This window comes from Anser brachyrhynchus (assembly GCF_964034855.1).
Source record: "Anser brachyrhynchus genome assembly, chromosome: 1".
NCBI lineage: Eukaryota > Metazoa > Chordata > Aves > Anseriformes > Anatidae > Anser > Anser brachyrhynchus.
Genome location: NC_137694.1, coordinates 69,426,810 through 69,498,898, shown reverse-complemented (window position 1 = coordinate 69,498,898; position 72,089 = coordinate 69,426,810). Strand labels below are relative to the sequence as shown.

At 38.5% G+C, this 72,089-nt stretch overlaps 1 long non-coding RNA gene across 1 annotated transcript; it reads left to right on the top strand.

Annotated features, from left to right (window-relative positions):
- Nucleotides 1-15,177: 15,177 nt before the first annotated feature.
- LOC308187630 lies at nt 15,178-47,247 on the top strand. Its single transcript, XR_013944830.1, has 2 exons — nt 15,178-22,467; nt 46,156-47,247. It is a non-coding gene; the product is annotated as an uncharacterized lncRNA (long non-coding RNA).
- Nucleotides 47,248-72,089: the final 24,842 nt, after the last annotated feature.

The window sequence follows — 72,089 nt, the reverse complement described above, 5'->3', positions numbered from 1 at the left end:
CAAGTCCATTCAGTAGCACCATTTAGGCTTTAAATATTTTCATGAAGCAAGTATAATTAGCTTTACATATGAATAACCCTGAATGTAAGCCCATGTTCATTCTATCTAATATTAAGAGGCCTGATCTTAGTCATCTAGGCCCCCTCAATGCCCAAGAAAATATAAGAAGCCTTTCCAGGGAATAATTCATTAAAAAGTTAGTTCAGTGGCTGAGAAAGGATGAATTACTCTCTATAGGGAACCCTGACTACACTGTGATTTTAGACAACTGGCTTAAACTGGACACTTTTAGCTCCTAGGCAGGTAAATCTAGATGAAATCATAGAATCATAGAATGTCTTGGGTTGGAGGGAACCTTAAAGGCCATCCAGTTCTAACCTCCCTGCCATGGGCAGGGATGCCACCCAATACACCAGGTTGCCCAGGACCTCATCCAACCTGGCCCTGAACACCTCCAGGGAAGGGGCATCCACTACCTCTCTGGGCAACCCGTTCCAGTGCCTCACCACCATCTGAGTGAAGAATTTCCTCCTAATGTCTAGTCTAAATCTCCCCTCTTTTAGTTTAAAACCATTCTGCCTTGTCATATCATTACCTAGACATCCCCAGCCTGAAGAATGAATGAATTATGTCCACAAGACTGTTGGAAAACACCACAACATCTAATTTTAGGCAGCTGACTTAAGGTTAGTCAGTGGAGCATCCAGTGCTAATTCTGAGAACTAAATTCTTATGTGGCTCCATTGACCATGTAGATGTGACTAAATTCAGACAGTATTTTACTCAACTATGATAATATGATGTCTCTTTTAATTAAGAGTTCTCTCTCTGTCATCAAATCCCAGAACATGGCATATCACTTCTTGTCAAGTCACAGTGCTTTGTAATACCAGCTCTCAGACAGCTCATCTGAACAACTATCTGACTTCTAGGATGCACAGGGATATTATATTTTCAGTTGCATTAGTAAAAAGAAAGTAGTAGGTGAAATAAAAAAAAAAAAAAAAGTTGAACAATGTTACAAAAGAGGGACATCATCATCATCACCGTAAACAGCTGTGGAATGATGGAGTAAAAAAATATTTCTGTAACAAATTATCTTGAGGACTACTGTTGGAGGAAGGGGCAATTCAAAATGAATTCAGAATCACAACCTGGAGAAATGAAGGTCTGGGAAAACAGGATGATATTTCAGAGGTGTGACTTTATGTCTCTAATTTTGTGCTGAAAAAATGAACAAGAGAGAGGAAACACTGGCTGGGTTGTGCAGAGAAGATTCAGAGGCTGTCCTTTCCTTTCTAATTGCATATCATGCAGCTGCTATGGAAAATACATGCAATATGATACAATGCAGAATCAGAGCAAAGGCACAAAGACAATTTTTCCAGGCTATTTAGGTCAAGCAGTTGTTGTCCAGTGTAGGGCACCACAGTTGAAGGAAGAGGTGGGCCAAGATAAGTTGCTCTAGACAGAACATCACATTTAAACATAAGTGAAGAAACTATAACTCCTGACAATTGGCTGAAGAAAATGGGGCTGCTCTGCCTAAAGTAGGAAAAAAAAAAAAGAGAGAGAGAGAACACATGACAAAAAATCTTCAGTTATTAAAAAAAGCTCTGAAAAGGAGGAAAATAACTTTTTCTTCATGGCTGAGCATGATAGGTCTGAACGACGGTGAAGAAAAGCAAAATAATAATAATAATAATAATAATGATATTTTGGGAAAAATGAAGTAGCTTACAGCACTATCTGTGGAATTCCCACCTATGGAGGTCTTTAAAAAACAAGTTAGACAAACTTGAAAAGAGATGAGAGACAAACATATACAAGACTACCTCTTTGGGTCCATTAGGACTTTTAGATCCCTGTGCTTTCATGATTTTGTATCTGATAGGAGTATCTGAACTATGAGTAGCAGGTGTAGTGGAGTTGAGTTGGCACAAGGTTTTTCCCCACACCATCTGATGCTACTCACCAAATTAAATTAGGCAGTGCCACAAAATGATTTTCTTACGCAACATCCTTTAAGCATTGGTTTGTAGCTGTCAGCATTGGGCTGACTGAATGAAACTGAAGCTCCCAGGGATCATTGGTTAGGGCTATTCTCCAGTACTGGAATATACCTTTAGAAGAAGAATTCATCTTATCTTATCAAAGTTAATCTGTAACTTCTCTTTATCTTTTTATAGATAGCTTATTCTGTGAGCTATTCAAAAAAAAAAAAAAGGCAAACATTGAACATATTGCTCCACATTATGATAAAATCCAGATGTATACCAGCAACTTCTTGACACCTTTATTCTTGGAGAAAGAAGGGAAGACCAGAGTAGATATACTGCATGCTCCAGCCACTCTGAATGATCACTGGATAAGGACCTCAGGGCATGCCATAAAGCACTCAGTGAGGATATGTGTCCAACCTAGAGTAATACATTAGATGGATGGCAGCCTTAGCATTTAAAATGATGTTTCTGAACATCTACTCCTCCTATCACCTCCTGTGAGCCACTGGCAAAAATGCACATGCATACTTTGAATCATTGTTATGCAAAACTCACTTGAGGTACACATGAATTTCCCCACCTTTAGGAATTACTTTTGTGTTTTCTTTGTTTTATGATTTCTCATGTCTAACTCACTATTAGTAAGACATGAGTTGTAGCATATATGATTTACTGTAGACAAAAAAATAAAAAAATAAAAGCTTACTCAGAAATATCCTTAATTTTAGGAAACCTTGCATCACATGTATCAAAACAAACCAACCAAACAAAAAAGTTAAAAAACTAAATCTAATTTCATTTTCCCCTATAAATACAAAAAAAAAAGGTGGGGGGGGTTCTGGGGTGTTCTTTCTTGGTGAACTTGCTGACTTTATTATTCCTTTCCTGTTTTCAGGTGGTTCAAATTCTGTAGTCTTTAAAGAGGCTAACTACTAGCTTATAATTAGAAGCAAGACGATTACTAACTTGGCTCATATTTGTAAAGGCAATAGGGTTCTTCTAGTATTTTCTAAGGACTCATAGGCATGTTATGGCAAGTGTACATAAAACAGGTTTCCAGTATGGAATTACTAAAATGAACAGATTATGTATTCAAAAAACATTTCAGTGGTGCAGTTTAGTCCAAAGAAAAAAAAAATTACTAAGAGATCTGATATCTGCATGCTGTGTTTCCTGAAAGGCTACATAATGATTTTTTTCCCAACATAAGAAATTACCAGTAAGAAATATTCTATTTGAAAAGCACATAATCGAATTAGAAATCATTTTAAGTAGTTGCATTCTCTGTTTTTGATTAAGGTACACCAATGTAATAAAGATAATTTACTGATTCCTGGATCTGAATTGTGAGCAACGAAAGGACGTTCCTTCTACAGAAGTAATATTAATTATTGGCAGTTAATGGCAGAATTATAGGTTAATTTTCATTTCATATAAAACTTTGTTGAATTAGTTGAACCATATGCACTGTGTCATAATGAGAAACACCAATAAACTCTTACAGAAATTTTCATTTCATTTGTATGCTGAAGGTTGTTGTAACAGTTCATGTTATTCGGCTTAGATATGGCTGCAGAGTATTTGATATTTTTGCCTGGCTTTGTTAATCTAATGTCAGGAAAAAGAGACTATTTTGCATTAACTGTTTATAGAATGCTTGTACTTATAATATTCTGTGTCAAAACTAATTTACAAAGCTAAGTTCACAGGAAGAAGAAGTTTAGTTCATGCTAGGAACAGAGTTTAACACTTAGACTCAGAAGTCTGTACAGAGCTAGTGACAATAGGCAGGGAAGTTTCAGAAACAACAAAATCCTCTTCTTATTATCCTAGACCACAAAAGTATTCCAGTTCTCATATTCTCCCTCCCTTAATCTCTAATAGGAGCCTGAATCTAGGAGCTGAGGTAAGTCTGGCAAACAAAGGTATACCAGCAAAGAAGCTGAATGGAGAATCTCTGGAAGGTTTCTAGATGACTTCAAACACCTGTAAAGGGTTTTCAGCAGCTGTGAGCAGAAGCGTTCTGCCCCCATCAGGGAACAGCCACACAACAATCATTTGCAGCTGTGATCCCACTATGTCTATCCCTTTTGGAAGTCATGAGTCCCAGCAAAGCAGCAATGTGTCAATACAGCTAATTGGATTCATTGGATCCTAGAAAACCAGCATAATTCCTTTTTTTTTTTTTAATTTTGTTAGCTCAGCAGCAAAAAATAAAAGGGTTGTCACCTTAGTGTGAAAAGCAAGCAACATGAAACTTTCTTGTCACCCAGGTTCTGACTCCCCTGATAACTTCCTCTTTCTTCTTCCAGAACTGTTTATGTATGCATTTCTCCTTCTGTTGACCCCATCCTCTGTAAAACCTACTGAAGGTATTAAATAATAATAACTGAATTAACACAATGGTTTTTCATCATAACTCTGCTTGTTCTATATTCTCTCTCTTTCCCTACTGTGCTTGAGAAACACAACACAAACTGAAGCAGTCAATAATGAGTAAAGTGACCTTTGGAATATTACTAACATGAGATGGGGGAAAAAAAAAAAAGAAAAAAAAAAAAGATGCCCTCCTGTATCTCCCAGGTTGCTGCAGTAACAGTAAAGAGAATAAAGAACAAAATAGTTCTTAAGCTTTTTCTGCGTCAAGAGAAAACAGTGCTGTGCATACCAACAGAGCATCACAAATGACCGCTTCTCCTATGATCTCCCTTTGTGCATATATGAAATTGCTTACCCCTACAGAAAATCATCCATCAATGTGCCCTCCCTTCTGCTGTGATCTTCCTATGTATTTCTTGACATTTGGAAATCAAGGGTTAAAGGAACTTAATTTTGATTCAGCTTGAAATATTTTTGCAATTATGAGTTTTCTTGCTCTACAAATATAAATGTAATAAAATGATGGAGATTAATTCACAGCTTATTTTTACCTGTATCACAATTTTCAGACAGAGCAGGATAGAGAATTGTTTTTTTGGCTTGACCAGTCCCCAGCTGGACACAAGGCAATGCCCTGAAATTGTACCAGGGGAGGTTTAGATTGGGTATCAGGAAGAAATTCTTCACAGAAAGGGTGGGTAGGCATTGGAAGAGGCTTCCTAGAGAGTTGGTGGAGTTGCCATTCCTGAAGGCGTTTAAGAAGTATCTGGATGTGGCACTTAGGGGCATGATTTAGCACTGTACTCGTAGTGCTAGGTGGATGGTTGCACTTCACAGAATCACAGAATCATCTAGGTTGGAAGAGACCTCCAAGATCACCGAGTCCAACCTCTGACCTAACACTAACAAGTCCTACACTAAACCATATCACTAAGCTCTACATCTAAACATCTTTTAAAGACCTCCAGGGATGGTGACTCAACCACTTCCCTGGGCAGCCCATTCCAATGCCGAACAACCCTTCCAGTTAAGAAGTTCTTCCTAATATCCAACCTAAACCTCCCCTGGTGCAACTTTAGTCCATTCCCCCTAGTCCTGTCACCAGGCACGTGGGAGAATAGACCAATCCCCACCTTGCTACAGCCTCCTTTAAAGTATCTATAGAGTGCGATAAGGTTGCCCCTGAGCCTTCTCCTCTCCAGGCTGAACAATCCCAGCTCCCTCAGCCGCAGCTCATAAGACTTGTTCTCCAGACCCATCACCAGCTTCGTTGCCCTTCTCTGGACACGCTCAAACACCTTGATGTCCTTCTTGTAGCGAGGGGCCCAAAACTGAACACAGTACTGGAGGTGGTGATTTTAAAGGTCTTTTTCAACCTGAATGATTCTGAGATTCTACGATTGTAAGTTTACCTCTTCTGAGCTGACTCCAATAGTTGAACAAAATGTGCTGCCTGATGAGCAATGAGCCTATTACAATCCCTTTTAAACACCTCTGACTGACTGAACAATTTGTCCTGACTTTCCCCTGGGAAAGGTATGATGTAGTAGTAACAGTTCAAATCAGGTTTGTTTGGAGTAATTCTCTGAACTTACCATAACTAAAGACAGTTCTGATGTCAAATAAAACATATTCAGCAATTATGATGTACAAATATTTTAAAAACAGCAGAAACTGTTGAAATTAATGTTCATGATGAGAATAAAAATCAATTCAAGCTATTTTGTATAGGAACATATAACATTTAGGAAATTCTTTCAGAAGAGGCCAGGGAATTTGAATCTTGACCTTATCTCAAAGAAACGCTATGGTTATTGGTGGATGACACATTGAACTGTGATCATGGTAACACTGATTCCAGAGCATCATATGCAAACTCTGGTCAATATTTTTAGGTGTAATCTGAATTTGCTGCATATGATATAGCTAAAACCAAAATAATAGGTTGATTTCTTGTAGGAACGGCAAAATAAAAGTTTTTCTTCATAAGCATACAAATCATATCGCTAGGTTAAAAATTATTTCAACTCCATTCAGTTACTCTGCTGGCCAACCTCTTCCTTCCCACCCAGCCAAGGAATCGTGCCAAGATCTAGACAGATCCTTGGCAGCCATTTTCATGGCATGGTTGGCTTGAAAAGGCATGGGAGGAATTCCAGCACTAAAAATTCATCTGCAGGTGGAAAAGCACAATATGGCATATGCAATGGCAGTCATCTCCACACATTGGCATTTATAATGTTTTTTTCTGGCTCAAAAACAAAAACCAGTGTGATCATAAGCATTTATTGTGGCACTCAATTACTGCATACAAGCAACTCTATCACTGCATACACAGCAGTATGACTGAAACTGTTGGCTTGTCTTTGAAATAAATCCCTAAAAGTTGTAAGCCCTTAATCAATTTGTATTTTGTTCAGTTGATGTCATCGTTCCTGAGTAGAAAAGAAAAGGTGCTTCAATTCTATCTCTTAATAAATGGTTAAGAATGGCTCCAAAACCTCAGAAAGATGCATAGCTCATAATCAGCAAAAGCTGATTCACTGTAATGTGTGAGTACAGAACTGGACAGCAGGTGCTTGATATTTCTGAAGGCCTCTATATGTTGTCAAATCTCTCTTTAAGGACCTCCCTTGCTAATAGGCAGTACGACATTTTAATGATTGCTGACTTTTATGAAACAAAAGTTGTAGTAATAATTAGAGCAATTCTAGGAACATTTGAGTTTCCTATTTGGATTTTTTTTTTTTTTCTGGGGGGGGGGGGGTTGGTTCAGAGGCACCACCTATTGCCTTTTGTAAAACTGTATAGGTTGGAAGGGACCACCAGAGTTGATCTAGTCTCAGAAACCTTACCAGCTATACTCAAGGTGATGGCTTCCTATTTCTAGAGCTCATTCACATGCTTCCCATTATCTGGATATCCAGTGTTGAGGGAGTGCAGCCAGTAGCAAATTAGCCTGTCTTAACAGAGGTGTGAGAGAGAGCATGGAAAGAAAGTCTTCCTGTAATAACTCAACTGTTTCAGCCATGCAGAGAGTGGGAGGACCAAGGTGGGCTCTCTGCAAAACTAAGGTACAGCATCTTGAGAGCACAAGGCTGCCTCCCCAGGAAACCCACCTGAAACACAGGTCAACGGTGCTCTCTTGTGCACACTGATAACTTCCCAAGCCTTTGGCTCTTTTATCATGGTTGCAAGTTAGCTGGGCTTCTCACAAAAATAACAGTACTTCTACTTCATGCATATTTCTTTGAGTGGAAACCAATAAAAATAAGTAACTTCTCTGCAAAGCATATATATATATATATACAGAAGACCAAAGTGTTACTTTGGGTAAAACAATGACCCTGGGTTTGTGGCAACTCAGCAACACAGCTCAGAAACCCAGCTATGTAGGAATTGGTGACACACACAAGGCCACACAGGCTAGAAACCAGACCCACTTGGTAAATGAAGATCTAAAACCAAAAGTCAAGCCTGCTTCATGAAGGTCTGCCAAAATGGGAGACTACAGTGAGGAAATAACTTGCCAGATATTTGGGACAGAAAGCACCTCTGGGGTCCTGTGCTTGATTAGTCTTTTAATGCTACTATAATAATAACAGAAGTGGAGTTTTCAGAGGAGTAGAAGGGATTGTTTTTATGTCATTTTGGAAATAACAAGAAGGTAAAAACAGGTCTTATTTGGACTACTGGTGATTGAATGTAATGCTTACTGTACTTAATATTTAACACAAAAAACCTGAAGTATTTAAATAAATCTATGATAACGAATGCTAATTTACAACTAAAGTAAAATTGAGTTAAAAATGAACAATTTTCAAGTCTTACTAGCATCTCAGTCCTTTAAAAGTCTTCCAAAATGAGAACTTTAATTACACTATGAAATAAAATGCACAGAAATTTGCTGCCACAATAGAAAAAGTCATTTTTACCTTTAAATGAAAACACCGAGATCTAGAAATGATTCTGCAAGGAAATTATGCTATCTCTGATATCAAGAGCAATCCAATAGAAGACCCTTGAAATCATTTAGAACCATAAATAAAATTATTAAAAGAAATGGGTCTTGACATATACCAAGGTGATTTTCATTGATGTGAATCTTGCTCTGACACAAAATGGCAATGGAAAAGTACAAACTACAAGAACTAACTTCTTACTGCTGAACAGTTACCAGTTTTACAGCAGCTAAAATTATATTTCACCTATTTGCTGTGGACTATGACCTTAGCTCTTTCATTACAATCTCTTATCCTTTTCTGCATTAGTGATAATTATCTCACCTCCCATGAAACATGGACCCTGTCTTCTTAAGACCATGAAACAGAGACCAAGGAGTCGATAGTAGACAGCAAAGCAAAATACCACATTCTTCTCCCCAGGCTGGGTCATATATTTTGATTCACTGTAAATTATACTTCTCAAGCACTCCATCAATATATAAGAAATAAAACCAAAAAATGTAGTTATAAAGAGGCAAAACCAGAAATCCAAATACAAATTCCTCTAGATTATTCAGACTCCAGTTTCTGAATCATAAGCCACATTCATGGTTTTGGCTCTGGATCCTAAGCAAACAATGTAGTGGCACCTCTTCCAATGAGGTTCAGCTACTGCCAAATTGTTATGGAACACAATCAGTCACTTTCCTGAGACGGAGATGAATGGTAAAACTTTCATAAAGAAGCAGCTTACCCCCATTGTTTAAGATGAGGACTGTCCCAGAAGATGAGCAAAAAGGATGGCACTCCCTTTTTGATGTGAAATCTCCTCAAGAAGTTTGCTAAGCCCTTTGACTCTCATAAATCAGAACCTGAGCCCCGGCCCTGACTTGGACATCAAACCCAGATTCTGACCTATGTCTAATCCATTCTCAGCACTGCCCACTGAACCTACCTTTAGGCAAAACATTCATTGTTTCTGCTAAAGACTGTGAGAAGATAGGCTGTGTTATTTCTTTCTCTTTTACATAAGGAAACAAATAAGGAAAATGGTAAGAAGAGTGAGAAATGTGCTCTAGCTATAAATAGAATTCCTTAATTGCCTAACCTGCATCAATTAATCCATTACACAATTAGAGTTGTCAGTTCTTCACTATGAAGAATCCTTCTTAACTGCTTCTCCAGAACTATGATTTAAACAACACAACATTAAAAATTTCCATGTGCAGCAAAACACAACCAATTATAATCAGCACTGGCAAATTCTAATTTGACATTAGGCATAATTAACTACATAAGAAATTACCCCTATAATAATGCTCAGTAGGAAGCAATGACATCTTCAGTAACTTGTGCTTAGTACTTTGTGCCATCACAAAATTCATGTTGGTTAAACGATGAAGTAACTAGCTCAAAGGTTGAGGGTCCAGCACCCATGATTTTTTTGGGGTAGCCCAGGTATCCATGGTACTTTCTTGCAAGTGAAACTCTTCTCCTACCATCTTCTACCCCTAGAGAGCATGAGAGGATTCAGAAGAAGCAGCTGAATCCTAGGCATACACTGAAGAGAGCCTAAGGCACAAAATTGACCTTTAATTCTGGTCTCCTTACTAAATGCCTGATATAGGAGAGAGAGTAATTCAAGCATGCTCTTGATGTTTTGACAGCCTTTCAGTTTAACATCAGGAACTGATTTTTCTATTTAATTTTGAAAATTCTTCTCCAATTTTAAGGTCGTCTTCTATCTTGATTTATTTCTGACAGAACGGTTTAATCTTTTGTCACTCTACCTGAGGATATGGTCACTCAAACTGACAGCAGCTTAATGCATGACATGTTGTCAGCCTACCTTGGTAAATACTGGAATTTATTTTCAGGGGCAAATAGTCTTCTGTATTCAGGTCTTCTCCTTGTAATCTTAGCAGTCCTTGTTATATCAACAGTGGGTCAGAGGGCTCACTTAGGCTGGGAAATGAAACATAAAACGTGAAATCAACTTACTAAACTTTGAAAGCCTAGATAACCCTAATTAAAGGCAGTGGATATTTTTGTACTTTGTGGGATATTTTAAACAAAAACAGAACAAGAAGAACAAGATGAAAAATTACATTAGACCAGGCACTGAAGAGTGAAGGAAAAAGGATGTAAGTGGCCATACTGAAATCTGATGTGCAGCATTTCGCAATCATCATTGCTTCAAAAAGTTGAGTGTGACAGAGAAAATCAGTCCCATATGGGAAATCCGGTGACAGTGCGAAAAGAAAGAAAACTTTCTCAGTTTCATAAAATACATTATAGCTATTATCATGCTCCACTTGTAAATCTTTGATAATAGTATTTCTTTATATTTGTATTGTGTGGCTTGAAAAACATTAACAGAAACCTTCAGAATGAGATCTTGGCCCCACTAAGGCTGACTAAAGTTTAGCCTCTGAGCTTAAAAGAGCCAGAGTTCATATTTTTAATATTCTCAATTTCTATTATTGAACATTTTCTTTTAATCTTTTCCATTTACAAAGCTCTCTTTGGATAACAAAGCAAACAGGCAGTGGATACAGAAATCTGACAAGGAATGAGCCTCTTTTTCTAAACCAGACCACTACGTTTTTCATTAATTAGTATTTCTCAGAAAGCTAATGATTAGCCTCCCAGCTGCTTCAAACACTTCAGTCTGAAACAACCCAATAAAAACAAAACAAACTTTTTACATTTTTAAAAGCTAGTGGGTCATAACATCTAGCTTTTGTGCAGGCCAACCTGACCAGAAATAAACTGGACAGAAAATTAATATGGAAAGCAAAGACAAGTTATACAGGGAACCACTTCAGACACCAGAGGTGACGAAAAATAAGATCAAAATTTAAACTGCTGATAAACTGTGCCCATTCCTTTGTAACAAAGGCATGTTTTTTGCAGTCCTATCCTAATCCTTTTAAGGTTTAAAAAGTTATCAGATAGTACCATATATATGTGCTTATGATAACATATGATCCCAAAACTGTATTGGATTCAGGATAATTCACTTGTAAGCAGACATCCATTTCTGTAAAAACAAAAGTAGTAAAAAAAAAAACAAAACACTGACAGAATCCATAAAATAACAGGTGATATTAAATCACTCTCATAAATTGAAATCTCTATGTTACTTTTACTCACAATTTTATAATTTTACATCAGGGATTAGGAAAAAATGCATCACAGATCTGCTTATTTTCTGGTACAAATTTAAGGCTCATTTCCCTGACTGTCTTCACTAATAAATACATAGCAATATGCATATTTGAAATAACAAATTAACAGGACACTTCACTGCACACACTTAACATCCCTGGGGAGAAGATGAGAGAACAAACAACATGTGACAGATGTTAATCACATAGCTTAATGCATTATTGGAAGTGGGTCAGAGATAGCAATGAAGAGCACACCATTGGAACCAAAACAAGATGAAAAAGAATTGGAATAAAGACCTACAATAGAACTGAAATATGAATGATGAATTTATTTTATAAGAGAATGTTAGTTTTGAACATGGATATTTTGTGGAAAGTAGCCTCTCTTAGCTAGCCAGCTGAAGTCAGAATCAGTGTTTAGTTTTGGAGACAGCAATTAAGCAGATGTGGTTAAAATTAATCAGAGAAAGTGAATAAGATCTGATTGATCTTCTTAATTTCATTTTTCATACAAATACTCTGGTCATTTTCACAAAAACATAGAACTAAATCAGGCAGTATCTTTTCAACTTGGTAAGCAAGATGTTAACAAAGATATATCTAACTTGTTTTAATTACTATACAAAATTAGTTCATTTCTCACTTCTGTTCAGCATCTGTATCAACTGCAGCATTGAGAAATGAATATGAAGTTGCAAATGCTCAGAGCTCACCTTAATGATTTTTTTTTTAATAGGAAAGAGGGGTGATCTTGTTGATAAAACATTGAATTTGATTCCAAAGACAGGGATCCATTCTTAATTACTACAAAAGACTTCATGAGCAATACTGAAAACCTAATACTTATTAAGGTATTAACTGCAATGGGCAGTCTTCCTGTCTGTAGGGAGGATGAGAAAGATGATGTTTTTACATCAAGTAATTTTGTTCAAAGTAGAATTCTAGGCAGCACATTTTATGCTTACCTATCTCATCTGTACCAGTATAGCTACGTCTGTTGAGATAACAATGATTGTTGTTGCTTTCATTCACTAGAATTTTAATTTGTTAGCAATCTTGTCTCAGAAACACTTTTCATATTGCCATTTGCAGTGAAGATAAAGTCTGAGTTGCCCATAAAAGAGCGGATAATACAATTTCTTCCCCTTTATCCATTTTTATTGTCTCTTTTAAATATAAGTGAACTGGATAAGAACTGTTTCTATGTATTAAACTAATGCCTAGAATAACACGGCTGTGATTTTAACTGGGGCCTCAGCTGACTCCAGTAGCAATAAGAAACAATAATAATAAGTCCTTTGGGAGAGACCTTCCTTTTCTAACCTGTCTTAAATGGAAAGGATTGTGCAATTTAGAGTGACATTTTATCCTACGTTTCTGTAGAAATATATATATATATTTTATATTTTTATATATAAATATAATATATATATATTACATTGACAAAATCATTGGCCTTTAAAACTGATTTTGGTTTGGCTGCAATTTCTTACAGTGCTTACAGCACTACCATTGCAAGACAGAGATAAGTAAATTTATGCAGAGTTTGATCAACAAAAATCACAATAGATCCAAACTTCTTTAAAAAATAGTTAAAAAGCTACAACCAGTTCTAACTGCAAGATGGTAGTCAAAAAATAGCAATCAATATCTCTTTTATACTGAGGGGGTCCATAAACTGAAAAATGGTGCCTCAGAGACTGTGGCACTAAATCTAAACACAGGGGTGTAATCACTTCTTTTGACTTGTTGACTTAGTTCTCACAAATGCAACCTAGTTAGTTTTCATTGTGGCAATGGTTTCTTGCTGACATAATCACAGAATAGTTGAAGTTGGAAGGGCATCATCTGGTCCATCTTAAAACAGTATCTCAAGTATTTTGCTCTGGATCTTTTGGAGTCAGGTTTTGAACATCTCCACGATGGAAACTCCAAAACTTGTTTGGGCGACCTGTTCCAGTGCTTGACCACCCTCCCTGTAAAAAATTTTTGCATTCAGTTTGGTGTCCAAGTGAACACCCAGGTCCTTTTCCACAGAGTTCTCCAGCGAGTCAGTCTTCAACTTGTGCTGTTGCATGTGCTCTTACTATGCCAGGTGCAACATTTTTCTTTGTTGAAATTTAGGTGGTCTCTGTTGGTCCATAACTCCAGCTTGTCTAGATTCTTCTGAATGGCAGCATTCCTATTTGGACTGAGCTTCTCTTCCAATTTAGGGTTATCCATGAAGTTGCTAAGGCAATAGACAATGACCCACCATCCATGTCATTGATGGAAAAGTTGAGCAGAATCACCCCAATAGCAACTGCTGAGGAAAGACATTTGTAACTGGCCACCAGTCAGACTTTGGGCCATTGATGACATTGATTGGGGGCTCAGACAGCTAAGGGAAAAGGTGATTAAAAAAACTTTTTGGCAGCCTGGATCTGCACTGGAGTCATGTAAAAGACATTAGCGCGGAGAAATAAAGTTTCTGTTATCAGTTCTGGAGAGGTTTGAGGGGCAGAGGTAACTCACTGGTTTGGGGGGAAGACAACACAATGTCCAAGCATTCTTCCTAAGAAATCAAAGAATCATAGAACAGTTTGAATTAGAAGGGACCATAAAGATCTTCTTGTTCCAACCTCCCTGTCATAGGCAGGGTTGCCACCCAATACATCAGGTTGCCCAGGGCCTCATCCAACCTGGCCCTGAACACCTCCAGGGACAGGGCATCCACAGCTTCTCTGGGCAACCTGTTCTAGTGCCTTCCACCCTCTGAGTGAAGAATTTCCTCCTAAAAACTAGTCTAACTCTTCCCTCTTTTAGGTTAAAACGATTCTCCCTTGTCGTATCACTATCTACCTGTATAAAAAGTTACTCATCATCTTTTCTTTTTTTTTTTTTTTTTTATGAGCACCCTTTAAGTACTGACGGGATACAGTGAGGCCCTGCCCAGATCCTTCTCCAAAAGCATTCAGTTTTGCACAAAGCTATATTATATTTACGTAGGATTCTCCACAAACATTGGTTCAGCCTTGCACATGAAATACGCCCAAAGTCACTCTGTCATGACAACTAGTTACAACTCACCCTCTTCCCACGAGAAAAGATCTCCACAAGAATGAGACAGCTCAGGAATTTTATCCCAGAACTGTTTGTGCAATTCAACATCTTGAGTCTACATGGTGCAGGCCCCACTGAAGCACTGTACTACAAAGTATACACAGTTCTCACACTGTGTGGAAGGTGTAGTTGGTGCTCACTGGTTGAAGATGAAGACAAAAAGCAGAAATTTTCCAACAGCCATTTTAGGGCAGCAGCTGCTTCCTTCTGCCAAATTTGAAGTGCCAGCCCCAAAAGGCAGGAGTAAACTGAGTAAGTAATTAACAGAAAACAGCACTGCTTGTGTTGGCTACGTAGGAAGCGAGTATGCCATAGGAAGAGAAGGAAGGGTCTGGGCCACAAATGCAATTGCTCTGCTAGCTCTTACAGAAGAGTGGCCTAACAAAAAAGCCCCAGATCCTTTGTTATATGCCTCTAATTATTAAATAACACCATTAAGGATGTCTTGTACATTCAGGACTTTGTGCTTCATGGTTTGAATTCATGCATTACAACAGATATTGAAGAGGAAAGCTTCATTTTGAAACTCTGAGCTCTGTTGTCATGACAGGGTTAAGTATTCATGGCATAGCTGTTTATATCATTTAAATCTCTGGTGTCTTTTATCTTGCATCAGAGTCTTGGAGTAGATTGAAACTACTCATATTTGTCTCGGTAACTCTTGAGAAAAATGTCAAAACAAAATGTGCTGGAATTCAAGAGGGATATAAATATACAGTTGGATGAGATAGGGTCTATCTTGAGCTTTAACTATCATATGTCAAGAGTTATTTTCTAGTAGGTTTAAAACATATGCTACTTCCCCACTTTAAGTCCAAGACTGAGATGAAGAAGGTGTGTGAGCACAGGAACAGATAATGTTGTTTAATTGAGGGACAGTATGGGGTTCATAAAGGGAGAGAATGCATCCACCAGCAGTAAGCCTGAAACCAAAACCTCAGATGCTAACAGACCAAATTCTGGAGGGCAGGTATGAAATTTAAGATGAATTTTGTATCCAAGCTCTGACACTGTGGACTTCAAAGAGAAGGGTTTTTAACGTTTCACATGCCAAGTCCCTCATCTGCCAGTATCAGAATGGATGCAAGCTGTCAAGTGCCAGTCTTAGCAGTGGTGGGTTATTATATTACAATAGCTTAAAACTTTAAATATTATTTGTCTCTTTTGAGGTTGTGTCACAAAGTGCTTAGAATGTTTGGACTGGCACTCACTCATTCTGCTTTATTCACACACCTAAGTGGATATGAGACAGAACACAGCTCAGATTCAAACTTAACTGAATAAAAATCCCTGAATTGATTGTCACTGGCTCCAGCACTTTGAGTTAGGTTATGAGAGAAGCTTAACCATGTCTCTCAATAAAGCACATTTTCATTACTTTATCAGAGTAATCCCATAAATTATAATTACATTCTTCACAAAAACATCCAGAAGGAAAATCCTGTGGGAGACTAGTAATGATTTTAAACACACTAGATGAGCAATTTTGAGGAAGGAGATGCAATGGTAAGAGAACATTGCAAGAGAAGAAGAAAACCTCAAACCCCACCTAAATTAAGCATAAAAATAGAATCACTCAAGAAGAAATAACTTCCATCACTACTTCGTCCAGTGTTAAACAAGCAATTTCAGAATGAAATCAAGTAGTTATAGAAGACAATGAATATTTTGACAATGTGATTCAAGTATTTTGATCAAGTATAGCTGTCCTTTTAACTCTGACATTCTCATGAATGGTCTTGGTAGAACTCTTCAGTAAATGGTTTTCTGCCAACAGTCTCAAACAGTTCAAGAAACAATGGTCAGAAAAATAGTAATACCAGAGACTGGAGAGAGAAATAGAACTGCAAGACTTTGATGTGGTAGAAAACAACCTCAAAACAATATGTCTGAGGGGACAGCAAGTGATTTATTCATAGGTCTTGAATACCTGTTTGTGACAAGAAATCATGGTTAGAGGGAATTGCTAAAGTAGCTGAGAATCATAAAACTGACTGTAAAACAAACAAACAAAAAAAAACCATAGTGTTTTGCTTGGGTGGATTCCAATTTCTTCTGTCCTCCAAACAGCCAAATGTGTGGAAAGGGTGAAAATACGTTTTTATCAAACTTGTCAGTTCATAAGAACCCATGAGAACCACAGCTTCTAATTTCACAGATTAACAGGTAATATTTCTACTAGAACTTATGCATTTCCTTTTGCTACAAAGTATCATTTAAATTTATCCAACACCTAATAATTAATCCTCTCCAAACTAACATTTTTAAGTGTTGTGTGCAATTCTCTTGCCATTCTCTTATCACATCATCCTCTTTCTTACACCATGCACAAATATTTGTTCTTAAGAATTGTTTCCCAATTCCCCTTCAGAAAAGAAAAGGTCAAGAGTATTGTCAGCAGCTCAAGTAGATAAAGCTGTAGTTGCTTTAAAAAAACTACCTCAAGTGCTGAAAACGGAAGTACTTACTTGGTAGGAAAAATCCTTCACTAGTGCCAGCACATCAATTGTTATTCAAAGCTTTCAAAAAGAAGAACCATTAAATAAAACTAATATAGTTCATAAACCTGCTTTCAAATTAAAACAACAAGTTATCAACATATATGGCTAGAGTACCATGACATTAATGAAAGCAATAAAAAAATACTCTAGATAGCCTACAGATGAAGGCTCTAGCCCCAGTTTACAAAGTGTCTGAGCTAGCCATCTAACCCATCGTAAACACTTCTATATAGTCACAATACTTTCATCTTTCTCTGTAACTTATTACCTCTGTTAGCCTAAAGCAACAGGGTTTTGGAAATAAATATACAAGCACAGGACTATTCCATCACTCTATTTATCTGGCATAAAGGAAAAATAGAACAGCTATATTCTGAAGTTGTCTAGTTCACAGAAGTTGCCAGAAAATTAAGCTTCCACAAGTATTCATCATAAGTCAAAACACCATGGAAACAAAAAGAAATATTCAGATAAAATAGACAACTGGATCCCATCTGACATATGATCAGTACCAATCAGTTTTCAGTTTCTTGATCTTGTTTTCTCCAAAAACTGAGTATTTCTCTACCATATGCTCTGAGCACAGAATTTCATCTGCAGCATCCAAAGCCCTTCACAGCATATCCTTTTAGAGCTCTAAAATCTAATTAAGAGTCCAAATTCTACTATCCTCACTCATGCGACAACACCCAGTGGCTTCTATAGGACTGCTAATGTAAGCAAATTGAACATGCTCATGCTTTGGGGCCACAGCACACTTCTGTAGAAAAGGGTCAGAAGAAAAATAAAGGCTACTAACAACAGGCTACAAAGATACCCAGCACACTCAGAAAAGAAGCTCTTCAAAGGAAGCTCTAAATTTTATGTGACCTCTCCTACATCCAACTCTTCATATGTCTTTTCTAGAAAGATAACAGCAAGTCTACACCCTGAAGCTTCAAGAAATAAAATGGCAATTCTACACCCTGAAGCTGCACATTGATGAAAGTTCTGGAAGTCACCGGAAATCCTGAAGGAAGCAGCTCCTGCCAAACAGGGATGTGGCACCAGCCAGAAAGTATGGACTTTTGTGTGTTGCCCTGAAATTTCTATTGAATCTTAAACTGTAGAACGGTACCATTGTTGATTTTCCATAGCATAGCTGAGTCTTACTCTTGCTTAGCTGGAAACTACTATCATTTTAGTATTTTCTAAAAGGTTTTGGATCCAGTCCTGGGTTCTTTGGACTTAAGAAGAGTTACTAGTAAAATATACAGAAAGCTTATCAAAGAAAATAATGCATCAAATAATGCTTTACATGTAGTGAACCTAATAAAGAAAAATGATAGAATACCAGTTTGAGCTGAACAGTTCGACCAGTTCTGCTGCTGACTTTTAATTATTTCTTCTGTGGGAGAGTACTGACAACCCCCATGGAGAAACTGAATGAGAGATAAGAATCACATAACTGAAAGTCAAAAGTCTAGACTTTGGCCCCAATTTGTTTTATTTTAATATAGTTATTGCATAATTGCTTACAAGGATCTTTTGAGTTCTCACAGCTCCAAGATTTATATAACCCTTGTTACCTAGTATTGCACAAGATGCATAATGCCCATAAAAACTGATAACAATAAGAAAATAATAATAATAATTCTGAAAAGAAAGTTGATGATTTGTGGACACTAACAGACAAAATTGATTAATATCATTGTGTTGATGCTATCCTACTAGTACTCAGATGTGCAAATGTTTCATGGTAAGGAAATGGTAGGTTTATTCTTACAGCAATCCTATCTTCTGTAAGTGGATCCAATGTCCCCTCTCATACAACTCAAAAGTGAGTTTTGTTACATGAATCCAAGGTGGAGAGAAGTATAGTCTAATGATGCAGAGCAAAATGCTTCAGTCCTAACCCTCCTCTTCAGATGTAAGATATTTGCTGTTCATCTTTCTTACCTGTTGGTATTAAATGTGCATGTTGCTTTACGTTTCATCCAGAAGCCTCGACTTTTCATTTGGATATTAGAGATGGAGTCTGTGCACCTTAGTGTCTTGGAAGAGTTGGACATCTGAGGCTTTTTGAATAAATCCTTCTGTGGACTTGGGTCTGAATGTCAAACAAACTGTACTGAAAATAAAACTTCTAATAACCTTTTGGCACCAGCAATGACAATGTCTGTTTAGAATGGCCTTTTGAGAACAAGAGAGTATATCCATTTGGAGCTTTTGATCAAATTCTGTAACTATTACATGCAAAATAAAACCATTAAACACGTTATTTTAGACTAATGTTTGAAGATTCCAGCTTTCACCTATGTGCGTTTATGGTGTAATTTATTAATGTGGAAGCCATCGAGGGTGAAAAGAGTATAATTAATTTCACAAAAAGTCAAATAATGTTACAACCATATGTTTAGCCAAGTTCAGATGGCCTAATAGTAATAAAATAAAATGAAATAAAAATGTTCCGTGATTGAAAAGTTCTATAATTTTAAGAACAGCAATGTGAGGAAATCCAAGACGTATCTCCCACAGCTGCAGAACTCAGTTATATTATACACATGATTACACTGTGCCTTGGACAGGGAAGTACTACTCCCACTGAAGCCAACTACATTACATTTTCCAACTGTGTGTGTGATAGGTCAGATTCTCAACTGATATAAATTAACCAATTCCATTAAAGCCAGTGACAAGCTGGACTGATTTACACCAAATGAATATTTGGTCTGATCTCTTTCCTGTCTTGCAATAATTGCATGATCAACTTATAATGGCTCTTGGAAACCAAGTACCTTTGAGCCTTTAGGTTCTAGGCATACTGCAATAATGGGGTCACATAGTCTCCTTTTTCCTCTTGCAGGTAATGGGGCAAGATGTACTCTCCAAAAAGACATTTTGTGGCCCAGGTCTCTTTGCTCAGACCCATCAGAATGGCCTGCTCACCCATGACAATGGTAGAAGCAGTGTTAAGGGCCTCTAGGTCTGAAGAAACAGCACTAGAAGTCACATCTTAGCCTCTGCCTAATACTCCTGAACTGAAGTGGCTTAGGTGAACATTACAGGCTGTAGATACATCCAGTATGCATGCCCTGCCTACATTCTTAGTAGCACTTTGCAAAGGAAAATACTGATAACCCTGATCTGGTTGTTCCTGTGGTGATAAACTTTATAGGATAGGAGCTCCTTGTCAAGAGCAAAGGCACTAGAGAACTAAGTAAATAAGTATATGATACACTCTCCATCCTCTAACAACTCTTTTCTGGTATTCACACAAACAAATGTTAGCAAGAAAAGTGAAGCCATCTTTGCCTTTAACAGTTGGCAACTCCATAAATACAATGCAGAGTCATTTGTAATGCACAAGCTATTTGGGGTAATGAATCATTAATTGATAAAGTAAACACAGTATTATAAGAATGCTGGAAATGTTTTTGTTCATGTTCAGCATCCTTTGGGAACTTCTTGTACTTTGCTTAAGATTGCATCTCAGGAGGATTTTTCTCCGCTTAAAAAAAAAAAAAAAAAGGAAAAAAAGGTCATTTATTTATTTTGAAATCTACAGATACTTTAAAATGTAGCTACAAGAAAGAATGCTGTCCCTTTTCCTTCTTTCTCATTTCTTTCATATGAAGAGCCAGCAGCAATATCAGCATCAAAAATACAATGGTAATTAATTACGTACGCCTCAGCATGAGTCATTGTCATTTACAATAACAAGGGAGCTGACATCCATTGCCATCATACTGGGATGAAGGTGATGCTGAGGGGATTTCACTGTAAATGCAAACACTGAAAGACTGCTAACGTGGCATTGAGTCCCTGTCTTTTGAAAAAGTCATTTCTTGTTAGTTTTATCAGTTTTGACAGAAGAGACATAGTTGTTTATCACCAGTCATCTTTGTGTAGTCAATTACTAAAAAAGTATCTTTACCTGCATGACAGTATTGTTTGTAAGAAAAAATACTCATAATGCAACCAAGACCTGCACCATCAAGAGCATGATGAGATTCTACACAGCCACATTTTATTGGTCAAGTCGTTCATTCTGTTCTTTCTCCCCAGCAGTCCTCAACATTTCTTCGCCTGCTAACCAAGGTAGTTGTTTGCATATAGAAGTTTCTTGTACTGTGTATTAGAGTAAAGCAGTCTCCCTTCATCACTAGTTATCTCTGTTCTTGACACAACCCTCTACTCTTGCCAAAAAGAGCTTCTGAATGATGACAATAAAGGTTATATAGGGAGGTAAAGAAAAGCAGAAAGGAAATCAGGTCCAGCAATCCTCCTCAGAACCTGTCACACATTTTAACTAATATTTTTATCTTTCCACAGGAGGTTATTTGACAGGAAGGGCTGGAACAGGAGAGAGGGGAGAGAAAAGGAAGGCTTGCTCTGTGTTTGTGTGCATTGCCTAATCAATCTTCCTCTTTCAGGTTGCAGAACAACATTCTTCACAGCTACACTGCAGCATCTACCTGAAAGTCCCAGTTAAGACCTATGAAAAAATCTTAACTATTTCTGCAGTGTTCTAGCCTTTCTTTCCAATGAGGACTAACATTCATCTTGCCTGCTCTTTCTTAGGCTGAAACAGAATTCTCACTAAGCTTTTTTTTCCACTGAGTTGCAAGCCAATTTTCCTGAACTAAAATTGTTGGCAAGATGATTAAATCTGTGAAAGCCTTCTAACCGTACAAAGATAGGGCTCTGAATGCATGTCCAGATCAGTTTGCAGACCTACAAAACTTTATAGGGCTGCTTGTGCACAACAGCTGTTGTGTGTTTTTTTCCCCACACTAGTCATTTTTCTTGTCTGAGCATCCAGATGACAATCAAAAATCAGAATGACCCAGATGAGTGAACTGTTACAGTTTTCCAGTACACAGAAGGCAGAAAGAAGGACACAGCATGCCATGGAGAGGAGCAAGAGGACAGGTGATGTGGAGCATTTGCTTTAGTGGTGCACATGTCTAGTGCGGAAGCTTGCAGCAGTGAGAGCACCACAGTACAAGCCTGATGATCACCCTGGATATTTACCTGAAATTATCCAGTACCTCTGAATTGAAATTTCTGTGTAAAAGACATCATGACTCTCTGTGCAAAGCAAAAATCAGTTTTGAATTGCTGTATTACTGAAAGAATTATTTTTATTTTTTAATCTATATTGAGCACTACGTAAACCTTTAAAAAGAAAGAAAGAAAGAAAGAAAGAAAGAAAGAAAGAAAGAAAGAAAGAAAGAAAGAAAGAAAGAAAGAAAGAAAGAAAGAAAGAAAGAAGGAAGGAAAGAAACAAAGAAAGAAAAAGAAAAGAAAAGAGCAAGAAATGAGAAGAGAATCTCAGAAGCTTATATAATGTTTGACCAAGAAATTAAAGTCTCTTGTGACTGTGAGTTATCACTTTTTCTTTGTGTTTTATTTTCTATATCTCTGAACCCAAACTTTACCAGTAAATAGATATTATTTTGTATTTAATGGAAGACTATTTCTCCTACCAAGGAACATTACAACTGTCTTCTTCTGGAGATAGACTTATATAGACTTATATAACCAAACAGTTATGATAATTCAGTTAACTAAAAATGAACATCCCTCCTGATTTCAGGGTGAGCTTAGTCCTTTTGAAATCAAGACATAGAAAATGTATATTTAGAGTATGTATTACTTAGCAATATCTAAATGTTATCTTTAATCCCTAAGAATACCACGCTAGTGGGGTATCAAGTCTCAATTTTCTACATGGAATAAGAATTACTTACTGCATAAAATGTTTCATTTGCATGGAAATACTACAAGTTTGTTAAAAATTCCACCTGAAAGTGTTCATATCCACTTACAAACAATATTGCATGTTTTTAATATGATAGAATAATCAGATGCAGTAATTTTAAAACATTAAACATTTTTGATTTTGATTTCCTCTGATGTAAGATTTTAAATGTTCACTTTTTCAGATAAATAGATCTCTTTTGATTTACAGCACTATGTTTTCAGGAGTGGGATGGTTTGAAAAAGCTGTTCTTAGAAACAGTTTTGTGGTTTGCAAAAATCTAATAAGAATGCCTATACTAAAAAAATAAAATAAAATATATACTTTCTCTTCTTAAAATTCATTATGCTTTTATTCCTCTTTTTGTGAAACTTTAAAAAGTTAAAAATTGCATCTCCATACTGAAGTTCTAAATTTCATTACCAGCTGAGTTAAAAAATATATCATTTTGAAAGATACTTCACTTTCTGTATAGAAATGTAACAAGGGAGTTTAAAAACCTAAACCAAACTAAAACACAAACAACAAAAAAGAATTTAGCAAAATAATGTATCTAGCTCTGAAAAAAATCCCATAGTAACTTCCAATTTAACAGAAAGATATTACATTTTTCTGTTCATAATAAAAAATATGTTTCTCAATTAAGTTGCTTTTTATTCTAAACAGAACTTATCTAAAACTAGAATGACAATGACTGTTGTAAAACCTCAGTATTTCAGATGTAAAAAATGGGGGAATATACTGTGTTGCACAAGCCTGAGTGTCATTTAAATGAGGTCTTCCGAAATCTGGTAGTTGTGAAGGCTTTGAAAACATCTTTAGTAGAATTGCAAGGAATAGCCTTGAGAATCCACTGTAACTTCATCTAACCTACTATATAAACTGTCAACTTTTCATGTCGCATCTCGTCAACCAAAGTGAGCGTACTCACTTCATGAGTTTTTTCTTTTCTTACAAATACTTGCATGTTGTGCATAAACATTATGTAAGTAGCTGTATTAGAGTCTTTTACCATAGGCCAAAATCTATAGGCCTGCTCAGTTGCTTACGTTTTGAAGAGATTCTATTCAAACTAATATCTTAAACCATATTAATTTTAGTATCACAGTGAAGGCAAACCAGGAACTAATGTGTGATGTTGCATTTCTAGGTTTTGGGAAGAGCTGAGTAGATAATGTCTGTTGAGCAAAGCAGAACTAACATGATTTTTCCACATAAGAGTTAATAACTGAAGCAATTGAAAAGTGTAGGTATCCCCTCCCTGTATTTCTCTGGTTGTACAGATACGACGTATTTGTCTTATCCTTTAGTGATGTCTGATCCATCAGTAGATAAAAGATTACTACAAAATAATTTTGTTCAATTTTAATAGGGCAAACTTTGCAACCGGGTATAAAATGGGAAATTCTAATCTTAAACACGTCGGTGAGAGAAAAGCAAAATATATGGAAATAGCACTACAGTTAGGTATCACTGTATCTGTCAAAACATATTTAGCCCAAGCTACTGCTATCACTTTATCCCTCACATAACCTCCTCCTTAAGTACCATAGATTCTTTTCAATGGTATTTCTGATAGGCATTAACTCAAGGGTTGTACAAAAGTTTAAGAGCATTCTATAGAGAAAAATTATAACCTGAAAAACATTAGAGCTGCTACTTCACTGTTAATAAGGGACAAATGTCATTTGTAACCACTTAGAGCTTGTAAACAGCATTACCTGCCCCTTCACTTAAACAGTGAGCACACAGCATTGTTAATGGGAGATCTGCACAGAGAACAAATGCAGGAAGCTTCTTTAATAATAAGTTGAAAATTGTGTATTATTGGTTCCTTGCATTCTGTATCGCTATATAACGAACCAGGTAGCTAGTGCCCATAATTTTAGAGTGGTTGTTAGACTTCAGAGTTAACAACTACAGAAAAATGACTAAAGGGCAGTTCACAGTTCGTGGAGATGCACTAGCAGTCATTGTTCTGTGCTGAAAGGTTAATATGTTTTTTAATGTGTTTTTTTTTGGGGGGGGGGGTTGTTTGTTGGTTTGTTTATTTGTTGGGGGGTATGCTTTTATGGTTATTTGCTTTTGGGGGGGAAGAGAGTCTTCATTTTCTGTACAGTATGGAAGTTAGCTAAACAGGATGGTCAGCTACACCACTCATATATGGAAAGCAATTACAGAAAGACCTTCATTATTACTGAAAAAATGAGAAAAAGAATTTTTGCATATAGTTTTTCAGTAAAAATTTCCTCAGCAGGGATTACCATGTATCTCTTGCTTAGGGATGGTTTAATACACAGTCCAAAGAAGAATCTGATACATTGATTCTCTGCAGTGAACAAGAGAGATCTACTCAGGCACAATCCCTAGCCCAAATTTGAGTAGGTCTGTTAAGTAGGATATACCATGGCCATGGAGCCATGCAACCAGAGAGTCTTATCTGTCTTCCCTGTCACAGGTATCTTCCTTGAGATTATTAAGGGAGCAATTATTTACCTTCCTTCAAATCCACCACAAGCCAGGAAAGAGTTAATGGAATGCTTTCATTCCCTGGAATGGAAAAGACTTAATTGGAAAAGACTTTCTTGAGTTCAGAAACACATGGTACCAGTAGACTGGACTCCAAAAATAGGAGGTAGCTGCAGCTGACCTGCTTCTTCCTCTCAGCTTGCTCCTGAACCAGTAAACTTGTAACCTGTAGCAGTAATACAGTACGCAACTCAAAAGAACAGGCACTGAGCGTGGCATGGCTATGCTGTGTTAAGGACTCACCAAAAAATTGCCTTCGAAACACAAAGTGAACAAAGCACAAGGTACATTGCTAGTCCATGACAGCTCAGAAACACCCGTGGCAACCTTGCAGGTGTTTGAGCAGACCAGTAGTGTTGGGAATTGTATGGAAACTTCTCTAAATCCAGTGAGACTGTGAAGACTCAATCTTTTCTCTCTTATCTTTTAAAGAAAGCCTGGGCTAAGTAGATGCTCTCTTCCCACTGTTGTGTCATAAGAAAACTCTCAAGCCTCAATGTGCAGAGTTGCCTAGAATTTGCATTGTCTTATTAGAGTAACTTTCTGATTTAAAAAACAAACAAACAAACAAACAAACAAACTCTTCATAATGTAGGCAAGCAGCACAGCAACTCACTAAACCATAGGAAACATTATTTTGCTCCTTGTACAAAAATTGAAAAAGCTAGGAAGAGAGATGTGTAGACTGTTGCTCAGTCAGTGAGCAGAACTTAGAATGCATGCCCTGGAACCAGCATTCAATGCTTACAGAAACATAACAATACAAAACAATGACAAAGACATTTGAAATATTTTACAATAGTGAAAATATGTATGCAAAGTACCAGATTGGTTAACATTTGGCAACATTAAATAAATGTTATTGTTTTAATTAGTTTCCTTTTCAGTTCATGCATTGACTTCAGAAAGCTGTTACTGTGTTTTGATAGACAAAAATGCTTGCTTTCTGCAAGAACAGCATAACATTAAAAAAAAAAATCTTTCTCCCTTTTTTTCTTGAAAGAAAAAAAAAAGATGGTTTTGTTCGTCTAGCTATAAACCAGCATATTAGTTTAAAAATAACTTAGGAAACTATGTCTTTTTTGAATTGTGATTTTGCCAACACAAAGAAATAGCTCATATATTTATCTATCATTACAGACTGGTTATGGGAACTAGAAAAAGGAATGCAATGATAGGAACGTTAACCTTTAACAATGGTTGACCCATATTTGTTCCAAGACTTCAGTTGCACAATGGGTATTTTTATGATAGCTTAAATTGTCTTTTCTGATAGCAATGTTTATAGAGTTAGCTTGAGATGACATCTTCTTTTCTATTTCTCAGGGCTTTAGTAAGGCAGGGAAAGAATGCCTCTACATAAGGAAAACTAGACAGGAGCAATCTCTGTGAGTATCAGGGAAATGAGGAGACCAGACATTTGGTAAAGATTTCCATTGAGCAAGTCAGCATTCCCTGCCATCTCCTTCCTAAACGCTTGCTGCCAGAGAACTTGCATCTTCACTGTCAGACTCACTGGGGCAGATAGGAGCTTAGATGGTTTCTTATCCTGCTTCCCACCGCACTTATCCCTTTTCTGTTCCTTATGGACCTTGTCCTTTGTACTTTTTACATATTTCTCCCTTCCTTTCCATACTCTTCTAAGAACTGATAGCACACTCTGACTAGCCATCTTCATACTACATACTGCTTATATACATGTCACCACACATGACAACATGAAAAAGTCTGTGAAAAGTGTCTTTTGGAAGCATATAGCATGCGCCTAGATCTAAAGATATACCAATAGTACATTTTACTTTGCTTGAAGTTCAAAAAAAAAGATAACCTACTATTTAATCTTCAACATTATTGAAGTGCTCAGTAGTGTGTTTAATATTTTAAATTGTGTTAAAACTATCTGAACACTTAAAAGGTGCTTTTGTAAAATTTAAAAAACAAAATATTTCAGGACATTTTTCTGACAAAAGCACTGTGTCATGATTGAGATGAATTTGTAAAATAAATAAATAAATAAATAAATAAATAAATATATCTTTTATCTCTCTGAACTGTATATTTGTGAGGGTTAAACATTACAAGTGTGTCTGAAGTCAAGATTTTTCTTTCCCTCCCCATTAGGCAGCACCAAAACTTTCTGTAAATTGTGATATTCATTGTAGTAGCAGTATGCCATTTCTAAAAGTCTGAGTTTTAGCCATGTCAGGAGAAATAAGTCCTACTTATTGTAATGTGAAATAAGTTATATGAAGTTAAACAAAAGAAACAAAAGACATTATAGCAGTTATGCTAATTGAAGCAATTCTTTGCACTTAAAATCATTTTCATTCAAAAAAAATAGAGCAAATATTTGAATACATGTAGAGGTTTCACATTTAGATAGGACTCATAACTGTATTTACATATGAATGTACATCTGAGGTTAATTGCAAAAGCTTTCTGTTCCTTTTTTTGCAGTTCTCAGTCATAGGATTTGTCTGGGAAAACCTGACTTATTTGTGGTCAAAGTTAGATAGGATTCAGCTATCAAGCATTTTAGACAACAAAATTAAATGTTGTTTTTCAAAATCAGCTTTTTCCAGTTGTCTGGAAAAAAAAATATATATATATATATTCCTAGTTTTATCTGGATAGTGAAGACAGCTGCTTCTTTACTGAGTTATCAACAAAGTCCAACAAAGGAGAGAGTAGTACAACATCTACATTTATGTTTTGGTTCAGAGCAGTGGTGCAGTTTTTAAACAAATTTCACAGTCATCCCCAGTTGCTGAGCATTATCAGGACTCACAGAGTGATTTCACTGCACATGGACTAAATTCCTTCAGGAGGAATCTGAGCTGGATACTTTGCTCCAGATGTGCACCGAATGCACTCCAACTCCTACCAGGGACATGGGGTCTGGAGCAGATCAGTACTTTGGACATCTTCAAACCACATGGCTGGGGACTTTCACTACAGGGGACCAAACTAAATCCAGTCCAAAGCAATCCCTGCCACAAAGCACAGCTAGTTCTGATAATGCAGCATCAGCACCATCTGCTTTGGATTGCTCTCTGCTTCTACTGCACCTAGCGGCTTTCTGGTGTCAGCAGCCAGAATGGACAGTCTGACGGCTACTAGGACTTGGATACAGCTACCATAAGAGCTAAAGCAATACTTACAGAGAGGTGTTCTGAGTCACATACATAGAGAAGATAGTAATGTTCACAGCTTCTAACTCCTGCACTCAATACTAATCAAGTCCCATTTTTGCATTTTAAAGGTTTATTATGAAGGTGGTCTTTGTTCTTGGTATAATTCCTGGTTATTTTTACCATATATGACCTGAGCTCAGTTACACTGTTTCTCTTCAAGCAATTACTTTTTTATTAGTTAAGAAGCTGTATTTGTTCAGTGCATCTTCTGGAAGAGCATTTACATATTTCCTAGGGATATTCAGTTTTTTTGAGACCATCTAAAGACCTATTACCTAGCCCATCAGCTCTTATCCTTTCAAATGTGTTTCCACAACAAGTGGGGCATCAATCAGTGACTGATTTGGAGGAGGAAGAACTATCACCAACTGATTAACACACTCAAAATTAAGCTGTTTTCTATAGAAACTGTTTAAAATGTGCTTATTTTTTACAGGATTTTTGTACAACAGAGCACCTACATTCTGGAGACTTTACATCCCAGAACCAAGTCTCTAGCAGCAGGGGCTGAATTTCCTTGATTAGAAACAGTTATTATGTTTTATGGACACATATTGCTAAAGATTGTAGATTTCTGTCCTGGTTTACAAAATGATTATAAAAAACAAAAGATGCTTTCCGTATATAATGAAGTACCCAAAATTCTAGGACTGATTTACTGTACACAAAGCTCCTAATTTGGAGCATGAATAGCCATTTGAAAATCTAGAGAAAAATACATTATATCTTGGATTTGGTCATGAATTTTGTGACTTTGGTACTAAAAAAGCTACCCAAGAAAAGTCAAGTTGAAACACAAATTCCCTTTAAATGTCACCATGCTTTCACTGACAATAACTCATATAAGTAACATTTAGAAACATAAATTATAAAATCATGTTCTACTTCTACACACCCCAAGGTCTCTGCCCCTCTCTTTGGATTTGACTAACATGTCTTGGTATTTCTCAGAGAAAGTCAATCTTTTAAATAAATCATGTCTCAAGTATTTCTTGATATTTTTTGATCTCTTTTGGAACTGTATCATAATTTACCAGGGAAAAAATGACTATCCACTGGTATTTTACCTAATATTTGTATACTAGGTTACATATTTGATCTGGATATAAAGTATATTTGCACTCCCAATATGACTCTTAATTTTTTTTATATGGTTTCATATTTATAACCTGTCAAGAGATTCAAGATCAAATCTCTTACTTACCAAGATGATTTCTGTCTATCAGCTTTTCAAACACATCCTAAGATAAAAATATGTAAGACTTATTGGACATAATTACAATAGTTATTAACAGTGAGTAAAACGACACTACTGATGAAGTGTCCCATTTACGTGAATCTGTTTGAATAAAACAGAGTGGACTGTATATCAGATTCTTTCCTGCTGTGGGTTTTGGCCATGGCTATACTTTAAGTCTTAAAGAAAGAGAAGAAAAATTGTTATACTCTTCAACTGCTGCTATTTACTAATTTGTATATTTAGATTTTAAATTCAATGGATCAGAGAATTAAACAGAATAAGAAAATGTTGGTTTTAAGGATCAAGGCCTTAAGGTTTTATCATTCTAGTTTAATGTTATACTCAGTCATTAAGCAATACAGTTCTAGTGGGCTGTAGTGCTATGAAAGTTCATACAATCTGGAGATCTTGTGTCATTTTTTCTTTACCCATTTTGGCCCTGGAGCATAGCATTTGACTCACAAGGAAAAACGTGGCTCTTAAACCCATAATGATAAGTGAAATAACTTAAGAGCCTCTTTTTTTGTTGGTCCCTATATTCACCTTTATCTTGGTAGCTTAATTTTTTCAGTAGAATGTGCTCTGCAAACAGTAAAATGTGTTCTACAAACTACCTAATGATCCCTAGTTCCCCTTCCTTCATCATAGGCTACAAAACTTAGCAAAATAACCATATGCAGGTTTGTTAGTAGTAGCAAAACTGGAAATTCATTTGTTGTTATGTGATTCTTTTCTAACTAGGTGGAATGAAAATAACTTTACAGTTGTTTGAAATATCCATTTTTTTTATTTCAAACACATAGTACTGTGTTGATTTTAAGGCTAGAAGGGACAGTTGTAATCAGCTAAAAATGTTCTTAAGTTTGTAAATCAAAGTATATTTTTTAAAACCATAACATGGTTTTTAGAAGAATATCTAGTCACACTTCAAAGAGTAACAAACATCTAATTATTCCTCCTATCTATATGGTCAGTAATTATCGGACTTCATTTACAGTCACATAATACTTAATTTTAATACAGTTAACTCCAGTCCTTGAATTTTTTCCACCTTTGTATGACTAAAACCTTTTGAATCCTATAAACTTTGTTCCTGAGTTTGTTGTCAGAAGACCACAATTACATTAAAAATAAACTCAATTGGTTTGCTATATTTTTCAGTCAGGTTGCAGCTCTTTTTTGGAATCCCTGCATTTTGCTAATACACTTTTTCAATAACAGGCATCAAAATTAAACATGTTAAATCTGCAATATTGCATATCATCATGAATTTTTCCTTTGCCTACTCAGTATTCCTGGACTCATACGTCCACAAATGTGATCACATATGCACATAATGGAGTGGAAACTCATTTATGGCAAACTCAATCCTATGTTCATTTATTGCCTCTGCTAATGTGTTTAGAAGTAGCTTGGATTTAATCACACTTTACATCATTATGAAACATAGCTATATTCAAAGACATAGAGGACCACACTTAAGCTTCTTGTCCAACACTTCACCTTGACAATACATGTGTTAGTAAACTTTCATTGGTTTACTCATGTTAACTTTGTTAAGGTGAACAAGTAAGAGAGGTCGAAGAGTCATAATTTGGCCCAAAGAGTTTTAACAGTCAGGGGTAAATATCCCTTTAGAGCTTGATCCCTCACTGCCACTGGAAAGGTCTTTACCATCATCAAGAGCTGCCTTAGGCCCATAGGGCACAATTGGGCAAATAATACTGTATGGAGCAGTACAGGGTTGACACAGCAGATAGGGTTGTCCCGCAAGTGAGGCCCTGGTTCTTTCCAGCAGTTCTGGAAACAAAGCAATTTGCTACTCCTTCTCAAATGTTTTCAGCCTGGTCTTTGCTGGGACATTGAGATTTGGGTAAAAGAGCTTACAATGTTTTTAAAATACAGATAGAAAATGAAAAAAAATATATAAATATCTATAAAACTCTCAGAGTCTTGGAAAAAAAAAAAAGTAGAGCGGGAGGAGGGGAAGGGAAGGGAAGATAGAGAAAAACATGTATGAGAAAATATCAGGAAAAACCTGTGAAGACCAGTTCTCTTTGAAAAGGCTCTTAATTTAATCCACTGTTTCGCTAGGGTGCAGTGAATTAGTGGTCTCAGTTGAGCTCTTGAAAGCAAAACCACAAGCACAATGGGCTGGATTCTGCCCCAGATAAGCCTACCATATACTCACTTCCGATTGAATGGGAACAGAATGAGACCTAATAGACATGTTTTAAGATGCTTTCTGGTAATTACCACACACACATACACAAAAAAAAAAAAAAAAAAAAAAAAAAAAAAAAAACAGGAGACTGCAGGGACAGTGAGCAAATAATGAATAGGTTACACTGACTACAGACTTCTGTGTTTGCATAACAACCCCCAATATATTTGAACAGTGAGGCAGACCATTCCCACCATGGTTACGTGAAATATCATAAGCACTGTTCTACAGGCACGAAAGAAGCCTTGAACATGGCACCAGCTTTTTTGTAACAGAGATCCACTCCAATGCTATACTCACCATATCCAAGAAGACAGTTGAAGTCAAAGAGCTGAGGAAGACAACTGAGCTTGACCCTACCATCAAGATTCAGGGTAGCAGCTTCATATTGCCAGATATCCTTCAGAAAGTTCAAAAAACAACCACCAAACTGGTGAGATCCTTGTGAAAGAGTGAAGACAAACATCTCAAGTTACCAACAGAAGTACCAACCATATTTTGCACTAAAGTTGTCTACAGTTTAAGCTGGTAAACTCAAATTATTTAACAGAGCTATTTTGCATTTTCACTAATCCTTTCACATACTTTGACAGGACCTTGGTCACTATCATTTGTATTACAGAATTTTCTTTCTGAGCAATCCCACCAAAGATGTTTATATAATAAAAAGAAGCACTTACAGAAGTTTTCCTCATTGTCACCATGATTCTCCACAATTAGCACACATCTATGAACACTGTTCATACAAGATAAGGCACAGGCTTGAGACTAGGAACAGAACTGCTTTACGATAGATAACCTCTCATCAACAGGTTAGGTTGCTTGCTTACCCAGTACCTACTGTAACATCCAAACTTCTTGAGTGAACATTTTGATGCTAGTTTCAGCTAAGGCCAGAATCAGGAAATGCAGAGAAATATGAATAAAACAAAACAAAACAAAGAAGGAAACTAAAAACGTTTGTTGCGACAGTAGCCTGATACGTGGTTCTGTTCAAGTTTAAAATGTGAAACCAAGTCAAACCTTTTTTTCTTGAAATATTTTTTCCAATAATTAGTAGGTCAAGTAATCATTTACAGTAGCCCAGTGAAATCAAAGTTGTTCCTAGTTTTGCCAGTATTTAATTTGGCTTATTTTGAGATGAGTCAGTCCCTTTCACCCCTATGGTGAAGGAAAGCCATGTGGTATGAAAGTAACCCAGTTCAGAACATAAATAAAAAACCAACCTGAGTTCTTCCTTGCATTTGTCTAAATAGAGGATATTATGATACTACAAGATGCTGCTCTGTGAGCCAGGAAAAACCTGAAATAGTAAAGAAAGAAATGTACCATCCATTACACAAGCAGGCATGCAAACGGAAACTTCCTGGTGCTAAATCTTTCCCCAGTGAAACTCTAAGAACAAGCCCAGTCTCACAGCTAGTGCCAGTCATGGTGAAAGCTGCTTGGACAAGGCTCCTGTTGTCCTAGTAAAGTCAAAGCCAACTTTATAAATTTGTATTGAGATAATCTGTTAGTTCCCATATGATCAGAGTTCTACCTCATCACATAGCCCATGACGCAGTCTCACTTTCCCTAGAAAACAGTTTCCAAAGCAAACAGACAAGTTTTTATTTATGTAGAGAATGGACACACGAATCTTCTAATGACGTGAGGTGAAGTGGGGAGAAAACACAACTTTTAGTCAGCTGAAATATATTTCTGTTTCATTTAATTATTTGTAGCAGATTTAGATTTGTTTCTCCTACTTCGGTCTCAAAGCTTCAGACAAGTACCAGTCACTGTACATGGAAGATTAGCACAGATAGATATCAAATGACTTTTTCTGTGGTTTTACTCATTCACTGAAATTAAAATGAGTCAACTCAGCCAGGAAGTTAAAATGCATCAATCAAAATAATGTGTTTCTACTTACAGAAGTCTAATTAGCAATAGACTAATACCAGACTGATTCTTTTTAATTCTTTATTCAGTTGCTGCTCAGTTCCTCTGCTGTCCATTAAAAAGCTTGTACCATTCAGAAGGGCTCAAGATTTGCAGGCCATCCTGTGTTTCTTTTGTTCAGAAACAACCATCCCAATCTTAGGCATGCAAATCAAGTAGGTCCCCAGTAAAAAGCTTTCACTAAATATGGTATAGTCCTCATTAACACTGTATACTTCAGTATAATCTAGGGAGAGTAGTGGGACTGTGTAAAATGATATATATATTTAGTTTAAAGAACATCAAAACAGGTGTTTTAACTGCCATCAAGGTCTTCTTCCTTATAGTCCTAAGTATCCTTTATAGTCCTTCATTATAGTCCTATAATGATTAGGTTGGTTTATGCTTTACATCCTAGGAGAAAAAAGCAAAGAAGAAAAGCAATTGTCCAGCAAAACCCAACCTTCTAAATCTCTCTATAGACTTTGAAAGTACAACAAGAATAAAAATAAATAAATAAATAAATAAATCTGTTCATAATCTCTGAACCAAAATTAAATATTAGAATGCATTTTTTTTATTTTATTGTTTGTGGAAAACTTCCTGGAATGTCCAAAATAAAAATAAATAAATAAATAAATAGATCTAGGATATATCCAGAAACTTCCTCAGGCTAAATGGTAGTTATGTCTTGAGTTATATTAAAGGCATTTGAGGAGTAGTTTAAGTGGATTGGTCAACATAATCACAAACTCAATAAGTGAAAAAACTTATCAGGATTGCCTGACCACATTAAACAAACATCAAATAAGAGGAATTTAAGTAGTATATGCACCTGAGAGACTAATCCAAGATCTTTGAGATTGATAGATTTGGTGTCATTTATCTTGATATTTGCATTATGATGCTTATCCAGAAAAGCTGCTGAAAACAGCTTTTGACAGTGCAGGTTGCACAATATTTGCAGTATAAGGATGGCTGTTTTTTTCCACATCATGCTTTGCAAAACAAACCTTGATCTCTTCTAGGCTCTTCTCTGTATCACCCGATGTGATGACACTTGCCAAGAGAACATGCTTGAAACACAAGATTCTGGATTTGCTAACTGTATGGTCCCATATAACAGCACTCAGCACAAGCCAGATGTTTTCTTACTTGATTGCCTAATGATAAGGAAGTAGCAAGCACTCCTTCCAACATACTCGTGCATCTAATGGCAAAAGCCCCAAAACTGGTTGGGTTGTAGAGCTACCCATAGCAAATTCAGAAGTAGAACATTCTAGACTTTTGTCTCTCCAACTATATATAGTGAAAAATCACTTGTGGAACTGAAGTCTAGATCCACATATATCTTGCCAACAACCTAAACAGCACAATGTTCAGAAATGTTCAGACTCTGTATTTTTGTGTAGGATGTTTTCAAAGAAAATGGCCATTGCTCAAAATTATGGAAATGTAGATTTCATTGGATAAAATGCTTTTCTCGTTCAACACACAGCAAAGTCCTGAAGTAACATAACAAAAGCTTAATAAAGAGCATAAACAAAACTAACAGGAATTCCTCTAGGCTGAATGTTAAAATAGAGCCAAAACTATTGAAAAGTCCGGAACCCAGACAGCGCCTAACTAGTTCACAAGTTCATTCAGGGTAGGGAAGGGGGGAAATGTGGTCAGACACTTCTGTCATTTTGAAGAATATCTGTGCGACTTTGACAAACAAAACAAATGTTCTCATTCAAATACACCACCAATTATTTAACTTACTTCCCCTTAATGTTTGGACTTCAGCTGCCTGAAAGACTGAAATATTTTGTCCCACATGCATTTTTGGTGTATTGATTTATTTGTATTCTGACCTGTCCCCTTCTCAAAGTAATATTCTTATTTTGACCAGCCAAATCTATAAGCAAAATAGGTTGTCATCAGAGCATGTTTTCCTCAGAGCCCTTACAATCAGACAATTCTCCTCTGTGCCACCAGGCTGTTTTACATTGGTCATCCAAAAGTCAATGCTCTTTGAGGAAGTTCTCAACTGTGGCATCTGCCAAATAGTGACCTGAGGAAAACTTCCACGAGCTGTCTCTCCTCTTTGCTTTTAGCTGTTAAACTCAACATGTCTTAAAAAACAAACAAAGCAAAACAAACAAACAAAAAAACTCTGTTTTCCTAATGTTACCAGAGTGCAACTGACTGTTTTGTTTGTTTGTTTGGCACAAAAACACTGGAATACAGAAAGAAAATGGGCTACATCCTATACTATCTATTAAATAGCGATATCTCACTATGAAACACTGAGAAGTTTCTAATTTTTAGGGATATAAAATGTTTCTATTCAAACTCAGTACCAGTTTTATGTCCCAGTCCTGGGCGATGGCAATTCAGATCCATTTTGCAATGTATACTTCCTTCTCCCAGGAAGGAGAGTCCTGATTTGATCTGGATTCAGGACTTATTTTTAAGTGTCAGACACATTTTCAGACCACTGAATTCACATGAATTGAAAGGTCATTGGGAAATGTTATACCATTAACCTGCAATGCGCTTTTGTAGAGAGAGCATTACACGGATGAGGATGGGACAGAAAACAGGCTCTCTGGCTTGCCATAGCCATGAAGTTAGGCTTGGCACTGTACAGCACAGCCTCTGTTTTTTAATCTCCACAGAGGAGAGCCAACACCATCTTTCACATGGGCTTAGTGTTGTGAGAGTTCTCTTTTTATAAATGCCCAGAGTCACTTCAGGGTTGGTGCTAAATAAAGCAAGCAGCAAGAATGTAAACTACTGCCTGATGTTTTGTTTTGCTGCATATAGCCACCAGGAAAAGTGAAATATTTCAGTATCCCCAGAGTATAAGTGGGAAAGAGTCTGCAGTATACCTCTGCCTTATTTTGGCTATGCAATGAAAAAGAAACATTACCTATTCTCACACTGTACATCAGCGCTTCTCAGCTAGTGACTGTGTGACCTGGCATCAGTGTCATCTCTGAAGATGTTATGATGCACATAATTTTCCAGGGAACAGAGAGAACAGGAAAAGGGCAACTGTGGTATTACTCCATTATCTGAGGAAAGCTACCCATTCTACTTATTCATTACAATTCCTGTGTGAACTTTATAAAGAAACATTAGAGCAAAACACTTTCCAGCTTCAATTGCATTCAAGCAATTTTGTCTGACCAACACTTTCTCTCTCAGGAGCTGTTAGGTAGACAAAAAAAGAAAAGCATGAAGAAGAAATACCCCCCTTACTAAACCATGTCTTAGCTACAGTAATTCTGGAACTGCAGCGCCTACAACAACCTTACCATGCTGTTTCCAAATAGCAGCCCTTCTTCTAGTTCTGTTGGCCTTCTTGCACTCTGGTCTCATTACTTCAAGTTTCCTCTCCAACAAATAGCAGGTCAAACTATCTTCTCATTTTCAGTCACATTAATCTGCAGTTACTTCGTAGATCTCCATGATGTTCTGAAAAGTTGCTACCACGTTGACCAAGAAGAAAAAGTTTCCATTTATAAATGGTCTGAAAACATAAGTTTCAGAGAAACAGAGCATTAATTCCAGAGCCTGTTCGGTCAATGGGAGTTCTGTCACTGGTTTCAGCAAAAACACAGTTTGGTCCCCATGTATTAAATAAGCCTAGTGCAAGTCGATATGTATCCATTTGGCAGGAGAACAAACCAACTTCTGCTTCCAGCTACTGCTACACAAATCCTTTGATGTTAATGTGGCCACACACACCATAATTCATTCTCAGCAGGTCTTCTACATGATATTTAAGAAAATAAAAATAAAAATTAAAAAATCAGTACTTAGCAGTACCTTATAAACATGACCAGAATACAGTAATATTTTCATCTGTTTCACCATTGGATTCACCTATTGCATTTGATGTAAAGAAAGAAAAAGCTTTTTAAGTAGCCATCTTCTCACCTTCTTTTTGAGGGGTGTAAGTACTTGCAAATCTAAACGGAAAGAGTCATGTATTTTATATACATCTGTGTTGTATAGTTTGTGGGAATGCTGTCAGCAGAATAACATAGGATCTCCACACCAACTGATATGCAGGAACTAAAAACTGTAATGTCATTATGGTAATAGTTCAGAAGATTTTACATAGATGTAGACATTATCCTCAGAGAGTCATGTATGTAAGAACACAACTCTCTTGCACAAAACTCCCAAAGTTGTTAGATTTATTCTCCCTGCACTATTCAGTACCCATCTGCAGCTAGAAAATCAACTGGACTCTACAGTATAACACCATTATTTATTCAAATAAAATAGCATTCTTCAGCTGTGCTAGCAAAATTGTTACTTGCAATCCACACCTCCTCCTAGCAGGTTTCAAGAATGACTGATATAGGTCATGAAAAGCTCTGTAATGGACAGTATATGCAGCTTTGCAATATTATATTAATGAATAAGATAATTTGACTAACGTTACTTGTCTGTTCACTAACTGATTATCCTGCTTCTCTAGAACAGCTCTTGTTCTATTTGACAGGTGATTTTTCGCTGAAAGGAAATCGACTTTGAAGGAGCACAACAAAATTAGTTGTGACTTTTGGTGACTCCTGGCAAAATCTTATTGGCAAATTGTTAACAATATTGAGTTCCCTGTCTTTGAGAGGCATGCACAATACAGTTTTAAACTATTAGATACACAATTTTTATTTAAAGATGTTTCAAATTTAATGGATGTTGATATCAACATATTATTTCTTTTGTTTTCTATTGATGACACTATTTATACTGTGATCTGCTTCCTGCTGCTTCTACCATGATCAGCATGATTAGATCTCCTTCTCTGAAAGCATATGTAACACTTGATGCAACTATTTTAAAGAAAGGCAGAGTTATATCTGTGCTGATATCAAAAATGGTTAAGATAGTTATAGTGAGAAATGACAAATTAAGTGATATATGGTATCCAAGATTTAGTTGTGTTAAGTCCGCTCAAGGAAAAAATTGAATCATGGAATTATAGAAAGGCTTGGGTTGGAAGGGACATTGAAGATCATCTGGTTCCAACCCACCTGCCATAGGCAGGGATGCCATCCAATACATCAGGTTGCCCAAGGCCCCATCCAACCTGGCCCTGAACACCTCCAGTGATGGGGCATCCACAGCTTCTCTGGGCAACCTGTTCCAGTTCCTCACCTCCCTCTGAGTGAAGAATTTCCTCCCAGCATCTAGTCTAACTCTCCCCTCTTTTGGGTTAAAACCATTCACTATCTGCCTGTGTAAAAAGTCACTTTCCATCTTTTTTTAAGTGCCATTTAAGTACTGAAAGGCTGCAATGAGGTCTCCCTAGAGCCTTCTCTTCTCCAAGAGGAACAGCCCCAGCTCTCTCAGCCTGTCTTCATAGGAGAGGTTCTCCAGCTCTCTGATCATCTTCATGGCCTGCCTTTAGATCCACTCTAACAGGTCCCCATCCTTCTGTTGCTGCAGGCCCCAGACCTGGATGCAGTACCGGTTGGGCCTCACAAGGACAAAGTAGAAAGAGACAATCCCCTCCCTTTACCTGCTGGTCTCTGTTGAAGGCCCAGCCATCAGGATACAGTTGGCCTTCTGGGCTTCAAGTGCACACTGCTAGCTCGTCAAACTTTTTGTCCACCAGAACCTCCAAGTCCTTCTCCACAGGGCTGCTCTTAATGAGTTCTCCCAGTCTGTATTCATGTCTGGGATTGCCCCAACCCAGGTGCAGCACCTTGAACTTGGAGAAGGTTACCAGATTGGTCACGCACCATTTGCCCTTGGTGAAGCTGTCTCAGATCACCTCCTTGTCTTGTGTGTGCCTTAACCGTGCTTCCAGGAGGATCTGTTCCATGATCTACCCATGCACAGAGGTGAGGCTTACAGATCTGTAGTTCTCCAGGTCTTCCTTTGTACCCTTTTTAAAAAATGGGAGTGATGTTTCCCTTTTTCCAATCACCAGGTGTGGTGTAATTGCCTAAAGTAACTAGAAAAATAAAACTAATATTCACCTTTTAAAGAAAATGTACAGCATTGAAGAGGCTTTCAGGGTAGGGCATAGCTGCATTACCTGAGCGTTCCCTATACCTCCAACCTTGGATGTTACCGCACTAGGGAAACCTGGTGTGCTAACTCTAAGGAACAGTACGGAGTGTAGAGCGGAGTGGAGACACCACGGCTAGGCTCTGTGACAAGAGGGGGACTCAATTGTTCTTGTGCATACTGAGACAGGTAAGCCGCACTTTTGCTACCCTGAGCCAATGACTTGTCATGTTTTTGAAAAAATGCTGTATTCTGGTGTACTTTAGCTCATTATAATATCATTATAATACCAAAACACACCTCCATCCCAAAAGCTACCCGCCTCCAAGGTGCGACCACCCCTCACTGAGGATGTGCTCTGAATTTCTCAGAGACAAAATCTTTAAACAGAGACAGGAAAACTTTTCACCAATCATAACTAAGATATGCTTGACGAGAGTCACTCAAGCTCCACCTAAAAGATAGAAAATAATATAAATTGGCCTGAAAGAGGGGATGTTAGGGAAGATACCATCATGAGGGAATATACCATCGACCTCCTGACTGTTGGGATCAGTCGATGGGCTGAGCCTCTGCCCCCCCCCCCCCCCCCCCCCCCCCCCCCATTGGGATGCCTTTGGGTGAGATTTGAACACTTGGTTTTACTGGGTGTCTCCGTGGAAACTTAGAAATCTCTATAGAGTCTTTGTGCCTTTTAACGCGTTAATTTCCAGGCTGTGCACCTGAGTATTTCACGCATGCTAGCTTGCTTTTCAGACGCTAAATTATCACCGACAATCCAAAGAACCTATGTACCTGTTGCTGTAATAAATTGCACTTAATAGCATTGATCCTAGCTGTGATAGCTCTCATTTAGTGCAACTAGAGTAAGGGCATGTTAAGTTGTTGGAGAATCTGTGACCGTGATAGTTCAGTACCCTGAATCCGACCAGACCCATAATGGTAAATCCCTTAACACCCCTTAATGCAACACCAGGGACTTCACCTGCCTGCCAGGACTTTTCAAATATGGTGGAGAGAGGCTTGGCAACTCCATCAGCCAGTTTCCTCAGGACCCTGGGATGCATGTCATCAGGCCCTGTAGATTTGTACCTGTTCAGTTTCATCAGGTGGTCTCAAAACTGCTCTTTGCTTTACAGTAGGAGGGACTCTGCTCCCTCAGACCCTACTTGGAGGGGAAGACTAACTGGCAGTTAAAACTGAGGCAAAGAACTTTTGAGTACCTCAACATTCTCCATGTCTGTTGTTACCAGTTCTCCCTTCTCATTTTCCAGAGGGGATACAGTGCCCTGAGCCTTTCTTTTCTGACCAATGTACCTATAGAGTGCCTTTTTTAATTTTTAAATCCATTGCCAAGTTCAGTTCCTTCTGTGCCTTGGCTTTCTTGATCCCTTCCCTGTACTTCTGGACTACATTCCTGCACTCTTACCAGGCCACATGTCCCTGCTTCCACTGCCTGTGCATTTCCTTCCTACACCTGTTTGACCAGCAGGTCCTTGCTCAGCCATGTCTGGTTCCTTACTTCCCTGCTTGATTTCTTACACATGGATATGTGTAAGATCACATTAATATGATCAAATAAAAACTCCTAGCTCTTTATTGCATTTTTTTTAATCTACATATCTACTTGAATTTCAGAATATTTTAGTAATGTCTCTTGGAGGATGAGAAGATATTATTTTACAATTGGAATGGAATGGAATATCCCGAGTTGGAAGGAACTCACAGGGATCACGGAGTCCAACTCCTGGCTCCACACAAGACTACCCAAAACCCAGACCCTATGTCTGAGAGCATTGTCCAAACACTTTTTGAGCTCCAGCAGGCTTGGTGTCATGACCACTGCCCTGGGGAGCCTGTCCCAGTTCCTGACCACCGTCTCAGTGAAGAACCTTTTCCTGATATCTAGCCTGAACCTCTCCTGCCACAGTTCCATGCTGTTCCCTCAGGTCCTGTCACTGGCCACCAGAGAGCAGAGAGCTGTGCCTGCCCCTCTGCTCTCTACATGAGGAAGCTGTAGGCTGCCATGAGATCTCCCTTCAGTCTCCTGTAGGCTGAACAAATGACTTAAGTTACTGCCTTGCCTTCTAGACCATCCACCATCTTTGTTGCCCTCCTTTGAAAACTCTCTAATAGTTTTATGTCATTCTTATATTTTGGCACCCAAAACCGCACACAGCACTCAATGTGCACCAGCGCAGATTAGAGCAAAACAATCACTCCTCTTTACCAGATAGAAATGCTGTACTTGATGCGCCCCAGGATACTGTTGGCCCTTTTGGCTGCCAGGGTACACTGTTAACTCATATTTAGCTTATCTTCAACCAAAACCCTTTCCACAGGGCTGCTTTCCAGCCTCTCACCCCCCAGTCTGAACGTATAACTAGGATTACCCCATCGCAGGTGCAGAATACAGCACTTGTTCATGATAAATTCCATATGGTTGGTGGTTGCTCAGCACTCTAATATATCAAAATGTCTCTGCAAGGCCTCTCTACTCCCAAGAAAGCCAACAGCTCCTCCTAACTTAATGATTCTAATATAGTATCATCTGCAAACTTACTTAGTTTACATTCAACTTCTGCATTCAGATCATTTATAAAAATATCAGAGAGACCTGTCCCTAAAATGGAGGCCTGGAGAACCCCATCAGTGACTGGCCACCATCCTGCTGTAACCCCATTTACTATAACCTTTTAAGCCTAATCCATCAGGCAATTGTTCAGTTAGACTCCTGATTTAAGTTCAAATATGTCAGAAAAACATCTTAACATTTATTCTAAGTATTCAGTAGTGGCAGAGAATACAAAGAATGTTAAGGAAACTCTGTTCTAGTGAAGTTCTAGGGTTCTATCATTTTCAATAATGGGAAATATCTGTGAGTGAGAGAATAGACTATGAAATCTCTCAGTGGAGGTGATAGAAGTTGTTTGTGAGTTCAGACCAATTTTATCAAAATCTGTATGTGTTTATGTGTTAGAGAGGAATTCTGGGGAGAAGATAAAACATTTAAATGCTAGAAAGCAAATGTAGAACTATTAGATCAATATGCTGTCAAAGTTGGTTTAGTAAAAAAAAAAGTTCACTGGATGCTGCAATAATTCTGCAGACAAAGGGACAAGCTTTTGAAATGCAGCTTGCTGCTTTTCTGAGCAAAATCTTATTTCAGCTTCTATTTGATGATGATTAATACCTACCACATACTTGGCAGGCTAATCTTGATCATTTTTTCTCCAGCAATTCACAATCATCTCCCTCAGGGACATGTATGTCAGTGCATTACCTAGTGATAATCTGATATCTGAATCTGTTGTTAAGTTAGAAAAGATCTATAACATGATAAAGTGTCCACTTTTTATATGTTTATGCATCTCTAAGTGTTACAGGGGGCTGAATTCTAAAGAAGTTATGAAAAAGGAGGAGCTACAGAATGCTGTGTGATGAGTAGAAATAAAATGGACACATGCTACCGAATAATAGAATTAAACAACACAGGAGATTTGTCTTCATAAGCTACTCCTTCCAAGAAATGGAGGGGAAGGGGGGTGGGAGGGATGGAGATCAGTGAGGACATCAGAAAATACAAATTCCAAATGGTCCTGGATGCTTCTCGAGGGAAATAAGGAGCTGCAAATAGATGTGAGGACAAATGGCAACAAGTTTACAAGACTTTCCCCTCAGGAAATGGTGGAATATTATTCATGGGCAGTGAGCCAGAACAGTTCTTACCACAGCTAGTTCTAATCAACTTAGCTATAGGGTTGGAAATGTAAATGCAGAGATGTTAGAAAAGTTAAAGGTGATTACTAAAATAGGCAAATGCAAGTCAGTCACCTTTCCTGAATATTCATTAGTATTTTTATAATTAGAAATAAATCTATGACCCACACTTAAGTTAATCAGCAATTAACATATGTGGTTTGATTGTTCCTGAGTTGAAGCACCAAAATAGTGCAGAAGGAGGTTCATGCTAGGTGTATGCACACAAATAAAGAATTGCCAAAAGGACAACATTTTGAGGGACGCTCTTGCTTTTTCTGGGAAATCAGCATAACTGGATGCCTCTTTGAAATGTCTGTACACTAATGCAAACAGCGTGGGGACCAAACAGGTTTAGAGGTTTGTGTGTAGTTGCAGAGCTACAAACTCACTGAGGCCACAGACAGGTAGCGTGATAGCACACATAAATGTAGTACTGCAATTGATTGATACAGGTCCTTCAGGAAGGATTGTCAACCAGGATGACAATGAGGGTTGTTTCCATTATGTGAGAGATTTGTGAAAGGGCAAGCAGTTGTGTCTTGGTAGGAATGGTAAGCCAGCTGAGAACCTGTGTGTGAGGATTAGAGGACAGACTAACACACACGTTGTTGTAATTTCTGCTACAGACTGCCTGATCAGGAAGAGACCTTTTTTTTTTCAGAAAAAGTCTTGTATTCTCAGGATCACAGCACCCAGATTTCAAAAGAGGAATTTCTTTTCTTCAGGGATTTGCTTGGAAGAATATGATCAGAGATAGTTCTGGTGAGAAGAGGGGTCTGGGAGAGCTGGTTGATATTAGGGGATGACCTCTTCCAAACTCAAGCATGGTCTGTCCTGGCAAGGAGGAAATCAAATTGAGGTGGCAAGAGGCCTTCAAGGATAACAGGGAGCTCCTGACTAGACTAAAACATAAAAGGAAAATATACAAGAGGTGGAAGCAGGGACAGATTATCCATGAGGATTAAAAAGACAGTGTTTGAATCTGCAAGGAATGAGTAAGGAAAGCTCACCTGAAGTTGACTGTGATGAAGGAAGAAAAGGGCAACAAGGGTTTCTACAGGTATATCATCTGCAAAAGGAAAGCGAGGGGAAATATGGACCCTGCTGCTGACTGGTTATGGGGGCTGGTAACAGGAAATATTGAAAAGGCTGAGGTCTTCAGTGCCTTCTCTGTCTCAGTCGTTTCTGGAAGGACTTGGTTTCAGAAATCTCAGGCTCTTGAAATACACCAGAAAGTCAGGAGCAAGGAAGACTTACTCTCAGTGGATGTGGATAAGGTTAGAGAACACCAAAACAAACTGGATATAGACAAGGTACACAGTATAGTACACAGGACCTGTTGGGGGTACATCTATGAGTGCTGAGGGAGCTGGCTGACATCATTGCAAGATCACTTTCAATTATATTCAAAAAAAACCCATGATGATCAGTGAAAATACCTGAGGAGCCGATGAAAACAAAGCCCCTATCTTCAAGAAGGAGGATCCAGAGAAAAGTGGGCTAGTCAGCTTCACCTACGTCCATAGGAAGGTGATAAAGCAAATAATCACAGAAAACCTTTCCAAACGTATGAAGGACAAGAAGGTGACTGGGAATAGTCAGTATGGATTTATGAAGGGGAAATGTTTAACCAACTTCATAGACTCATACAGTGATGTGCCTGGCTTAGTGGATGAGAGGAGAGCAGCAGACGTCGTTTATCTTGACTTTAGCAACACTTTTGACACTTTCTCCCATAACACATTCTCATAGACAAGCTGAAGAAGTACAAGCTAGATAAGTGGTCGGTGAAGTGTGTTTAAACCTGACTAATATGCTGTGCAGAAAAGGTTGTGATCAGCAGCACAAAGTCCCGCTGGAGGATAGTCACTATGGTTACACCTTGGGGGTCTTTTTGGGAGCCAATATTGTTGAACATGGACAGAGTGCACCCTCAAAAAGTTTGCAGATGATACAAAACTGGAAGGAGGGATTGATGCACAAGGTGGTTGTGCTGCCAGTCAGAGGGCCTAAACATACTGGAGAATTGAACAGAGAAGAACCCCGTGAAGTTCAAAAAAGGGAAATGCCAAGTTCTTCCCCTGAGAAGGAATAGCACCATGCACCAGTACATTCTGAAGACTGACAAGCTACAAAACAGCTTGGCAGAGAAGAACTTTAGGGTCCTGGCAGGCACCAAGTAGTGAGCCAGTAGTGTGCCCTTCCAGCAAAGAAAGTCAACCACATCCTGCATTAGGTTAAGAAGAGTGTTGCCAGCAGGTTGACAAAGAAGGTCCTTCCTCTCTACTCAGCACTGGTGAGGCCAATCTGGATTATTCCAACACACATAATTCTCTAGCATTTGACCTCTGTATATCAGTAGTACCTGAGCAGGCATACCCATTTTGACTGTTCTTCTGACATATTCTACTTTACAGGCACTGCTATTGAATACAGGTAGAAGAGACCAGTTCCAGCAGATCCAGAGGTGTGCAAGCAGCCCTGTACTGCTTCTGGATGAAGACATCATATTGAAGGCTAACCAAAATGCAGAAATGGGAGTGCAACAAGGAGGAGTCAGGCAGTCCATGAGCTTCAGCACACCATGCAGGCTGAACACCATATTATGACTTCTCTGTTTTTCAGGTTCCCTTAGGCTGCTACTTTTTCCTCTTCACTGTCACTTGGACTCTACCCTGAGAACTATGCAGTTCCCTCACTCATATGTTTGGCTGGTTTGACTGAGAAGTAGTAGTAATGAGGGAAGGTAGGAATGCATTTTTTTTCTATTAGAGAGATGAGACAATTAAGATACTGAAAGGCCAGGTCACCTATGCAAGGTCATGTAAAAAAAGAAGCAACAGAAACATTAACAGATTCTGCACAGCCTGATTCGGTGCATGAATTACAAGGAGAAAGAAAAATGCTTGTTTGTGAATGTTAAGCATGTGTTGTACAAATGGGAGTAAGAGGAGAAAGATTACAGGGGAATGAGGTATCTCATAATAGCATAAACTGTTCATCTTCAAGGGACAACTAGGCAGATCCAAATGAATCTCAATGAAGGACGGAAATTGAAGAGCTGGAGTAGTAACACACATTGTTTGGCACAAGAAATAGTCCATAGAAAGCACTTGCTTCTGATGTTGCCTGATGAGAATGGACAATCACAGCATCACTCATCACACTGAGAATAGCCCCAAGACACTAACAGTCAGCAGAAAAATGCAAGCTTTTGTCACCATCTAGAAAGGCATGAATAGAGTTTAAAGAAATATATGTAGCTAAAGAAAACGTGCCCCGATGTAACATTAATCAACCACTGAATGTCATCGAGACTGAAGGAGGGAGAGAGAGAAGGAAGGAAAGAAGGAAGGGAGGGAGGGAGGGAGGGAGGCAGGGAGGGTTTTTTTTTTGATTTGAGGATATTCCTTTCTTCTTCTCTTTCTGTATTTATGGGCTAAGTTTCATTACAACACCAGCTTGTTTTATATTTTGCTTTCAAATCAGTGAAGAAAGATGTTTTTCTACTCAGCTATAATAATCCTCGTCCTCCTGAGAAAAACATAGAGGCAAATAAAATTGCAACCAGAAAATAAACTCTTCTATCTTCTTCCAAAGCACAGGTCTTTAGATAAAATCTTAGTTCACTGTCCCATATTCACACACACACACACACACAAAAAAATTGTTTATGGTTGAACTAGTTTGCCAGTAATAAGTTTAATGCTTGGAAAACTACTTAGAAATGCATTTTAACAATAATTGCTTTCAGAAACAAAAAGATCGACCTACCTATAAAATCTAAGGAAATGCTCAGAGAGTGAAAATTCATTTATTTGTCCTGAAATAGCTTAGCAAGTTAAAAACTTCAAAGCATTTCTTCAGAACAAAACCCAAGACTTTAAAACTTCTCATAGAAACTTAGAACACCTCATACTGGAATAAATCTGGGTGGTTAGGACATTTGTCTAGATGGCAAATTCTCCCTTTTGAGGTTAAAGCAGGAATACCATTAAAAAAGAGTGACTGTGCCACAATATGTTGGTGTGTCTCCCTCTTTCCAGAACTGGGAAATGCCCAGGGATATAAATATATGAGCAGCTGTGAATCAAATTATTCAAGCTTTCTAGTTTCTAGTTTCTAGGTTTGCTTAGACTCCTCTGGGGAAAAAAAAAAAAAAGAGAGAGAGAGAAAGAGACTTGTTTCATCTATTGTCTATGTCTTTGTAAATGTCATCAGATAAGACTGGATGAAGTATGGAGGAGGAATTAAAAAAAAATTTGAAAAAAGAGAAAAAAGATAGAAATTCATTATAAATTATATTTGTAAGTTATTCTGCCACATTCGTCACTGTGGTATTTGTCTGGGGAAAAAAAAAAAAAAAAAGAAAACAAAAAAAGAAAAAGCAGAAACCTCACTGCAGGGAAAGAAAGTAGTAGTAGAACTTCTAATGAAAATGAGGGTTACAGTATGAGTGGTTTAACCATTGCATCTTCCATTACATTTAATGGAAAATTCTATGACAAAATCTTAATTTTCACTCAAAACCTTCATTACTGCATAACACCATATATATGATCATTCTCTTTGGCCAGTGTATGCTTTGTAAAGCACCTAAGCACTAATAAATTGCAAAGGTATTTCTCTAGGCATGAGAACAGATTTGAGAAGTTAAACCACTGTTGGATTTACATGTCAGGAAAAAAGTTCAGAAGTTTGTTTTTGTTAAAATATTTATTCCTGTAAGTGTTGCAATGTACAATTATCTTTTGTCCTTCCTCAACTAATATAAATTGTCTGAATTAAATATGTAGTGCATTCAGAAAGCAGAAGGATTGCTCTGTTTAACATTATAATCTTATATTCAACAATCTCTTTCACTGGAGAATCTCCAAATCCTTTACCAACCCAACTCACAGCTGTGAGCTAAACACTAGGGCAGTTCATCCTCCACTAAATTCAGGAGTAATGAGGGGTGACAGCAGTTTAACACCAACAGGTAAATCCAGCAAATCAACATTAATCTTGTTTAGAATTTGACAAAAACATCAGAGAAAATATGATATTTTTTTTGAGTCACCTTGGAGATTTCCTCACATTCAACCCTTATTCTGCGGGATTTTGCTGCAGAATAAGACTCAGCTCCAACTACAACTAGTGGAGAGCCAGGCAAATCATTCATGTGACTTTTGAGAGCTGTCACCAAAGTAGCTCACTGATCATAGAATCATAGAATCATTAATGTTGGAAAAGACCTCCAAGATCATCTGGTCCAGCCATCACCCGATCACCAACATTACCCACTAAACCATGTCCCTTAGTACCATCCAACCTTAAACATCCAACCTTAAACACCCCCAGGGACGGTGACTCCACCACCTCCCTGGGCAACCCGTTCCAATGCCTGACTGCTCTTTCTGAGAAGAAACGTCTCCTAATACTCATCCCAAAGTGGAGATCTAGGGCTGAGTTAGGTTGTCCAAGCATAGATGACTACTGCCACATGAGATGCCTTAGAGTATCAGCGACCTCAAGGTGGGAATGGCAGAAGTGTCACAGGAGCAACATGAGAGCCAGACTCTCCTTGAGGAATAGCTGGAGGTCAGGTATGATACTGATGGGAGCTTACACTGGCACTAGTACCTCTGCATGAAACAAGACTATAGTCAACTGATCAGCACTCTGCTCTAGACAGCACTGCTAGACCTTTATTAACTAAAATGGAAATACAAGCTTCTAGTTTACCTGCTACACCTTTCTATTAAGGTATCTAAATTTGTTAGTCTCCAACTGAAATGCATCCTTTTGTCCATGTGAAAGTTTTGGAACAGTGTTTTTTTCAGTCTGTCTCACTGTGCAGAGATATAAACAACATTATAAAGAAATAGATCCATTTTTCAGGTCTCCCAGTGTCCTTTGGAACAGTGTTTGTGCTAGAAATAGAAACAAGTATGGCAAAAATCAGGTTATATTTCCTAAATTGCAGTATAAGAGAAACTGCTAGTTAACATTCACTAAAACTGAAAACAAATATTTGTGAGGTTAAAAAAAAAAAAAAATGAACAGTATACAAAAAAAAAAAAAGAAAAACCGTTTGTTATGAAGTGATGCAAAAAATTAATGTTCTCAGGAAACAGGGGACTTGGTATAGGCTGTGGGACACACAAGTCCCATATAGACCTTAAAGAGAGAAGGTTCAATTCATTCAGAAGTGCTGCAGTGGGAAAAGAAGGGTTTGTCTCCTGGATATCACAATCAGTGTGCAAGGAAATGGTAGAAAAAAATTGCTGCTCCCTCTGCAGACTGGATCTGCACTTCACCAAGAGGCTGAGGAGGCGGTGTTTTCCTATCCAACAGCCTCTTGTTGAGATGAATTTTCTTAAGGAAAGTACCAAATTTTTCCCTAAAGCAGAGGTCTCAGACTGCAAAAACAGATAAACTGATTCAGAAGCAGCCCTGAATCAGCTCTTGAGCTTCTCTTCTGAACAATCTCATAGTATGTTGCTATGGAATTTAGAGAAAGCAAGGACAGCTTTGCTGAATGCTTTGTTCCTTCATAACTTAACCCAGAAGGGAATACAGTGCTGATTATTAAACATGTGATGTGTTGATAACATTGAAGACGTATTTTTAAACCTCTTCCATAAGTACCATTTGCAGACTTACAAAGACAAAACTCTCTTTTCCCACAGCAAGTTATATTTGCCTAGCTCTGCATGGAACAGGTAGGAACTATGAGACTGTATATATGCATTATACCTGCTGAAGATTTTTCCCCTTTAAAAAAAAAAAAAAGTGCATGTATTTTCATGCGTTGAGGAATTTTAAGGAATCTGAGAGTAAGGAAAGGAACAGCAGTCTATCTTCCAAATTCTTTGTCTCTTCCCAGTATTCAGGGAAGAATAGTACTGTAGGCAAGCACTGCATTGATTTAAGGCAATTTTGGTACATATTACTGAGCTTTAGCATTCATTACAGCCATCAACACTGAGCAGAATGAAGACACTATTTTTCAGAAACTGTTGTTATTGTAATATGCACTCAGAGAACTGCATTACAACTATTAAATCCATGAACAGGCATAGTGGATCAAACTTTCCTAATCACAGCAGGAGATCAATTTGTGCCTTTAACAAGTTATCATCTTCCTTATCTTAGCTTGAATACCTTGCAGTATTATGAATGATTTTAATTACGCAGCCCTCTTTACACAGAGATTCATGAATATGAAATACTCTGATTAAAGTAACACTGAAGATCTGTTTTAAGGGAATTTTATACACATTCATCTCTGGAGGTAGCTCCATTCAAGCTAATGTACTTGCAACAGGGATCAGTTCCGCCTTCTGTGTCGAAGCACTGTCTCACATAATGCATACAAACAACAACTGGATGATGAAGTGGCATGGTAAAAAGGAGATTCAGCTTTCTGGGGTGAAACAGGGTGAGTGTCATGTTACAACTACAAAAAGTCATATATGAGTTAGCTTGAGGGAAAGCAGTTACACTGAAACAAAATAGCCCTGCTTTCATTAAGGCCGAAGCTCCAGTTATTTTATGTTTCCTCCTTAACCCACTCAGTAATTATTGTGCACATCTAGCCAAAGCCAGCCATGACATTCCCAGTCACAGAACTGAGCATGCCAAGACCCCATCCAGCGTGGCATGAGGACTCTTCTGTGCAGTGAGTCATAGCCTGCTGCTGGCTACATCTGCCGCTCCATTTGTCCCAAAACAACCCTTCTGGCTGCTGGTATCATCACACAGGCCTTGCCGAACACTGAAGCAAGTGGGAAGGAACAGAGTGGATGTGGCAGATCACAACCTTTGGCCTTTGGTAACATTTTCAATGGGAAGATGATTCATCCCTTAATAGGTGACAAGGATAAGAACCATTTTCTGCCAGCAAGCTTCCAGGGCATGGATGTTGTGGGGCAGAGCAGGATTTGAAGTGAGCTAAAGAGAACTAAGGGACTCACATGAAAAAGGAAGGCAAAAGCCCAGGCTACCATTTTTGGTGGAAGTGCTTTCAGAGTAAACAAGAGTCAGGACAATCTTTCTTACATACATCAAGTGATGTAGGCCCACAAAGTCTCAGGTAGGACAAAGAAAATGGTCCAGCTGAATATGGAGAGAAGCAAGCCTAACCAGGAACACAATATTCTTTTACTGAGTAACAGAGAGTATAGGCAGATATCTGAAGACCAAGCATTAGTTCTTCCAGCAAATCTGGCATGTTTGCTAAGTAGATTGTTATGACTTTTGATTTTGGCAGCCAATTTTATCTGATGGTTACAGTAAGCCAGAGACCTCCCAAGTGTAAAAGCTGAGCAAGAGATCAGATATGAATTGTGGTGTGTGTGTGGTTTTTTGTTTTTTTTTTTTTTTCCCCAACATAAGCTTCAACACCAATCAGTTTTAGATGTTCTATTTCCAAGTGTCAAAAATTGTTAACACACCAGCAAGTCATGGTTCCAACAGCAAACTCAGCTCTGTGTATTGCAATGAAGAGTTTCTTATGTGAAAAATAAATGATCTATCAGAGGTAATCTCTAGAAAGCTACCTGTGGTAGGGGGTTCCTAAACCCTGTAGCTTTTGTCTGTTTTTCCAACAGTTGTCTCTCCAAAGTCGGGCTCCCTTCTTTGTCCTTCTTTGGGCCATCCTGCATGTGAAGCACATGTCCTAGCCACAGCCAGTCTCCTGTAGGTGCTAGGAAGACAGCTGGGTAGGCCGTGCGCAGCAGCAATTGCCACCGGTCAGTTGAGGGACAGTAGCTGCACCAAGTGCCAGTGGGGAGGTGCTCAATCAATACCAGCAAAGTCAGGAGGCTGCTGATAGCACCTCATGGATTTTGTAGCAGAAGGGTTACATGAGAACAAGTAACACCATAGGTGGCTTGTGAAACCCTGGAAACTACGCATGAGGGAGATGTCCTAAGAAGAAAATTCTTCAAATGTCATTTCTAAGGAAGAATTACTCTACAGTACTCTTAATTTGTTATTGATAACAGCTACTTAACACTGTCCTAATGGAAAATGCCTTGAGTTATGATACCGTGTCTTAAAGAAGAAATACTGAGACAAAAGCATTTCACATTTCATATTTTTGTCCTGTACCTGAGTATCAGCTGGCTGGAGAGGCAAGAATCCTCCTCTTGCTCTTTGCAGTATGCACATGGCTCTTAGTCTCTGGGAAAGAGATAAACCATATCTGGAAAACATGTTATTAAAGTAGAAGCCAGCTTGTTAGTAAGAGTCAATTATTAATCTGTTTCAGGGAAGTGCAGAGAAAATTGTTATGAGTTATGTTTCCCTGCTCCTCTAACATACAGCATCATATAAATTGTGTCCTAAATCAACCAAAATTGTATCTGTTTCCAGGAAGAAAAGAGGGATGAATATAATATTATGCATGCCTCAAAAATCTGAAGCTGCCACATTTAATAAATCACAGCATTTCTGAAATCAAATACTATTGTTCCAAACATATCCCCATTCTCCTTTCTGTGATGAGAAATGTATTTTGTATTTTCATAGCTGAGTGAGTGCCCTGGGGACATGTATAACTTTCCTATTTATTTATTTATATTTTAACACCAAAAAAAAAAAAAAAGTAATCTTATGACAGAACAATGACCTGTCATAACATTACTGGGAAAGGCTCAGCTTTAGGTCTTATGAAGGAATTACATTTTTATTGGTCTTAGAACCAACTATTTCCTTACAAATGGAAAAATAAAATAAAATAAAGAAAATAAAACCTGTTTCCAAAGGTTAAAAATTTCAAGCAAAATAAAATAAAATAAAATAAAATATGAACCTATTTAGAGCACCCAAAATCCCCTGACATCCTCTTGGTGCTCTAACACCACTGCTTTGATAAAGACAGGTTGGAGAAAGCTGCATTTACATTTTACTACTAGCAATAGGGCTAAGCACTGTGCCACACTGGTCACGAGTACTAATCCAAAAAGCAACTCCCTGTTGACTTAAGAAAGTCCAGAATCTTTTCGCTTAGGTAAATCCTCAAACAGTGCATCCTCATCTGTTACCAGAGCAAGCAAAGACACATAAGACAGACAAAGAAACTGCAACAAGTAAAGGAGAACTTGCAGTGCTTGGATGCAAGTCCAAAATCTGTCCAGATGTTCAGAAGTGACAGCGGAGTGGGATCTACAGTTAGTTTTCCTTCCCACAAAAACTGAACAAATCAGCTCCAATACTCAGGCAACTTGTCCTTCCTCCTCCCAGGAATCCCTTCACAGTATTCACGCTTCCATGGTCACTGTGCCTCATTAGCTTTGCTTTCCTTTTCTTTTCTCTCCTCTGCTCTTGTCTAGTGCCAGACACTTTCCTGTGTCTCCATATCTACTGGTGTAACCGAGTAGCTTGCATCCATCTTCTGAGTTATCATTTGGCTACTATATGTCTCATTGCTCTGTGCAGAGCTCAAGACATCACTGGCAAATAAAGAACACGAAGCAGAAACATGAGCTCTGTGGAGGCCTGTTTGTTTTGGCTGTCACTGTAGCTTTCATTAATAAATGCCTCCTGGTAGACTAGACTCTATTTATCATGACATATGTTATCTAGCTTATGTTCTTATATGGTATTTATTATAAAATTTAGGGTGTGCATAAAACTATTTCTCTCTCTCTTCCCAGGCAGTGAGAAGGGTGGTTATGTTATTTTAATGAGTATGCTTGCCTTATGTTATTATTAAGGAGCTTTGGTTAAAGAAGTGATTTCTGTATTTTATTTTGAAAATGTGAAATTTGTGGTCACTGTGGTCCATTCACATTGGAGAAGGATTTATAATCTATCTGGACATTAATAATTCCCCAACTTCTTTTTTGCTCAGATCTCCCAATTGTGTATTTTTCCCAGACCTCTTCAGCTACTTCTCTTTCCAGCCTTGCCTATCTGATTGGTTTAATGCTCGCTTTCACACACCACACGTTATAATCAAGAAGGACGCTGGACTAACCCAGCCAAAAAAGGAAATATCAATTTCCACATTTGCCAGCTCCTCCAATACTGAGGCTGAACCTTAACTCTTGAAAAAAATCCTGTTTAGGATTGCAATGAAATCTTGAGAGAAAACATGCACATAATCTAATTTAAGAGCATGAAAAAATCAGATTAGCTTCAGAAAGGGGAGCCAAATTTTTCAAATGAAGCCTTTGCTTTTTAAAAAAGAAGGTCCTTTCTACCTTTTCAGGGCACATCTCTTTGAAGGGGTTCTGGTCTCTTGGAGGGGCAAACAAAGTTCTGGGGCACTGAAGTCTTTTTGCTTCAAGCAGGCATACGAGCTGGTCAGTATAAATCCTAGCTTTCTGCACAACTTTGTCTTTATTGGCTAAAACAGCTGAAAAGTACAAACACATTGAATGATTATCTAATGTTAGTAACAGTATCCTAACAAAAATGAAACAAGAATGTGACTTTTCTAGTCTCATAAGGACCTGCCTTTAGAGAATAACAAGACCAAGGTTTGCTTAAAATTGACACATAGTTTGTAGGTGTTGCATATAGACTATATAATTTCTTTTCTTGTCATAAAGCTGTGCAATTTTGTTATTTCCCCTTGTCAAGAGAGCTTTAGCAAAGGTATTGAGCAAAATATTTTCTTGAGGAAGGTCAGTCTTATTATGCTGAGCCAGCTTGATAATTTTAGTGTCTGCTGTCTCGCTTCACAGGTCCTTACATTCACTGTGATTTGTATAAAGTGTTCTGTTTTGTATCTCTCACAAACTGTTTTAATATTGCACTAGGTAAACAGAATGTCATCAGATTTCCAGTCCTTCCTGCGTAATTTTTCCCAGTTATGTAAATGTTTATCTTAATTCTACTTCTTCCTTTACACTTTTTCAAAATATTTTTGCTCCTTCTCTGTGCTTAGCCAGTGTGATAATTGCTATGCAGAATTGAGACGAAAGAATACCAGGGCTGGATGCCAAGGAGCAAGGCTGCAAGTACACAGCCAGCAACATAGTCTTTGATTCCCAGTTATCCAAAAAGGCATAAAGCAGTGTGGAGGGTCTGTTTAGCATTATCACCCAAAAGCTCCAAATACACCTACTGGATCGCTTCAGTGAGGTAATTCAGCAGTCTAGCTCCTTGTGTTTAAGTAGGAAAACTAGCTGCTCTTGTAAATTAATTCACAGGTATGCCAGTGCCAGACACATACATAGCAGTAGTAGTTTAGATTAGGAGTTGACTCCCCTGATTATTTTTCCCACCATCTAACCTGTGTTGTATCTGGCAAACAAGCTCCTGGAGAAAGGGAACAGCATGCAAAGTGCTGGCAACAGCATTCTGCTTGATATGCTTAAATTAATTAATAGAAAACAGCTCATGTCAACAATGTTTACATTTCTCATACTTTCACTCTTTAACCACTTGAAATGAACTATATAAAAAGCACTTTAAAATATTCTATGTGTACAAAAATTCAGTACTCTTCCAAATACATTTAAGTTGTCATTGTACTAAGTTGTTGATAGGTCAGGGATCATTTCCATATCCAAAGATTATATCTAACTCAGCAGAAGACACTGAAAGTTCAGAGCAAGCTCCCTTCTAGACAAAATCTGCTTTCCTTCCAGCTCACAAAAGATAGAAGATATAGGACAAAGAAACTACAAAAATCCACAAATTTCAGTGGGCAGAATTCTGAAGATAACCATCTTATTTCAGCAGACTTTGAAAAAACTAAATAAACAATTCAGCTTGTAAGAGGTCAATGCATTAAACTTTCTGCCTGAGAAACAAAATTCTGCTTGCTTCTACTAGGAGTGATCCTCACACCATCCCTTTGTTTGGACACCCATCTGTTAACAACTTCAAACTTGGTTAGCTACATATACTTACCTAAATAGGCTTGTATTTTAGGAGCTCCCTAATTGCTCACACTTTCTATATTACATCTCTAAATCTGGATATGTGAGCCAGAGCCTACTTTGATTTGATAGGATTTCATGGTTTGCTTCTTCAAACAGTAATGCAAAGCCTAAACTTCTCTCTCACCAATGATTATATAAGGAGCAAAAAGAAAAAGAAACCAATTCCTAAGCTAAGAAACTATGGTTAAGATGTTTTGATTTAATTTTGTGAATGCCTATGCCCACTTAATCATCAAAAAGGCAGAGTAGGTACTACAGCACTCAATACTGGCTCATCAGCCAGCAGCTGCAAGAGATAATGCACTGGTGTATTTTCAATGTGGGTCTGGAATCAGGGGCTTTCTATATATGACTTATGTTAATGCAAAGCAAATGAGCTGTTCAACCTGGACAAACTTAACATCCCTGAGATTTAGTTTACACAGAGTTATACCATAAATAACATAAGTCAAGCAGAGCCAAGTCAGACTTCATGGCTGTGTGGGCCAGCACAACAGGCAGAAACCCCCGTATGAGAAGTAACGAATGCATGTTGCCACAGCCCTTGCCCAGAACCATGCCACACACGGACTCACCAGCACTTCTCTAAGGCAAGGACTCCTTGGCTACACAGTCATGCTCAAAGAGAAGTAACTGTAAACTACAATTAGAGAGGACATGTCCCTCTGTATCTTCCCTGCACTTCCTGGCACTCTGAAGCATTTTTGCAGTCCTAGTGAGTTTATTGCTTTGTTTTCATCTTTCACTAGCAACAACCAGAGAAAATGGGAAGTGAAGTATGCAGTTCATCTTCCCAGGTAGTGACTGGCTGAAGCAGAAACCAAATGTTATTTATGATCTCCACAAGGACACGAATAGGTTTTCTTAAGATGCAGGAGTGAAGTTAATCTATATTTTTTCTCCTCCAGCTGCAAACAGCTGCCTTGCTTTTATTGTAATACAGGTTTTGGCTAGGGGAGAAAAGGCAAGAAGAACTGGCAAGGGCAAGGACAGAGACACAGAAGGAAGCAGATTTAATTTCACACCAGATCATTTCCACAAATTATAGAAACAGTAAAGAAAACATGAACAGTGTTTCCACTGAGCATGGTATGGAACTTTTTAGACCATCTCTTAGAGGAAGAATATCTAAAACATTTCTAAGGTTGAGCAGAACAAGTTCACTGAAAGTTGATGGGACTCTTTTTCCTAATGTCCCTGGGCACCTGACAACAAATCTTCCAATATACATGTTTTCTGTTTGTTGACAAAAAGAATCAGCTGTTTCTAAATAACAAGAACACACAAAAAAAGGTAACTGAGTTTTCAATCTCATCCTGCTTTTCCTGCATCTTGCATAGTCACTGTAAGGAAAGGAGTTTTAAAATCTTCCTACTTTACCCAGGAGCACCCTGATTTACAGTATTCATGGGCACAAAGGTACGATAAAAGTGCTTGAAAAGGACAGAGCTGACAGCTGGGTCTGGTGTCAGAACTTGCTTTTCCTTTCTCCTCCCAGAGGCACTTATGGCTTTTGGGGTCATACAAGGATGGGCACATATACACCTTACATAGTCCCCAGATGTTTATTTATTGAATTTATTGTTCCCATGAGCATATAAAAGGAAAGCAGTGTAAACAAAGTAAAAATAAAACAAAACACCTTAATACAGATTCATGTTTTGTTTCATTTCAGGCTTTAGAACTGAAACAGCTAATACCATTAGCTGTTGTATCCTGTTCTCTGGTTTAGCAGTTTGCTTTTTAAATATGACAAATGCTTTCTTTCATTAAACAGACAAATCACTTGCTGTTCAAAATGTTTTTGACTGGGTAAAGTGGACAGTTTTACCTTAGGATCTAGGGAGGAAAAATGAATCTTTAATAGATTTTAACCAAACCGTAGCAACTGTCTAAAAAACTATGGGTAGACTTCACACAAATACTAGAGAAAGGTACACACCAAACCTACATTCTGTTATCACTTGCCAGCCTAAAATATATATTTTGCCTCTGGACTCATCACTCTTCCAGCTCCTGATATAGGCAGCCTATTGAAAAGCAACCACTCAGCAGGTTGTACTCACACTAACAATTTCTGGTGGTGTAAATCACCCATGCATGCAGGATGGAGGGCTCTACTGGAGCAGCTGGCTTCACCGGGCAGCATGGGACCTATGCAATACTTCAGTACCTCTCCTTCTGTAGTTCCCAGTATGAGAGAGGCTGAGGAAATATGGCCAGAGTACTGCTCTATTGCAGCTATTCCTGGCCGTCATATCAGTCTCTCAGGGCCATAGGAAGTGTAATGTAATGGAGTTCTAAATTTACTTCCCTGGCTAGACCAAGATTAGGGGACGTTTTTAGGTCCCCTGTTGTGTTTTCAGCTCTGTTTCCTGGGGCAGGGGAAAGGGAAGGGGAAGGGAGAGATACTGACTAGAAAGTTAATTTAATTTAAGTTTCAGCACAGTCCCCATAATTTCTTTCTACAAGACATTTCTCTTGCACTTTGCTCCTATTTCTGAATTAATCCATGAACAGGAACCAAGAGGAGAGACAACTGTGGAAACTCACAGAGGATGAAATGTAGTGACACCAGCCAAATGAAATTGTGTTCAACAAGATCAGTAAAAATACATACTGATTCAATTTATGTACCCACAGCTCTAAGTACAGAAGCATTAAATTCAAGATGAAGAAACTATCTGTCAATGGCATGTAACCTGAAAGGGTTAATTGTATGAAAAAGTTATGACTAACAGGCATCTATTCACTCAAAATTTATGTTCTTTAAGTCAACAGGAATAGGTTAAAGTTATGCTGGGATCTGGAGAATCCCTATAGAAAGAGAGCTACATGCTGGGAATTTCCCATCAAATTGTCCCTGACCAGGCTCTGGAACTCAAACATTCACAACTTAATATGACAAGGTAATACTTGCCAGGCTTTATACAGCACTAGAAAGAATCTAGAGATGCATGGTCAATAACATAATGAAGTTTGAAATTTATTGTGACTTTATTAATGAAGGATTTAAAAAGCAATTAAACTGCTTTAAAATAGCAGAGAATTTATGGGAATGCAATACGGATTGGAACAAACAGGCCTAAATCAACACTGGTTTGGAAGTCTAGTAAGGACTAGAACTATGGGAGGTAGTTCAGGAACAGATGCATCAAATTAATTCCAGTAAGACTGGAGTGTTAAAAATGGCAACAGAAGCCAGCTTTGTTCAATAGAATGGAAAAATAATCATCCATTCTCTTCCCTTCCGCCCCTGAGGGGCTGGATTTTCCCGGCACAGCCATTCGTTGGTGGCAGCAGATGCACCAAAATGTCTGGCACAAAGAAACTGAAAACAAATAGAAAACATACAGGGGAGAAAAAAAAAAAAAAAAAAAAAAAAGGAATAAAAAGACCCCCAAGCGTATGTAATGCAGAGGTGAAGTTGTTTTTACAAAATACATATTGTATGTACAATATACATTGTATGTATTGTACATGTATTTTTACAAAATACAATTTACATTGAAACCTTCAAACAAATAATACGTGAAACAGTGAAGCAATGGTCAGTGCATCATAGCTAAAACATGGTGAAGGTCACAAAAGGGACAGCTCTGAGACTAGCAGCAATGTAACCTACCTTAAACACATCATGTTTTAGTCACTGTGTACTCCCCACCCCCAAAATTAGTTCTGTAGATGTGAGTACCTACCACCACTTGACTCCCTTTGCCATGCTCAGTTCTCATGGGCAATGCTTTGGAAAAGCCAAGGATCTCTGTAATGGGCATTTGGCATTACATAAGTTAGGATTTGGGTAATGTGGAGATGGAGATTGCTAATGACCGGAGTTTTCAACAGAGGCTTTCATCCAAAGATCTCCAGTTCCTCCTCACACTTATTTGCAAGGTACACTGAAATTGTTTCCCTGGTTATTCATTCACACCACAGCAGCAAGTATGTGGAGTCATACAACAAAACTACAATGTAGCTTAGGAGAAAATGGAAAAGGACCAGGTCCCAGAGGCTCTGCAGAAAGTACTCCAGTTACTCGTAGCAATTCCTGGTCACAACTGGAAGTGGATGTGCAAGTCACAATTTGTTCAGCAAATTTATCACTTTTCTCAAGAATTGTCTGTGAACAGACTGTGACTTTTATTCATTTGTCTTGCGTTGGCAAGGGTACACCAAATATTTTATGTGAATGAATCCTGGCCAATGGATTGCTCACAGACTCATGTCTGTTCTAATTGCTTCAATATTCCCACTTTGACATTCAAGCTGAGGAGGCTTAGATCAAGCCCTGGTTACAACAGATACAGTTTCATTCCTAAAGTAATGAGAAATTTACCTTTTAGACAGAAGATAGCTATAGAAATCTTCCTCTCATTTAAAACAAAGCACAGCAAATCAGAAACAGATCTCTGGCACTGACAGAAAGGCAAGGAGGAAATAGAGAAAATATTGATTAATGAGATTTATTTGTGCTGCGGATGGCGATCAAAGGGGAACAAATGCAGTGTGTAGCACTCACTATTGCTTTTAAAACCAAAATTCCTTTGATGTGCAGCTCAGTATCCGGCCATTATGGGAATTAAAAGAAAAAGCCATGAGAATGTTATTAATAAAGGTTTAATTTGAACAGCTTCAGGCACCAAGCAAATAGTACCAATGTTCTGGCTTTCAAATGACCAGCTGGTGAATAATTATTATAAATTATGTTTGTTTAACCACTATTTATTAGATTTTAGTAAATAAAACCTCTTCATGCAAACAGTACTATAGTTTCCATGTAGAGCAGCCTGCACACTTGTGGAGTCAATAAGTGGTTAAGCACAAAGAAAAAGACCTCAAGAACAAAGCAAAGGCTTACTAACAGAAGAGTGGCTGTCCCCAGCAGTGCCTGCAAAGCTACAACACAGTCAACAAGGAAGCAGAAACATCACACAGCTATGCACACAGGAAGGATTTACAGCTTCTCATCCTTCACTCCAAATTCCTCCTCACACATCTCTGCTGACCCTTCTTTTCCTTGTTCGTGTGAAAGTCTGACCAGAGGCTGGGCTCCCTCAGGGAGGCTGCTGGAAGTAGCTCCAGTCCCACTGGTGTCTCCTAAGCTGTCCAGCTGCAACTTTTGCTGACAAGAGCCCAGCACCCTCAGCACAGGAAGAACCACCCCTCCATTTTTTTCCACTCTTTGTGACTCTATGAAAGCTCTTTTTGCAGGCAGAGTGAACTGGAGGCTTCTTATCAGCTCAGATAGAATTTAATTTTGCCAAGACTTGGCCAGGGCAAGAATATTCTTTGCTACAAGAAGAAACAGAGAGCCAAAGGAGGTCTCCAGGGAGTCAGGCTGGCAGTAGCTACTGCCACACAGGAAGGCAGGATGAGGTGGCAGCTTCTGCAAGGAGCTCCCACCCATCCACCCCGCACTCACAGCCTCCCCCGGATACCAGCAGAGGAATAGTGAAGCTCTGACAGCCAGCTGCAGTGCACAGCCTTCAGCCAATCCCACCCACAGCCCCTAACTGAAAAGATAAACATACTTCCTCTCGCCCTAAAAGACCTTACACATAGAGATGTTTGCTGCTGCAGCAGTATCCTTCAAGATGCTACCATAAGAGTTCTGCCAGTTATTCAGTTATATACAATGCATATAACTACTTTGGAAGATGCATGGATCAAAATAATTCACTTTTTTAAAAAATTGCCTGCCAAGCAACCAAAGATACAGAAGACTTATACCTGTTTCATAACTTTCTGAAGGAGGGATTTTTGAGGAATATAAGATGTTAAAGAAATTGAATTTCAAACAATCCGTATACGAATAGACATGTTTTGAAAAGTTATTTCTAAAAAACAAGATCTTCACACACAGTGCATAATGTTAAAAAAAAAAAAAAAAGTTTTCACTATTTACAGGCATATTTTCCTGCCTTAAAAATTACATGATAACTCCTTTAGTTTTGCCTCATCTACTGTTAATCATGGATAATTCTTTGCCTACAGAAAAAAAAAAAAAAAAAGAAGATCCTCATGTTATATCTCTGTTGATGTAAAACTCCAAAATGCATCTTGCAAAAAAAACCTGAAGAGTTCTGAAAAGGACCTATCCTACTAGTCTGGCAGTATCTCATTTTACAGCCTTTAATGTATTTATCACACACAAACAAATAAATAAAATAAAATAAAATAAAATAAAATAAAATAAAATAAAATAAAATAAAATAAAATAAAATAAAATAAAATAGATAAAAATGCAATAGGAACTCTTGTAAACCAACCCTGTTTTGTTTTGTTTCATTTTAATGACGATCCCACAGCTCACTTGACACATTCAGTAAATATTGAAATAACAGTAGCACACTATGTTAGCAGCAATGCTAAGCTGCAGCACTGAGACTACAGAGATCATAAACAGAAGGAAAATAATAATGAACTAAAAATGTATTACAACACATTGCACTGTACAGTAGAATGTAGAGAAAGAGCAACCAAAGGCTACAAAAACTGTTCATTGACTAAAAAAAGCTATTAAATTGTCAGTTTTACCAAAACTAAAATTTGAATATATTAAAAAGGGATGCATAAATCCTTTTAGGTTCAACATTTGAACCAAAATATGTTTCTTTGAAAAAAGTACTCACAATAAAACAGTAGAAGAGGCTTAAAATGTCTTGTTGAAGCAAAAAAAAAAAAAAAATTTGTTTTGTGTCAAGTGTAACATTCTCTACAAGGAAAGAAAATGAAGGGTTACATTTGAAGTAACTGTGACTGCTCCATTTTCACACAAGAAGTGAGAAACTATAGGACATGTCCAGGATACTGAAGGTTTCGGTTCACTTCTCTCTTTTCTTAATCAGATGGCAATGTTGCCTTCTCACATTCTCATCTTATCATAGGGTACTATGGCATGGACACTTTTTCTTCTGAGGAGGCTGCTTTGTTACATTTAAATAACTGAATGTTCACCAGGTGAAGAGGATACAACATGAATGGGATATACTTGGCTTCCTATTGCAGGTGAATAAGTTCTGTCATTGACTCATTCAGTGAATATTCAATATGGAAGTGGAAGATCCCTATCAGAAAGACCCACCACATAAAACTCTGGGATACATCAATGATGTCAGAAGTCCCACTGATAAAAGCTGGGGCTGAGGTGAGTCCTTCCTGTACTGACTACTACACTTCTGTCTCCCAGTTAGTAGTAAAAGAAAAACTGGTGCTCCACAATGCTCTCTTCCCAGTCAAGATTCATTACTAATAGAAGGTGAGGGCTCATTTTTCCCAATGATTTAACTATTTCTTGTCATACCTTTCAGCTGGATTATTAACACAGCTCAAGAGCAATGGGAAACAGATTCTGCCATCACCAATCCTAACCTGCGTCTGTTTGTCACTTCAGAGCTATCAAAGGCAGGCAGCGACCAGAAGCATCAGAGAGGGTGCCTTTGCTCAATGAGGTGAGCACGCATGGAGTACCCTGAATCCCCATAGCAATCAGGTGACTTCATTTCACTTGCAAAAGCATTCCCACTTTGCAGCATGACACTTGTGCTGGGCTGAGGAAGAGGGTGCTGCTCCCTTAGAGATGTCTTTCATAAAACGTGAGATGCCTCAGCAGCCTGGGCAACAAGAAAATGCCTCAGATCATGTCACTGTTTCTGAGAGAGTCTGGGGACAGCAGGAAATTACACAAACGTTAGCTGAAGTTCATTTTAAAACAAAGCAAACTATTTGAACAGCTTGATTAATGATGGCCAACCAGGCTTCAGGAAAAGGAGTTCATGTCTGCCTAACTGGCTGGAGTTCTCAAAGGGGATGTCGGCCAGGGTACACATAGCAGGGGGGATGGCATAGACAGCATTTGCTGAGATACTCAGAAAACATTTAACAAACTTCACAGGAGATTAATGTTTCAGATGCAACAGACGTCTTGAACAGTGGGGACAAGAAAAAGAAGTTATGCCTCCATCAGCTGAAAATTGGCTACAGAACAGAAAAGCGAGTCACCATAAGGCTGATTATTGCTGGCTGACAAAAAGCTACTTGAGGCAGCATAGCTGGTTGCAGAGGAGCCACTATTTCATTAGCATTGTCAGGACTCCCTTCAAAGCAGCTGATAGCTGATGCTGCCAGACAGGGTTGTGGACAAGGTCATTTTGTCAAGCCTAGACTATTTCAGACCAAGGAACACACTAAAGTATTTGTATAGATTCCTGAAGTATCTGTAGCATATTCCTCTCTACCACCCTCCCCTGTGGATGGAAACGAATGAGAAATCCATTTAAGTGCAAGACGTACAGAAAAGGGAAAAACACAAGTCCACAAGTCTTTGCAAATTGGGGAGGGGAGGGGAGGGGACGGGAGGGGAGGGGAGGCAAGGGGAGGAGAGGGGAGGGGAGGCGAGGGGAGGCAAGGGGAGGCAAGGGGGAGAGAGAGAGAAAGAAGGAGAGAAGGGAGGAGAGAAGGGAGGAGAGAAGGGAGGAAGGGAAAGAAAGAAAGAGAAAGAAAGAGAGAAGGAAGGAAGGAAGGAAGGAAGGAAGGAAGGAAGGAAGGAAGGAAGGAAGGAAGGAAGGAAGGAAGGAAGGAAGGAAGGAAGGAAGGAAGGAAGGAAGGAAGGAAGGGAGGGAGGGAGGGAGGGAGGGAGGGAGGGAGGGAGGGAGGGAGGGAGGGAAGACATAATGGCCTCACTGTCCTGTTCAAGATCACCATCCAGAGGACAATTGCTAGTTTTAAATAGTTGCAGGAAGCTGGAGTACCATGTTTCCATGTGATGGCTTACTCATGCAATAGAAGCTGCCTACTGCTCAGCACAAGCACATGGTTTTACACTTCAAAGAAGCCCCCCTTTCTGCTCTACCAGGTATTGTTGCCATCTGCCCTTGGACTTGGGGTGTTCAAGAGTCCGTTGGAGGTTGATGGAGACTCCCTAACCCTGGATAATCCCCAAATGACATGCATAGAGGTGTGAAGTCTCTTGGCTTGAGCCCTCTTGGGCAACAGATCTGCTGTTCCCCTCAGGGCAGGCCAGCCGAGCCCTGGCTCATTAGACCCTGGCAACTGCTACTGCCCCACAGGGTAAGAACAGAGGTCAGAAACAGCTTTACATCATTTCATTCGCCACCATCAACCAGCTACATATCCTGTGTTAACTGAGTAAAACCACATTTTCAAAGTATTAAATGAGGGCCTGTGGAGCAGTCTTCCTTCAATTCACCTTGTGTCAATATTGTATCTTTCCTCAACATGACACTCAAAACCTGAACAGCATATTTTGGCTTGCTATCAGAAATCTGATTCAACAGGCACAGGTGAATGTTTCTTGTACCTAGCTCATGAAGAGCATCTTACAGAATCACACAGAATCACAGAATCATCTAGGTTGGAAGAGACCTCCAAGATCACCGAGTCCAACCTCTGACCTAACACTAACAAGTCCTACACTAAACCATATCACTAAGCTCTACATCTAAACATTGTTTAAAGACCTCCAGGGGTGGTGACTCAACCACTTCCCTGGGCAGCCCATTCCAATGCCGAACAACCCTTTCAGTAAAGAAGTTCTTCCTAACATCCAACCTAAACCTCCCCTGGTGCAACTTTAGTCCATTCCCCCTTGTCCTGTCACCAGACACATGGGAGAATAGACCAATCCCCACCTCGCTACAGCCTCCTTTAAAGTATCTATAGAGTGCGATAAAGTCTCCCCTGAGCCTCCTCTTCTCCAGGCTGAACAATCCCAGCTCCCTCAGCCGCTCCTCGGAAGACTTGTTCTCCAGACCCGTCACCAGCTTTGTTGCCCTTCTCTGGACTCCCTCGAGCACCTCATTGCCCTTCTTGTAGTGAGGGGTCCAAAACTGAACACAGTACTCGAGGTGCGGCCTGACCAGAGCCGAGTACAGGGGGACAATCACTTCCCTAGCCCTGCTGGCCACACTGCTTCTTATACAAGCCAGGATGCTGCTGGCCTTCTTGGCCACCTGAGCACACTGCTGGCTCATATTCAGCTGACTATCAACCAATACTCCCAGGTTCTTCTCTGCCAGGCAGCTTTCTAACCACTCATCTCCCAGCCTGTAGTGCTGCTTGGGGTTGTTGTGCCCCAGGTGCAGGACCCGGCACTTGGCCTTGTTGAACTTCATACAGTTGGCCTCAGCCCATTAGTCCAGCCTATCCAGGTCATCCTGCAGAGCCTTCCTACCCTCGAGCAGATTGACACATGCACCTAACTTGGTGTTGTCTGCAAAATTACTGAGGGTGCACTCGATCCCCTCATCCAGATCATTGATAAAGAGAACTGGCCCCAGTACTGAGCCCTGGGGGACTCCACTAGTGACCGGCTTCCAACTGTATTTAACTCCATTCACCACGACTCTTTGGGTCCAGCTACCCAGCCAGTTTCTAATCCAACGAAGCATACGCCAGTCCAAGCCAAGAGCAGACAGTTTCTCGAGTAGAATGCTGTGGGAAACGGTGTCAAAAGCCTTACTGAAGTCAAGATAGACCACGTCCACAGCCTTTCCCTCATCCACTAAGCACGTCACTTTGTCATGGATGGAGATCAGGTTTGTCAAGCAGGACCTGCCTTTCATAAACCCATGCTGACTGGGCCTGATCGCCCGGTTGCCCTGCAAGTGCTGTGTGATAACACTCAAGATAATCTGCTCCATGAGCTTTCCTGGCACTGAGGTCAAACTAACAGGACTATAGTTTCCCAGGTCTACTTCCCGGCCCTTCTTGTAGATGGGCGTCACGTTTGCTAGCCACCAGTCGACTGGGACCTCCCCTGGTAGCCAGGACTGATGATAAATGGTGGAAACTGCCTTGGCCAGTTCTTCCGCCACTTCTCTCAGCACCCTTGGGTGGATCCCATCCAGCCCCATCAACTTGCGTACATCTATGTGCTGTAGCAGGTTGCCAACCATTTCCTTGTGGATTGTGAGGGCCACAGTCTGCTTCCCATCCCCTTCCACCAGCTCAGGGTACTGGGTATCTAGAGAACAACTGGTCTTGCTGCTAAAGACTGAGGCAAAGAAGGCATTAAGCACCTCAGCCTTTTCTTCATCTCTCATCACTAAGTTTCCCCCGCATCCAGTAAAGGATGGAGATTCTCCTTAGTCCTCCTTTTCATGTTAATGTATTTGTTTCTGAACCTCAGTCTAGTTTTCCCACTTTACTAGCTACCCTCACCTTTCTAGCCTCAACCAATTCTCCGCTTACAGGGGCCAATTTTTTTCAGCTTTTTGCAGCAATTGATAAAAACAAGTACCTGAATATTTGGCAATTTCAAGTTCATCTCTGGCATTGAAAGAGGTCAAACTTAATAATGTAGTATAACATACTGTGACATTAGAAATGGGGTGGCTTGACTAAATCAAGCAACCACTTTGTCTGTGTGCTTGCAACTTGTTTTGGCAACAAGACCACCACTACTTCATTCAACAGCTTCCTTGCGCTTTGAATCAGCCCCTCTTGGACTGAAAGCAGTAACAACGTGGTCATTACTACTACAAACACCAAATGAAAAATATAAACTGTAGTTTTTTTGAAGCACTATGAAGTTTTATTTTTGCTTGTGTAGCTGTATAACATAACTAGTAGCCTGTACGCTCCTCATAATGAGTTACCGTCAGGAAATAAATAAATAAATAAATAAATAAATAAAGAGTTGCAAAAGTGCTGCACCACAAAAATAAAGCAAAGGTTCACATTACTCCAGTGATCACTGCATGTTAAATTAAACAGAATTTTTCAGTTTACTGGACACATTTGGTCTTTCTCATAGATATATCATTGAAATAATAAACCAGTGGATTTTCTGTAATGCCTTAAAAATCTACCCCTTCTTTCTGAAGCAAAGTTGTTCCTAAATGATGCTAGTGTCACCATTTTTTGAATGCCGTTACTCACTCACCCTGCATTTATTTTTCCACTTTCCTTATTGTACAAGAATAATTAACAGTTTATCCAGCCATAGTTTTGCTTAGGTCCCAGGAAAAGATAGAAATGTGAGAAGTTGTGAAAGGGCTGCTAAAGCTACTTATCTTAACTCAGTACTGTCCACCCTTGAAAAGATTCCTTTTGCACTACAAGGCGTACAAAACAAATTTCAGAAACGCTAACAGGCATTTGGGGCTTTATCCACAGTCAGTTGAATTTGGGTAGCTAACTTCATCATTTATCAATTCAACGCATAGCACTGTTACACTTCGATAACCACAAAAAAATATGTCTATCAAGCTCACTGGAGATACTTCACTGAAATATTTTCTAACTAAAAAATGCAAGTTTGTTCAAAAGTCACTATTTCTAGGCATTTTTAAACTCTTAAACATCAAACTTACTTTTTGTTTCAAAGTTCCATTATTCTAGTATTTATACATTTACTTCATTTTTGTATTGGATGCATGCCTTACATTTGTTCAAATTGCTAAATCATTAAACCAGTCACTGGTAACAATAGTAATAAACAACCATTCTAAATATGAAGCAAGCAAAACACCAACTTATTTACCAGTTACAAGATTGTGCATTTCCTGGCTGACATGACCAATACAGCATACTTTCTGCAAAAGTAGACAATACACACTGCCAAATTTGGAGAGAAAAAGATTATGAAATGCATTAGCTTTTTTTTTTTTCCTCCAAATAACATAAATTTAAAGCAACTTCAAACAGTATGAAAAGATTGTTTCAGTTAATATTTAGTTAACACTGAAACTTTTTTCAGTTTAAATCACTATTCTTCATTCCTATTACAAGGAAACGCAGATCAAAATTTCAGATTCAAATAATCAAAAATATGAGCCAGAAGTCTGATCCAAGTTTTGCAAAAGATCTCTCTATCATTCAGGGGAGTCCTAACCCTAAATTCTGACACTCCTCAGCTTAGTGATGTCTGCCACAATAACTCAGGAGACAGAAAACCTCTCTGGGAATGTGGGTATGTGTTTTCCTGGCAGCTCCATCACCTGCCTCAGCTGGGGTTCACAGCTACCCAGTTTGACCCCAAAAAAGGAACACCAGCCAAAAGACTGTTGTGGGCAGATGAAGCATAGGGGGAAGTGACACAATTCATCCTGTGGACAACCTGTGATTACAATTTAAAGGTACCCAGCTTGGCAGAGATCCTCAAGGAAAGGTGACATCTCAAACAGTATTTGCCTCCTTCAACTGCTTCAGAAAAACACAATCCAATGAGCAAATTAAGCCCAACATGAATACACTGAGTCAAGTTTACTTTTGTAAGTATTACAATCATGGGGAAAAAAAAAATCAATTTACATTTTAATTTGGGATCAGACCGGTTTGTAAATAAGAATTGAGGACACGTGTAAATTTCTTTTCTCCTTTTTGTGTTTTATCCCATTATCTCCTCACACCCCAATCATATGAGTTTTCATGTGCCTTCAAGGCTGTTCCTTTTGTTCTACTACAATGAAGTCCCCAAACAATTACCAGGTCAAATGTATTAAGTCTTTCTTCTATTAGCGTAACAGCTGGTGCTTGCCTCTTAAAATTCCTTTACTGTCAGCAAATGCATGCCTTCCCATTTGAAGAATTTCTAGTATGACTTTCAGCTCCAGTCCTTTACAGCTCTCTTGACATTACTTTACAGATGAGATGTGTCCACACCAAAGACATAGATTAAATTGCATTCAGATGATGTTCAGATCTGGAATCAAATATTAGATTCCTTTCCCAGATAGCTGAAATGAAAACATGAATTAGAGCAGAAATGCAGATGCCTGTTGTTGTTGCAGAAGTTTAGATCCTGACTCATATCTCACTTTTCCAACAGAAACCCTGTGTTGCTCAAAACCAAACAAAACCAAAACAAACAACAAACAAACAATAAAAACTAGCCTACTATGATGAATGTATATTGCATCAGCATATTCCAAATCCAGCAAAGTATTTTAACTCATGCCAGCCTTTCAGTGGGCAAGTTATAGTACCTGATAACTTTTTTCATGTCTCTTGGAAGACAGAGCCATTGTCACCTCCTGGTCAAGAGGAGCACTACTATAAAAGTTTTCCAAATATCTTAAAATTTGTAGTCACTAGAACTGATTGTTCAGCAGATGTTGCATTTTTTTAATGGGATGTCCAAGAAGGAACATAAAATAAAGGTAAATAATCACCAACGACTAATAAATCTACCAAACTGGAAAAAAAAAAAAAACCCTCCGATAAAATTACAAATTTAAGCTTAATAACTGCCAAACAGCCTAATGGAAAGTTTCTTTACTGTCTTTCTGTGAGGCAAAGCACAGCACCTGCAGTGGAGAGCAAAGGAAGCTTTCAAACATCCTAATTCTAGGCCTTATGACTTCTCTGTGCAACAGTTCAGACAATCCAAAAGCTAAGTCATAGAACTTTTCTGAACTCTACGCTGTTGCAGGTTACAGAGTTGCTGTGAGTCATTGAAGTACTAAATGGTGTGGTCTACACCTGACATTTCCCTCTCTTACCTTCCTAAAGACAGGGATTAAAAACTCTTTCCTAGAGGTTCTCCATAGAGTGTCTTGCCATGTTCAGGAGTAGAATTTTGGTAGACACTTTATATTATTTCAGTCATTTTCATTATTTCACACAGCATAAAGGGAAAAAATACCTCTCAGTTGGTCTTTATGAGCTGCTTCAGAGTCTATTCAGATGGGACAAAGTCACAGAGGATCCAAAGTGATTATTGACCATAGGTTAACCTAAAACCCACTGAGGCAAGTGGAGCAGCAGAATTCGCTGACTTTGGTGAGTTTTGGATTATGCTTCACACACCCATTTAATTCTATTTCCTATTTCAAAGTATTACAGCTATTTCAGCAGATGCCCAGCATCTGTGGGCTTGATGGGGTGCTAATCCTATTACAAGGTGATGATTGGAAGCCTATAGATTATACTTCCAGATGGTTTTAGGATTCGGAGACCACATATGCTCAAAGAGGGGAGAAGGAATGTTTGGAGAGCTGTCTGGGTGTGAGAGTTTCATAGGGTATTTGCAGAGTTTCAAGAGTTTCCGGTTAGCTGAGGACCACAAACTGTACATACATTAAACAGTAGAGATTCGCAGTGCTCTTGAAAGTTTAGAAGACTTTACCCAGCAATATGCAGACCTGTTAATATTCCCACTGGAATGTGTTGGAGATCCTAGCAACTCTTGGCATGGTGTACCTGGCAATCAGCCACTCAGGCTTTTTTGATTCTAGGAAAGCATGGAAGCCTTGTATGCATTTTCCCAGTCTCAATTTTACATGTATGGGTTTTAACCCTGCAACTAAACCTGTTAGTTCAGACCTCTGAATCTTTATGGAGAATTCTTAACTTCAGGAGACACTCTGTGGAGATAGAAAGATATCCGTCCCACTGATCTTGTTGAAGAATGAGGACCACTGGGAGCAGAATGAAAGGAATATCATCCTTTATATTGATGCACTGTCCCAGGGATATCTGGGATGCAGAATACTAGTTTT